Source organism: Leptinotarsa decemlineata, unplaced genomic scaffold (genome assembly GCF_025532065.1).
Source record: "Leptinotarsa decemlineata unplaced genomic scaffold, Ldec_3_MD MMD2_tig00001719_RagTag_RagTag, whole genome shotgun sequence".
Taxonomy (NCBI): domain Eukaryota; kingdom Metazoa; phylum Arthropoda; class Insecta; order Coleoptera; family Chrysomelidae; genus Leptinotarsa; species Leptinotarsa decemlineata.
Genome location: NW_027412569.1, coordinates 665,645 through 721,193, shown reverse-complemented (window position 1 = coordinate 721,193; position 55,549 = coordinate 665,645). Strand labels below are relative to the sequence as shown.

At 34.0% G+C, this 55,549-nt stretch overlaps 2 protein-coding genes and 2 long non-coding RNA genes across 4 annotated transcripts; all 4 read right to left on the bottom strand.

Moving 5' to 3' along the window:
* Positions 1-9,360: 9,360 nt before the first annotated feature.
* LOC141482651 (uncharacterized) lies at positions 9,361-16,962 on the bottom strand. The gene is made up of 3 exons (XM_074176227.1): positions 16,651-16,962; positions 16,499-16,593; positions 9,361-14,089 (listed from the first exon to the last, which is right to left on the bottom strand). Exons 1-3 carry the CDS (start codon positions 16,960-16,962, stop codon positions 14,023-14,025), a joined length of 474 nt encoding a protein of 157 aa, XP_074032328.1. The 3' UTR covers positions 9,361-14,022.
* An 826-nt stretch (positions 16,963-17,788) lies between these two features.
* On the bottom strand, positions 17,789-24,850 carry LOC141482650 (nuclear pore complex protein Nup153-like). Its single transcript, XM_074176226.1, has 3 exons — positions 24,462-24,850; positions 23,671-24,199; positions 17,789-19,572 (listed from the first exon to the last, which is right to left on the bottom strand). Exons 1-3 carry the CDS (start codon positions 24,528-24,530, stop codon positions 17,795-17,797), a joined length of 2,376 nt encoding a protein of 791 aa, XP_074032327.1. The 5' UTR covers positions 24,531-24,850; the 3' UTR covers positions 17,789-17,794.
* Positions 24,851-27,250: 2,400 nt separating this feature from the next.
* LOC141482649 (uncharacterized) lies at positions 27,251-30,094 on the bottom strand. Its single transcript, XR_012465638.1, has 2 exons — positions 28,496-30,094; positions 27,251-27,420 (listed from the first exon to the last, which is right to left on the bottom strand). It is a non-coding gene; the product is annotated as an uncharacterized lncRNA (long non-coding RNA).
* A 16,657-nt stretch (positions 30,095-46,751) lies between these two features.
* On the bottom strand, positions 46,752-48,414 carry LOC141482632 (uncharacterized). The gene is made up of 3 exons (XR_012465625.1): positions 48,212-48,414; positions 47,342-48,081; positions 46,752-47,270 (listed from the first exon to the last, which is right to left on the bottom strand). It is a non-coding gene; the product is annotated as an uncharacterized lncRNA (long non-coding RNA).
* Positions 48,415-55,549: the final 7,135 nt, after the last annotated feature.

The following is a 55,549-nucleotide window of genomic DNA, read 5'->3' as shown; positions in this document are numbered from 1 at the left end:
CTCTATTCTACGGCAGCAATGAAACAGTTAATACAAAAGATTCCTCCAAAGTAAATAAACCAAACTGTATATTTTGTAATAATAGTACCCAGGCAAGTCAAAATTGTTTTGCTGCACAAAAAACTTTCTTTGGAAGAGAGAAAAGCAAAAGTTTGGAAAAGAAAGTTGCTTTTCTTGTTTAGAACCAATCATAACAGCAAAAATATGCAAAGCGTTGTAAAATGTTTAATGTGCGCGCGGAAACATTTTCCAATAATGTGCTGTTATTTAAATTCGAAAAGATTCAACCAGATGAAAATTCCAAACAAAAATTGGAAAATTTTTGACAAGTAATTTTTCAACTGACACACTCTTACAAACTGTCATTGTCAAAGTGACAAATAATTATAAACATAAACTTGTCAGGGCTTTTGCTGGATTCCGGTTCCCAAAGATCATATATTTCATCGAAATGTGCAAAAGATTTAAATTTTAAGCCATCAGGAAAGGGAAATATTATACAAGGTGTTTTTGGTGGGTTTGAATCATCTCCTTATCTCCATAATATATACGATATCGCAATAAGTGACGTTAAAAATGACTTTTCTTGCAAATTATCAGTATCGGAACAGAAAAAGATATGAATTGAAGAGGTTATATTTTTGGAGTGATTAATTTTTGGGAAAGAAAGTTTTTGGCATTCTACTACTCCATTTTTTGATACAAAAAAACATCTTGTTTTTTTTGTATCAAGATGGAGTAGTAGAAAGCCAAAAACTTTCTTTCCCAAGAAAAAGATATGTAATTACATACCTAGATTGCGAAATTTAGCTGTTATAGACTATCTGAAGAATAACAACATTATTTTAAGTGATATCAGTATAAATAAGCCTCCACAAGAAATTGAATTATTGCTAGGGGCAAAAATATCTGCCCTTAGCAGATATTTTTGGAAATTTAATTACAGGGCATATTGAAACTTTGAATAATGGACTTGTTGCCATAGAAACACATCTTGGATGGACTATAATGGGACAAAAGTCCATAATACAAGTAACAATCTTATTTTTCCGGTTTTAACTGATTTTTCTATTGCTGATTTGTGGAAATTTGATGTTTTGGGTATAAAAGACCCCGCAAATACCACACCAAAAGAAATAATTGATTTTGAAACGAAAAAGTATTTTAAAGAAACGGTTTTGCAGACAGAACTTAGATATCAAGTAAATCTTCCTTGGAAAGAAGGTCATCCGAAACTTTCTAACAACAAAGAAATAGCTGAAGCAAGATTATTGTCTTCAAAAAAAGTTAAGTAGTTTAGGATAATTTGTAGATTATAGAAAGGTTTTTGCAAGAATGGAAATCATTAGGTATTATATAAGAAGTTAGGAAGATTCAATTGATAGTAGGCCAAGTCACTATTTACCTCATCGTGCCGTTATTAAAGAAAATAGTATAACCACTAAATTTAGGCTGGTATTCGACGCATCAACGGAAATTCACTAAATAAATACATGTTTGGAAAAATATATCATAACTGAGGCGATTTATAGCGAGAAGAGAAAGAGTTTCATTTATATATTCTGACAACGGGACAAATTTTATTGGAGCAAAAACACTATTTGAAAAAGATAGATTGGAATGAAGTTATGGACTACTCTATACAGTTAAAAAAATCAAATGGCATCAGAATCCTCCAACAGCCGCTTGGTGGGGCGGTTGGTAGGAACGCATGGTCAGAGTAATTAAGGAATTACTTCGTAGAAACTTAATGAAAGCAACTTTAACTTATGAAGAATTGATGACGACTTTATGCGATTGTGAAGCCATAATTAATGCAAAGCCTTTAACTTATATTTCGGAAGAAGATAATTTAAAACCTCTCAGCCCTTCTATGTTTATTTCGGATATATCTACCAGTGAAACTCCAGATTTCGATATCATAGACAGACATCATTTAGTGAAACGACATAGATACCTGCAAAAGATAAGAGATGGACTCAGCCGATTCAGAAAGGAGTATCAGTTTTAGTCCGTCCCTGGAAATAAGAGACAAACTCATTCAATCTTATTAATACAATAGAATTGAAAGTCCCCTCTTTTAACTTATTGACGGAATAAGGAATCAAATTTGTATGAAAAGGAATCATTTCAAGTACCTACTGTTTGATAAAAAAGGCAATGTGTGCGTCACTCGCCGCAGAGAGGGCACTATATACTTTTTTAAGAAAGGGAGCTTGTGACCGATCTTCGCTCGAAATATATTTCAATTCTCTACACAACGACTTTTTCTGTTTCGAATTTGGGTGACCAATTGCGAAGTTATTATGTATGAATTAGAGATATATAATATATAAAATATTATAATATATATATATATATAAAATATATATATTATAAATATTATATTCTGTATATATATATATATAAATATATAATATATATATATATATATTCTGTATATATAATATATAATATATATAAATATATATATATATATATATATAAATAATAAATATATACAGAAGCGATCCTCATTCACGCTGAGGCTGGCCGTAATTTCATGAAGCAAAAGGCATTCAATTAAAATTTCCTAATAATTCGATCTGCCGAACATAACACACAGAAAATTGGTAAAATATTTTCAACGAACTGAAAGTTCAGCTAGAGCTATAGGAGTTTCAAAAGAAACCAATGATATTACATTATCGAAATGAAGGTGAACCTGCCAGAAGAATGCATTTTTTGTGTGTTAATATGTAAAATAATTTGTTATGTTAAAATAATGTTTTTCGAAACCCTCAGTACCTAGTCGAAAACTTGTGCGAGCTAAGGTCTAACGAGGTCTTACCTTTTAACGTGTGATTCCTAACACGGTTGGACGACAGCAAGTAAAAATCGATCATTCAGTTTGCGGCTTGAACCACCGACTCACATATCAGTCGATTGAGAGAGTGAACAAAGCAACCACGTCACCACCCGGCTATGTCCGAACGATTTTTTTGAAAAACAAAATTGCATAAAAAGTATTTGTTATAGTAATGAATACACTTTCTTCATAAACTGAAATTTCAAATGTCAAAATGTGCGATATTAATACATAAACCCACATATTTTTCGAAGGTTCATCAAACTAATGAGAAAATAAATATCTGGGTCGGAATTGGGATATATATAATTATTATTCCATATATCTAGAGAAAATCTGACTGGTGATTCAATTTGGAAATTCTTCAAAACGTCTTTCACTCACGGATTCAAAAGTTTTGGTCATGAATTCAAAATCCGTGTTTTCCATAAGATAGTGCGCTCCCACACTGTATTGTACAGTTCATCTCCTGATTTATAAAACTTGATTTATAAAACACGGTTTACAGTTTTGCAGTTCTGTGGTTCACACAACGTTCGAAAGAAATTTCTTATAATCGATGGGGCCAAAACCAACGTTAACGGCTGTGTACAAACCATTTCTTCTTCTTAATAACGCCAAACCTAAGATTAGCGTTATAAATTCGAATTTATTGAGTCGTATCAACATCTGCTTCCAAAAATGAGATAATTCAATGACATGAAAATGAACTAATGATTAGAAAGTGAATTGAAAGTGAATTAAGGGGTTAAGGCCTTGTAACTGATTTACTTGATGCAAGTGGTGGATGAATGAAATAAGACCGTAAAAGATTTGATTCAATAACATATTTTTCCAGAAGGTGCTATATTTCAATAACACTTTATTGTAATATTTCCACTGTACAGTTACAAAACCGCAACACGTTTTCACTAGATAATACCTCCTCAGGTTATCAATTCTGGCTGAATTCAACCTAATTAGTTCTACAATATAATATATTGAATTATACGACCTTCTACTTACCAAATGACTAATGGATTTTAGCTGAATTTAGAAAAGTAATAAAAAATTCAAACATAAAGGAAATTTCGCAGACTCATTGAACGGACACAATGAATTAAGTTTCAATTTTATCATCTAGAAACAGATTTAATAAAGGAGAATTTATCATTCAATGAATTTTCAGAACTCTCAAATCTATTAATTTTCAAGGATACCAAAAGACTGAGTTTCAAACTTTCTCTTCCAAAGGTAACACTCATAGTCATGGTTGAACTCCTGCCTATCTGACAAAAGTTGGTTTGCAAATGTGCAATTGTTCGAACTCAGAAACTATAATTGTGTTCTTCTACTCTTAGGGAAAAGGTATCTGTCAGTTCAACCAATGTGAAATTTTTTATGTATTTATCATATATATATATATATAAATATATATTATATATATATATATATATATATAATATTATATATATAGATACAGAAGCGATCCTCATTCACGCTGAGGCTGGCCGTAATTTTCATGAAGCAGAAAGGCATTCAATATAAGATTTCCTAATAATTCGATCTGCCGAACATAACACAGAAAATTGGTAAAATATTTTCAACGAACTGAAAGTTCAGCTAGAGCTATAGGAGTTCAAAGAAACCAATGATATTACATTATCGAAATGAAGGTGAACCTGCCAGAAGAATGCATTTTTGTGTGTTAATATGTTAAATAATTTGTTATGTTAAAATATGTTTTTTCGACAACCCTCAGTACCTAGTCGAAACTTGTGCGAGCTAAGGTCTAACGAGGTCTTACCTTTTAACGTGTGATTCCTAACACGGGTTGGACGACAGCAAGTGAAAATCGATCATTCAGTTTGCGGCTTGAACCACCGACTCACAAATCAGTCGATTGAGAGAGTGAACAAAGCAACCACGTCACCACCCGGCTATGTCCGAACGATTTTTTGAAAATCAAAATTGCATAAAAAGTATTTGTTATAGTAATGAATACACTTTCTTCATAAACTGAAATTTCAAATGTCAAAATGTGCGATATTAATACATAAACCCACATATTTTTCGAAGGTTCAGTCAAACTAATGAGAAAATAAATATCTGGGTCGGAATATTGGGATATCATATTATTATTCCCATATATCTAGAGGAAAATCTGACTGGTGATTCATATTTGGAAATTCTTCAAAACGTCTTTCACTCACGGATTCAAGAAGTTTTGGTCAGATGAATTCAGAAATCCAGTTGTTTTCCAATAAGATAGTGCGCTCCCACACTGTATTGTACAGTTCATCTCCTGATTTATAAAACTTGATTTATAAAACACGCGTTTACAGTTTTGCAGTTCTGGTGGTTCACACAACGTTCGAAAGGAGAATTTCTTATAATCGATGGGGCCAAAACCAACGTTAACGGCTGTGTACAAACCATTTTCTTCTTCTTAATAACGCCAAACCTAAGATTAGCGTTATAAATTCGAATTTATTGAGTCGTATCAACATCTGCTTCCAAAAATGAGATAATTCAATGACATGAAAATGAACTAATGAGTTAGAAAGTGAATTGAGGAAGTGAATTAAGGGGTTAAGGCCTTGTAGACTGATTTACTTGATGCAAGTGGTGGATGAATGAAATAAGACCGTAAAAGATTTGATTCAATAACATATTTTTCCAGAAGGTGCTATATTCAAGTAACACTTTATTGTAATATTTCCACTGTACAGTTTACAAAACCGCAACACGTGTTTCACTAGATAATACCTTCCTCAGGTGTATCAATTCTGGCTGAATTCAACCTAATTAGTTCTACAATATAATATATTGAATTATACGACCTTCTACTTACCAAATGACTAATTGATTTTAGCTGAATTTAGGTGAAAAGTAATAAAAAATTCAAACATAAAGGAAATTTCGCAGACTCATTGAACGGACAGGCAATGAATTAGTTATCAATTTTCATCTTAGAAAACAGATTTAATAAAGGAGAATTTGATCATTCAATGAATTTTCAGAACTCTCAAATCTATTAATTTTCAAGGATACCAAAAGACTGAGTTTCAAACCTTTCTCTTCCAAAGGTAACACGTCATAGTCATGGTTGAACTCCTGCCTATCTGACAAAAGTTGTTTGCAAATGTGCAATTGGTCTTCGAACTCAGAAACTATAATTGTGTTCTTCTACTCTTAGGGAAAAGGTTCTGTCAGTTCAACCAATGTGAATTTTTGTTTTTATCATTATTGATAACTTAGCCTGAATTACTATTTGTTATGCGAGCCAAATTCAAATGCTTCTTATTTTAAAAAAACGCACGATGTTAATTGTGGGTTCGTCAAAGTATGTCCTTATACGCTTACCATAGTATCATTGAAGTGAAAGAAACCTGGTAATGGCTTGTTCTCGTAATTTTTCGGAAAGAATGGAGTCGATAATGTCTATTTTGTTACCATTGTTGATAGCAAATTGTTCGATAAAACTCAGTTCGCAGATAGTCAAATGAGTTATGTTGGCAATGATGGCAGATAGAAAACGGTTTTACGAAGATAGAGTAACACTTGAACACTTCATGATTCAGACTTTCAAATGTGAATTCAGCATATCAGCCATTTCAGGATATAGGCCTTTCAGCAATAGAAAGCTTTGGAATTGTACTTTCCTTTATGACCACCTCCACTCCCCGAAAATCAGTAAACAGTAGTAGTTCGAGCTGCAACTAGGATATTGTTCCTGATCATTTGAAAATAGTGGGGATTCTCCGAAAGGAACATTGAGTGACGGGAGTAAAGACTTCACTCGGTTCACAGAAGCCCCCAATTACTGAATGATATAAACTTCAATTCATCGTCGTTACGGCTTGTATAACTAACGTGCCTCTGAAACATATCATTTTATCTACAGTTAAAGTTCAATCCATCCTTTATGGAGTTATGAAACCCCATTAAGAACTTATATACTAACAATAATATGTCTTTTCTGAACTGGAGGACTATTTTGAGAAATATTTTGACATCTAATTACAACTAACGAAAGTTTTTATTTTACATGCTGAGATTACGATATATCCCTGAAAAATTCACATGAGTGTAGAATTTGATAGTTGTTAATCATCTTGTTAATAGTTCTGCTCAATCGAGTAGGCTGCTGTTTCTAATCTCTAGTGGAAATTAAGAGACTGGCAACTGCTAGTGGGCAATGGCAACACTGAAATAACCCGTATTTGAGTTTTTCACATATTCACAAATCTAGTAATCTAGCTTACTTTTAATAATTAATATTGATTTCCTCAACGTAACGGATTTGTAACCAATTTATTTCGCCAGCTTCCATTTGTTAGGTACCTATTAAAGGAAACAAATTACTAGACAATGGAAGATACTACAACCGACATAGTTATTAAATATCTTACAAGTGCACTTTTTGCGGTAGTTGGTTGTCAATTCCACCGGTAATGACGGTTTTTGATGATGGTGGTATAGGCCACCAGTGTGGAAGATGCAAACACATCAAATGCAGTATTTCTATAAGAAACACAATTTTTGAGAATGTAGCCAAGCATTTGAAATTTCCTTGTATTTATGAAAATTGCAAAAAAATATTCCATGGAAAGAAGTGGATACACATGAAAAAAGGTGCCCTTACAAAAAAATCAAATGCCCTCTTTACTATGAAGATTGTGAAGAACATATTGAAATTAGTCAATTCAAAAGTCACATGCAGATGATCCATAAGAAAAATGTCTACTTTAAGGAAATAGTTGTGGAGATGATCAATGCAGTATCAACACAAGTGTGTTTACTAATTGTTGATAGTCTACAGTTTCCTATTTTATTATCTGAAGACCAAATATGTGCTACCTCATTACAATCCATGGATGAGAATTTTTGTTATTATTTGAGGTTCAGCAGTTTTGTTAATCCATCTATTTCTGTCGCATATGAGAATATAGCCATCAATGACTATTATGAACAAGAAAGCTGTTTTAAATGTTTGAAGAAAACGTGTACTATGAGGATTCATCCAAATGCCAAAAAAATACACATGGCACAAACAGAAATGAATCAGAGAATACACCATATACACCGTTTGGTATCCCTAAAAATGCACTGCGCAGTATCCCTACTGATAGATGGAATCAATTTGAGGATCCTACATGTATCGTCAATAATATTGTAACTGCACCGGATTATTGCAGCGATAGAAAAGAAAATAGTTCTAGTGATATTACATTTCCGTCTGCTACAATTAACCAAAATTTATTCATATCAATTGGAAAAATGTTAGTTCCATAGTTGGAAATCACATATTAGTTACTTTGAAAGTAACCCATACAACTAACCAGGAGTTATTTCTGGAAGAACTGGAAGCTGTCAATAATAATCAACACATCAAAAAAAACCTTGAATGCCCAATATGCACAAAATATATGACAAAAGCAATTTATTCATGTGAAATTGGACATCTTCTTCGTAAAGAATGCAAATCCAAAGTGACCCTTTGCACATCATGCCAAGCACCCATTGGTTGTACCAGAAATTATGCCCTTGAATCTATGGCAGAGAATGTAAATGTTTCATGCATAAACAAAGATAAAGGATGTGTCTTTGAGGAAAGTTACACATGCTTTCCAGACATGAAGACAATTGTTCTCACAATGCTCAGTAATATTGTTAACGTTAGGATCTACAGGTATGATCGAATAGAACTGGCCCATACTTGATGAAAATCCATATTTAAAAAACTAATCAATAGAGTTTATTCTATGATTGCTATTGATAGCTATTGTATAGCGAAACACGTGTTGCGGTTTTTGTAAAACCCTTATAGTGTAGAACATATTTGAGGGAACTTATATCCAAATTCACTTTTCCATTTAATTTTTTTTCCCAGATGGCGCCTAGTCTCCATCTTGGAAGTTTCATCTGTCAATTTGACTTCAAAATAAAGTATTCATGCATTAATTTCTTTTTCCCAAATTTCAATTTTTTGAGTTGACCCATTCAAAAAATAAAAGGGGACATTAAAGAAATGCACTGTATATGTAACTAATTACTGAAGAAAAAAAATCATTACTTAAAATATAAACTTATATGGTTTCCCTCAAGTTTTCAAAATTAAAAATATAAAGACATTTTTTCTCAATTTGCTGAAGCATAAATCCCGGTTTTTTCTAAGACGATATGTAGGAAAGGGAAGGCTCCGTACCAAATTTCAACCCGTAATATTGTCAAGGCACGTTAAAACTTAAAAAAAGCCGAAATTTTGAAAGTTCATATCTCTTTTTCATATATTTTTCAATATTTATCGACGTGCAACCGCTCATTTTTTTTGTCGTCATAGGGTCAAATTTGAAAGTATTTTATAGTTACCCCGTGTTCTACATCATTTCTGCTAGACCGAGATCGATTTTTTTTTTGGATCGAGATATTCCTTTTCGAATTTCTATTATTTCAATTTCCTTTAGTGCGCCCCTATAGATCCTCCTTTGGTAAACACCCTTGTACTCATACAAAAAAAAAGTAAAATATTCACTATCTTAATTAATTTTATTAACCAAAACAAAATTTCAACAAAACTTGGCTCCAACTAAAAAACTGTTCTTGTAAATTACCAAATACAAAGGAATACCTGCTTAAAACACATTTATCCTTAACTGAGAATTAATTTTTGAGGTATCAATATAATAGTCAATATTCAAACAGACACTAGGCCAAGTTTCAAATACTTTTGTTTGATAAAACAATATAAATAAAAAAATAAAGGCACAAATATGCTGAAAATTTCATTCAATTCAAGGATTAATAAAATCATTATTCAAGAAAAAAAAAACACTAAAATATATTAAAAACCGAAATGAAATTTTCAGCAAACAAATCCATCGACACATTATGTACAGCAAGCAGCCTAACTCCTTTTCGTAAAAAAGGCTGGTTAGTAATGAACAGCACAATAGTTCAAGAAAAAATACATGAACAAAAATATACTTTTATTTGAATCACACTATATGTACAGATTTTATTTAACCTCTTGTTTTTGATAGTCTGAAAAAAAATATAATCACAAGAACAGATTCGTCAAAAACTTGGTACAAAGCTATCGTCTACACAGCGGAAATGAGCATACTTTTGCTCATTGTCAAAAATTTAGGTACACAACTCGAAACTGGGATTGTTTTGTATAAAAACATTCATTCATTTCAATTTCAAGCGAGGTCCTTGATCAACGGACATAATATAATTTATAAGGAGTGAGTCTACTTTTTTCACTAGCACAGACAAAACAGATTTTTTCAGCCTATAGTCAGCTTTAGGGCAACACAGCTATGATTCAGTTCAATATTTTCACTGTTGAATAATTTTTATAAAGTAAAACCAGTTGGGTTCAGCTTATGTTGGTCTCTTTGGTGTCAATAACAATCAAGTCTTTCTGAAAATGTAAACAGGTTTTCAACAATTAAATATAAATTTAACAGAAAAATACAAAAATAACGGCATAGTTTGAAAAATCTACGGCCTGTCCCAGAAATGGTTCGAGTTTTTTTTTTTTTGTATAGTACCAACTGGCTTATCAACTTTTAGGTGAATAGCTCTGATAGTACGTTTGGCCTAGTCATAAAGACACCTCATTTGCCTTCTGATTAAAGAAGGAATTCAATAAATATTGAAATACTCTCCTTCATCATGTTCAACAGTCAAAAGAATTTTTGAATTTTAAAAAATATTGCACAAGTACAAATTACGACCACACTTGGGATGTCCCACATACTGGAATGTCAATAAACATTTTTGTGTAGAGAAGCTCTTTGCTAAAGGATGAAACATTTGTGAAACAAATTAGTTTCAAATGAAAATTTGATACTGTAGAAGTAAAGTCCTAGCTGATTTTTATATCAATTTAAAACTGTTGATTAATCTTACGTTCACCGTTACACTCCTGAAAATTAATAATAGTGAAAATAAAATAGTAGATCAAGAGAATCAACTTTTAAGGGCCAAAAATAGGTTAATCCATGGATATGGTAAAGGCGATTTTTTTTTTGTTTATAAAGGAAATATCGAATAGAACTATGAGAAATGAATACTGTAGAGTTTTTACATTCGAGAGGTGAAGTGAAGAAGAACAAACCTCATTAGACAAATGGAACAATTGTTTTCCAATAACAATGCACCTGTTCATTCCCCCATCCACTGTATTCACCACATTTAGCACCGATTTCCTGATCTCAAAAATGGTTTGAAGGTGACAGATTTGTGATAACAAGCGAGTCATAAATGCTTAAATACGAGTGTTTCAAGGAATTTGACAGTCCGCACAGTGAAATTTATACCCCTGCATTTGAAAACCGTTATGGAAAATGTAAATTTTGATGGAGATTAAACTAAAAGAAAGCTATGCCAACGCTTTTGTTTTTTCAACAAGATGAAAACGTTTCAAACCACCACTCAAATGTTATAAACAAAATTGAAATGATGGTAATAATGAGATTCATTGAACTCAGATTCAATTCTAATCCAGACCAGAGCCTCTCATGTTTTCTTTATATTAACCAGCCACAAAGATGATTCTATTTTTATGAAACTGTCGACATTATTGGTTTCATAAAATATATTTAAGAATGTAAATTTTCCTTCTAAATGATACCTTTTTGGACATGACATAATCTTACGACTTACAATGGAAGTGAAAAGGCATAGGGCAAAATGCTGAATTTGACTATGACTTGGGTGAGGAAAGGAAAGTTGTAGGTTATGGCTAACCGAAAAAGTATATTTGAATAGGGTATATTCAGTTGAAAAATAACGAAAGCCTAAATAATACTCGTTTTTACAGTACACTGATTCATGAGCCAAATTAGGTTTTCCCAACTAATGTAACAAATCAACTTACAGCTAGCTATAGGTACAGTAAAACACAGGAAAAATATAATTTTGAAATATTTAGAGACAGCTGAGTATATGTGAATTTTGCGACGTACTCAGTTCCAAATTCCAGAGTTGCCACATCTACCTCATTTTAGCAAAGTTGATATTTTGACAAAAATAAACATGCAGGTAAGAATTCATGCATACTACCTACTTCCAACATCCTTATGTCTAATCACTGCTATTAATAAAAGACATTGTCTTTAAGAAGTAATAAAAACACATTTTTTTGATGATTCCCCTGGATACAATTTATTATGAACTTTCCCATCAAAAACAAATGATATTGTCACATTCAGGAACAATAATCTTTATCAATAGTAAAGATCCGACTTCAGAACCTTGTTCCAGGGTATTTTTTCAGTGTAAGGAGTCAAAAAGAGATTCCCTGATATCTGCAAAATGTGTCTTGATTTTAAGTTAGCCAGTATGGATATATTTTCAACTACATATCACTCTAGTTATTGTCAAAATATTAATTTCGCTCGAATGACGAGGGTCTGGCAGCTTAGACTAAAAGATCCTTTTCTACTTCAATATCAAATTTCAATCACACCAAATAATATCATGAAGCCAAAAGCATATTTTCAAAATCTGAGAGAGCTTCATAGCTGTAGGAAAATCTCATTAAAATCATACCTTAAAAGGGCATTCATATGTGGTGCACTAAAACAACATCATAACGTTTTGTCTGTGATATATAAATAACCATTTACTAAACTTATAATATACAGCTGACCCAAATTGACTGTTCATCTCTGGTAACTCTTATTTGGGAAAATAAATCATTGAAATCAGTACACTAGTTAATATTTTCTACGTCGTTAATACACAAAAAAAAAAACTACGAGTAACATCTCTTTCAGAGATATTCTAAAAGGAAGTTCAATATAAGGTCTTTTTTTGGTAGAATATGATACAGCAATTATAAACATTCACGACATTTTAATTTAAGTGAAATCGGAGTTCGTTATAAAAGACTAAATTAAATATGGATATATATGCACAGTATTATTCAAGTCGACATTCAACACACTACATCACTAGATTTTGGACCTGTTTTTAAACTACTAAGATACTTTTCAGTATGGTTCTGCCATTGACAGTTTGGAATTTTTCTGTTACTCTCTGTTTTTCACATCGTCACAGTATAGCTTCTTATTGCATTGTTCAAGTATAAATTAATAGGAACACATGGTCATATTCCATGGCATTCTTGATCTCCTAATCTCAAGCATCTAGACTTTTTTTTGCAAATTTATTATGAGCACCATAAAAAAGAGAATAACAGAACAGTGGCAAACTTTCAATAGCAGAATCATGCTGAAAAATATTCCAGTAGAATAATATGGCGTCTTTGAACACCTACTACGAAGACATCAAAAATTATGTTTGTCACTGATTCAAATAATACATTCATCCTACACTAAAACCTTAATGACTCATTTTTGAATTACAAAAAACGTAATTTACTCTTATAATTGGAATATCACATTCTACAAAAAAAAAATTAAAGACAGGGTTTTTTTATTCACAAGAGATAATTTACTCAGAATGTCGTTACTCAGTTGTTTGTGTTATCACACATTGTTGAGTGTTGCGATACTATTCTGTCAAATGAAACGATTTCCTATCTTCCATAATAATAGTAACAAGTGTAGAACACAAAATTTAGGTCAGCCTGTATACGTAGGTAGGGGGCCTGACCCATAAGAATATCACAGAAAAGTGCCAGTAACGGCGGGCATATCAATATTATATGCTAGTATTCATTACATTCATCAAAAAGTTTCCATCACACATAATCATATAAGGAATATCCATCAAACACCATTGTTCAATTCTACATTCTATGGATCAGACCATTCAAATGCTTACACTAAGGTTTACACTGTAGATATTATGTGGAGCACGTCATTAGAGCCAGTCCACGTAGACGCATCTGTGAATATTATTACTTTGTCTGAGGCTGTTCAGAAGTCATATAAATTTCTATAATTCAACAACGTTATATTACAATATTCAAAAGGTTGACAGCTCGACTCGCAAAATCTTCACAGATGGCCTATGATACTAAAATACCTAGCTAACATTTATAGGTCTGAAAACGAATCCTGCCCTGTTGTCTTTTAAATAGGTTTCGCGTTAAAATAAATTTACCATATTTCATGATAGTTGAATGGATTAGGCAAACACTCACTTCCCACACACATTACGCCAATCAATACTATGAGTTCCTTTGTATATTTACATCTTCATCATTCGAACTATCGTTGCGTTCTGCGAATGGCTCTCTTTATCTTCCGAGGCGCCCCATCGGTTGTAGGTGCAGCTCTGTATAAAATACAAACACATTTCAATTCACTGAAGAGTTACGAAATAAGATGATTCTGAGTAAATATTTGTGAAATAGGCTTTTACTAGCATACAAGGGTTGCCTTTTATGTATCGGGATTTGGCAACCCTAGTGTTGCAATCTGGCAACTGACAGCTCTATCGTAAAATTAAGCACGTTTGAGCTTATACGTACTCAGAACGTTTTGACATGCGCGCTATTTGTGTTGTTTACAGTAACTTAATAGATTCATCTCGGCCCAAAAATGGAATTAAATCGTGAAAATTTCGTGCGATTATTTTTTACAACTTTCGACGTGAATTAACTCAGCAACAGTGCATCAATGAACTTAATTCAGTTTTTGGCGATGAAGCTCTATCAAGGACCAGTGTTTATCGATGGTATGGTTAATTTATTCGTGGTCGTAGTTCACTCCAAGACGAATTTCGTGAAGGTCGTCCAAAATCATTTGTTGTTACGAAATCCATTGATGCTGTGCGCAAACTGATATTGCAAGATTGTCATGTGACCTATCGTGACATTGAGACAACCTTAGGCATTAGTGGGACCAGCATGCATTCGATATTGCATAAATATTTGACTGTCAAAAAAATTTGTTCGCGTTGGATCCCACACAATTTGTCAATCGCTCAAAAAAAGGCCCGAATCGATGGAAATGCTCAAAAAATACGATCGCGATGCTTCGAAACACGTCTATGACATCGTGATAGGTGATGAATCGTGGATGAGTGTTTCAAGCTGAGCCAAATCCAACAAAGGTTGTTCGTGCACAAAGCACTTCCAAGCAAATGGTCGCCTATTTTTTCCAAAAAAACTAGACATGTCGCAACCGTGCCACTAGAACAACGCTGAACAGTCAATTCTGAGTGGTACACAACCATTTGTTTGCCAGTTGTCTTCCAAGAAAACAGGAAAACCAACCGCCAACGGATCACTCTTTACCACGACAATGCGACCTCTCACACATCGGCTCAAACTTCATTTTTGAGCACCCAAAACATCGACTTGATGAGTCATCCGCCGTATAGTCCTGACTTGGCACCGAGTGACGTCTTTTTTTTTCCGCACGTAAAAAACAAACTGAGAGGACAACGTTTTTCGACACCTGAAGAAGCGGTTGCTGCATTCAGAATGCATGTTTTGGAGATACCTCAATCAGAGTGGCAAAAGTGCTTCGACAATTGGTTCAAACGCATGCAAAAGTATGTAGATCTTCATGGGGAATATTTTGAAAAACAATAAAGTGATTTTCGATGATTAATATTTGTTTTTGTTCTCTAATCCCGAAATATAAAAGGCAACCCTCGTAGACGGAAGGCTATACTACTGTATTTTTGTAGTTGATAGTATTCATCAGTAATTCTAGATTTTCATTTAGAAGGGAGTTTCTCCTACAAGAAGCGTTGGAAATGGTTCAAGCTGATGAAAACATTGAGATTAAAAATATTTATGTGGACACTCCTGAGATCAGCGTCCAAACTGGATACTTTTATTCTCTACAGGTGTACACCGAATAACAGAAAGAAATGAAGGATGATAAAAAAAATTTGGAAATAAAATCTGGAAAAATTCATCTCTCCCAAGGTCCTGGTAAATGCCTGCCGAGAACAACTACTTTCCCGGCTAATACCACGCCGGATATTGAATTATATCCGAGACATTTATGCCAGATACCTTACAGAGGTTAATCTCACAGATGTTTCTTGTTTTAGCGAAAAGAGTAAACAGTATATAAGACCATTAATATTTTGAAATCAAATCTCAAAATATTCATCTCTCTTAACTTCCTACACCGTAGATTCTTGCCCTGGGGTCAATTTGTCAAATAGGAAGCAATTATATCATTGCATACTCCTTTGATACCATAGTTTTTGTATGGTATCAGGACCTTTGAAAGGTCAAAATATAAGCCCACCGTAGTAAACTTCTTATCGATATTTTCAGTGGCATTATAGATTTCTAGTTCTGTTGAAAATCCTTTCCTGTAGCCATACTGATTCGGATCTGGAAAGACGGTTCTACAAAGCATTTTATCAATCACATATGACAACAGGCTTACATATGAACCAACAGACTAAGGTATAATCGGTAGTATGCAATCAATTCCACACGCTGTTGGTTGTAAATCTTGAAATATTAAAAACTTTTATTTTCACTTACTGGTTGTAGAAAGATAGTTGCGTACACATCAGCCACTCTTTCATGAATGGATGAATTTTGGAAGCAAGCTATTTTAAAATGTTTGCTAAATAGATTTGCAATAGTATTCGGATGGCAAATGTCTATACCATCAGTTTCCAATGTTATGGGTCCGAGTTTTTTATATTTTTATTTGTTGGTTCACATTTTTAACTTAATTATTTGAAAAAATTTTTGTCAATACTTACGTAAAAGCAGTCACCGAGCCGTCAGAGAAATTGAAGGATGGTTTAGTGGAACCAAAACCCGCTGCTGCCTCCGAGAAATTGAAACCACCTGTTGGCTGAAAAATTACAAAAAAAAAATGATGTGATATTTCAAGAACCAATTATAAACATACCGCTGGAGCAGCTGCAGCAAAATTGAAACTGGATGAGGCCGCAGGTGGCAAGGTGGTACTGTTCATTGTAGATCCAAAACTGAAACCCGCCTTTTGACTACCGTTAGCCTGAGAAGTCGAACCGAAACTGAAACTAACACTGTTTGTGGTGGCAGGCTCACTGAAGATGTTTCCAGATGGAGCATTGAAGGTAGAAGTTTCTGTAGTTCCAACAGTGAAATTAAACCCAGTTGGCTTTGCAGCTCCAAAAGCAAACCCTGAAGATTGTTCAGGCTGGGTAGACTTTTGTGGACCGAAACTGAACATCGGCATCTTGTTGGCAGGTTCACCAGTAGCAGATGTACTTCCAAAAGAAAACGGTTTGGTTTCCGCAGTGTTTTTTGGAGGAGCATCAACACTAGCCTTGTTTCCATTTCCAAACGAAGAATTCAAGAATCCGAACCCATTATTCACTGCTGGTGTTTTTGTTGATCCAAATAACGACGAAGCAGCATCGGTGGTTTTGTTAGCGGTAAAAGTGAAAGCAGGCACGGTGGTCGATGGTTTGCTGGTTTCCGTTGACACGACAGTAGTGTTATTAGTGCTTTGTGCCGCTTGTGTGATTGCAGGTTTGGCACCGAAGCTGAACAGCTTTGGAGGGGGGCATTTTTAGTCACCTCTTTAGCTGTAGCGTCCACTTTATCTAGAGAATTAGTTGGTGCCACACCAAAACTAAATATTGGTTTAGCCGGAATACTACTATTCAGATCTGCAGTAGTGGTTGGTTTAACTGTGCTATCTTCTTCCTTTTTAGTAATAGTTTTTTGAGAAATTGGGGAAGGTATATTTTCACTCAATTTCACATCAACCGAAGTAACTGTCTCTTTACTAGGTTTATTCTCAGATGCAACTTTTGGATCGACTGCTGGTACAATTGCTTGTACTACCTCAGTTGCTGGTTTGACAGCTTCGCTGGTGCCCATTTCTTTTTTAGACTCAGCTGGAATACCGAAAGAAAACTTAGCTGCAGGCGCAGTTGGTTTAGCATTTTCTCCGAAGACTGTTGATGGATCCACTGCAGGTTTGGGCAGAGTTACAGCAGGATCAGCCGGAATCCCGAAAGTGAAAGTATTTGCTTGAACTTTATCAAAGCCAAAGTTAAATTTCAGCACAGGCTTACTGGAAGGTCCTTCTCAGTTGAATTTTCAGAAGAGCTTCCTGGCTTGGTTGCCTCGCAGCACTGACACTTGATATCTGAAGATTTGTTCCTCACCATGCAAACTTTGCATTCCCATTCGTTCTCTTTGACTTTAAACAACGAGCTCAAGTTATCAGAAGTTTTATTTTCTTTTTTTGCTGTTTCGCACGCGGCACATTTCAGCAAATCATCGTTGTTCTTCACCAGGCAAGTGGGGCAGTTCCAAGTACCCGGGGGAGCTTCGAATTGTTTTCCAAAGGAGAATTTTGGAATAGCAGGTGTAACTTTTGTATTTGGTTCTTTGCAAGCGACACAATTTGTTCTATCTTTTTCGTTTCGGACCATGCAAACTGTACATTCCCACATCGAGCTTGGCACGCTGAATTTGTTGCCAAATGATGAAGGCAGAGTCTTCACATTTTCTATAACTGGTTTGGGGGATGGTTTGGGTGCAGTACAAGCGACACATTGCGCATCAAGCTCTTTATTACGTATCATGCATATGCTACACTCCCATTCCTTGGCAGACATTTTGAACTGCTTATCAAAACTGTTCGGACCGTTATTCTTTTCTGGTGCCTTTGACAAAGGTACGTCTATGGTTTTGTTCGGAGACTCAGAGGATTGATTACCATTCGAGACAGACGTGTTTTCAACTACTTTTTCTTCAGTTTTATCTTTATTCAGTGATTTAGGCAACTCTATTTTTGCAATTTTGCACAGAGGTTCACTGAATTTGAAATTATTTATGGCGACAATAGACTTGTAGTTTTCTGATATTACCAAAGGGTCAGAAAATTTGAAGCTTCTTTTATTTGTAATGTTTGTAGTGGATTCGTCAGATTTCTTAGTAGTCACGTCAGTCTTTACTGTTTCGACCACTGGTTGAGAATTAAAAGGCATAGAAATTGAAGGGGTGGGGATAAAAGAGAACCCGTTCGTAGTTTTTGTTGCAGATTTCTTTTTGCTTGATTCTGGCGCCACAGCAACGTTAAATTTAGGTAACGACGTAACTGGAAGACTCGGAGTGATGGTTTTCACTTGACTTTCACTGGTGGCCTTATTAGTTTCTAGGTTTTGATCTTTAGATGAATCTTTACTGAGTGTTTCAGACGTATCCTTTTCAGTAGTGCTTGTACTTTGACCACTTGTATTATTCAGATTGGACTTTGAAGAAATAGCAATCTGTCTTACAACCTCTGTACTTTGCTGTAGTTTCATTTTTTGTTTCATTTTCAAGAGATCAGAAACTGTCGGCACTTGCAGTTCCTTGTTCGAAGGAACATCCTTTCCTCGAACCATGTAAGGTCTGGCACCCACGTGCTGGCTGAGGTAACCATCTGGACGAAACCTTTTCGATGTGGTAGGAATTTTTTTGGCATCATTCACAGGAGAACTATACTGCTCCAAAGTATCTAGTATCTTTCTTGCTGTTTTCCCGAGAACTAAGTTACCGTTCTCATTAGTTTTGTTGACGGGTTTGATCTGTACAGACTTTTTCAGAGACGTTCTAAGATCCCTTGCACTTCTACCTAATCTACGGCCATAAGCGGACGCTCCACCATATATCGTTCGTCCGTTATAAAAGGGAGAGTTGATGATTTTTTCGGTTGTAATAGTGTTGTCGATGAAATTAGGCGACCCGAAAGTTGATGCATTGAAAGATGGTCTCCTCGAAGTCATTGATGTATTAATGTTAGGACTCAAAGTTCTGTCAGTGAACAATGACCGATTCATAGAGGTATCTGAAAAGAATTAATAAACTCATTAAATTACAATTTTTTCGAGTCTTAGGTGAATACAATATGCCAGATATAAATTTCAAATAGATATTTTTTTCTCTGAAAAAAATTAAATTCATTCATTTTATAAATATGTTGAAGAAACTGAAACTTCACAATATTCTTTGTCCGCATTGACTACATTCATGTAGTTACTTGAAAAACAAATGTATTGTTTATAAACATAAAAATTAAACCATGGATAGCCGTGGGGTTAACTACAGGCATCAAAAATTCTTCATGAAATCTTGGTTCTTTGTCCACGATTAGAAAGTACACCAATGAATGTTTTTCCCCAACTATTTCAAGTGATACAATTTATATCAACAAATTACTGAACCAACTAGCTCAATACATTGACAAGAATTCATTACTTATATGTCGCAAGAACCAGTATCATTACAATTAATTCACTATGCTTTAAAAGTTTGCGTAAATACCACAAATTACTTAAGAGCACTTCACTTTTAACAATGTTATATCCAAACTTTTAAATTTCAAGTCACAATAATGAGTGATGTGATGTTTTTCTGAATTTAAGTTCATTTTGAAATTGTTATCAAATGGCAATGGTAAAATTAATTTCAAAATTGTTACTGAATAAAAGCAATTGTACAATTTTCATCAGTGTTCTATTTTAGTTCATTGCTGTAAATTATAACAGAGGTATATTATGGTAGTTTGGTACTTATATGAATAATGATTTATCTAAATATCACTTAAGAAAAACTATCAGAACATCTGGAGAGATTTTTCACAAGAACCGTAGTGAACAATAAAATCAGTCAAAGGAAAGTTGGTGTGTTAATAGTGACCTTTGTTCATTAGTCATCATTGTTCTAATACAGGGGTCTCCAAACTACGGCCCGCGGGCCAAATCCGGCCCGCGACAGCCAATGTTTTACTGTCATCAATCTGGCCCGTGACAGCCAATGATTAACTAATTGTTGTTACTATTGCTGTGATAAGTTGAAGAAGAAAACACAGAATGATAATTACTCGGTTTTATTTACTTGCAAGGTAAAACTTAAAGACAGAAATGATGACAAAGAAAACTTAACTTAAGTATCTAAGTTTAAGCATATTATTAACTAACAAATAATTGAAATGAATCACAGTAAAACAAAACAACTAATGAGATTTATGTAATTGTGATTTTCCACCGACAATACTTTGTAGTTGTGGATCAATTTTACTTGTACCAATTATCAAAAGAGATTTAAGATGCTCATCGGTTAATTGACATCTGTAAACATTCTTTGTGTACTTCATCTTGGAAAACGTTTTCTCACACAAGTAAGTAGTACCAAAAACAGAAAACAACCCACAAGCAAATTTATGTGAATTATCAAATCGTTCCAGTGGAAGACTCTTATAAAATTCCAACAAAGATGAATTTTGATATTTGTTCTTAACGACTGCACCGTAAATCAATAATTTCCATTTGGACTTCCGGAGCCAGGGTTTCAATGTCAGAATCAAAAGGATTTTGAAAAAGCTTAATTTCATTCGCAATGACATCAAAATCTGAAAAACGAGTATCAAAATTTATCTTCAAAGCACTCAAGGTTTTGATTGCAAAATTGACGGGAAATTCAGTCTCTGTAGTGTGGCTGAATATTTCACATGTTTCAAAATGTGTGAAACATTTTTTACGTATTTGCGATTGAAATAGTATTATTTTCTGCCTGAAGGATTTGATATTGGTGTATAAATCAGGGAGAAGATGATTTTCTCCTTGCAATCTCAAATTCAGTTCGTTCATATGATTTGTCAAATCGACATAGAAGGCGAACTTCCACATCCATTCAATTTTTTCTAAATCGGCAAAAGGGCGCTGCTTCTCATTTAAAAAAAAATCGATCTCTGCTCGAAGTTCAAAAAAGCGCCTAAGGACTTTTCCGCAACTAAGCCAGAGTAAGGCAGTATGGTATGGTAAATCATTTTCTCCAATCTGTTGAATGAACTCGCGGAATTGTCGGTGATTCAGGCCAGTGGATCTGATGAAGTTAACAACTGATATGACTGGTTTTAGAACTTCAGACATATCCAAACATTTTCCACACAAGGACTGTTGATGAACGATACAATGTAAGACTAATGGTTTTGAACCACCATCATTTTCTACAGCCTTTGACACAAGTGCAACCACTCCTTTTATTTTTACCATACATATTTTTGCCTCCATCAGTTATTATAGATTTCAAATTTCTCCATCGAAGGTTCTTTTTATTAATGACATATTCAACTCCCTTAAAAATATCTGCCCAAGTTGTCGTTCCGTGAATACTATCAATATCAAGAAGTTCTTCATACACTTCATAGCTTTCATCTACTCCGCGAATAAAAATCAACACCTGAGCAGTATCTGACACATCCGTTGACTCATCCAATGCTGAGGAAAACCACTCATGATGTCCATTTTTGTCAGCCAGTTGAGATGATATATTTTCTGCGATGTCTTGCACCCTCCGAGCAACGGTGTTTGCTGACAAACTGACACTTTTAAATAAATTTACCTTTTTGGGGCATATTTCTTTGACTACTGCAATCAAGCATTCTTTTATCATTTCTCCATCGGTGAATGGTTTGCCACGTTTTCCGATTTCAAGAGCCACACGAAAGCTGGCGCAAGTTGCAGACTCTTGTTCAGTATTCGCTTTGGTAAACAAAGATTGCTGCGATTTGAGTCCGCGTTTCAAAGCTTCAAATTTTTCCTTCCGCAAACTTCCTGTATACTTGGAGTAACTTTGACGATGTTTCGATTCATAGTGTCGTTTAATGTTATAGTCTTTGAGAACAGCTATGGTTTCATTACAAATTAAACATAGCGCCTTATTACTGGACTCAATCACAAAATAATGAAAGTTCCATTTTTCTTAGAACGTTCTGCATTCACTGCCGATTTTTCGCTCCTTTTCCATACTAACAAATCACACATAAAAACAATAAGTCAAATCAAAATACTTTTATTGACGCGTGTCACTTTATTTCACAATAGACAGTTTCGCTTCCTTTGCCTTTCTTACGTAGACTAACTCGTAGTTGCGCCGCTAGCCTTTTTATATGCAATTATTACTGCCATCTCGAGGTGATCGGAATACACTAGCTAATTCCAAATATTTAATTACGCCTAATGCCACCTAGCGGGTAGCTGAAAAAGATAGTACATAGTACCACTACTCGCCACTAGATGTCGTTAAGTGTCACAATACACAATAATAATTGAAATGCAAAAAAAGCGTAAGTTTGCTTAGGTCACGCACTTTGCGACTATCGTAGTCTAGAAACATAGTTAAGGGCAGAAATTGGCCCTTGGAACAAACTGAAAAAATCATTATGGCCCGAAGGCTTCAAAGTTTGGAGACCCTTGTTCTAATACAACGAAATTGATGAAGAACATTATAAAGTACCGAAGAACTATTTCATGATACAGACATCAATGAGCTCATTTAGATCAGTTATATAAACAATAAAAAACCTCCACCTGGAGCACAGACTCATTTATTGAATTAATTTTTCCAAAAAGGTATATTTCAGTAGTATTTAAAACAGTTGATAGTGATTCTTGTGCAACTATCTTATTTTTGTCCATAATCTTACTGATACTTAAAATATTCAGTTTAATTCAATTTAATGAAAAAAATTAAAAAGAAGAAGGTACTATACTCTTACATTAAATTTGAATTTTCAACTTTCGTACACTCTGTACACAATTTTTGCATGGATAATGGTGTTTTTAGCAAGAAAAACGTTAATAATGACTTTTCTAATAAAAGTGAAACTGGAACTTCTGGCATAGAATAAATCCAAAAACAGGCATTTTCTCTGATTACCAGAAATACAATATGCGTTTTGCTGGGTGTTTCACCAACCAACTTGGCGTATTCAAGAGATTGGGAAAAGAGCTTGTTTTTGGAATGACTTATCTATGAAAAAAAAAATGGCCAGCTTCTCCTCCCATCTTAGGGTTGTAATGTATTTTTGTTTGTTTTAAAACTGCATTAGTACTCATTGTAATCAGTTGAGTAGGATGCTAACTTAAAGTGAATTTAGACTCACTTGGGCTTTGGAATAGAGACCTGGTATTGTTAGGTTTGTTCTGCAATGGTGAAGTTTGTTTGGAACTGTCTTGACTTTGGCAGACCTGTTCTTTGCTACCGATTCTAACTACTGAGGAATATCCACTAGTAGATTCTTCACTGTCCGAATTATGTCCGTTCAAAAACTCGCGATTACTAAAAGTATTTTTCACACTATTTGTAGAAACTGAGGTTGCACTACTGAGTAATTTTTGAAACTTTACACCAGATGGGCCGGCCACTGGCTCTGGAAAATGATTAATCGTTTTATTTGATGCACTGACATCAATTGATGTGCTTGTGTCTAAGGTATTGAATATCACACTGTTTGTTTGCTCTGCATCAACAGGTAGTTTGACCCTCTTGGAGGGTGGTTGCATTTGACGAATTTCCTCATCTTCATCTTCATCACGTCTCCTGATTGTGGATTGATTATTATCTTCTCGTTTACGAAACCATTTGGACAAAGGTGTACTGCTGATAATCGATTTAAATTTACCAACAATTGACTGAAACAAAATAATAAATCAACAAGAGATTCAAGGACTGCTGGGTATTTATAACCAACATAAGTATTTTGTGGTTCAGAATTTAGGTTACAATTACTAGCTATACCTTTTTTGAGGAAAATACTTGCAAAACATTCTTAAATATCTGGAGAAAAAGGTTGATTTAAATATCAAAACTTAGAATTGGAAAAATTGTCCCAAACAATCTATTAATAGTAATGAGAAGGCGCGAACTTGTACTAAAGAACGCATTTTGTCATACCTTTTCTTCATCTTCATCGTTAGTAGGTGACGAATTATAACTAACACTGTTGTTTCGGTCCTTCTCCATAATTGCACTAAGGATTGAAAAATTATAGGAAAATACAAATATAATATTGTAAAATACACATTTTCTGACAACTTTCACCACACGAGGATCAAATATGGCGTACAATTCTTGTACTGTTCTGTGTTCATAGCCAAGAGCACAAAATCCAAATTTAACCTTTGAGGGTGGTTTCGTGGTATGTGTTGTGGTTAGCGGAAAACATCAACGCTCAACATATGTTCCCCATTTTAACATAAATTTGCTTGAAAAATGTATGCCAGGTTTCAAATATTACAAGAGATTTTTTAAAACACTTTCAGTATGAAAAGAAGGAAGAACTGTCAAAACAAAAATGTAAAGAACTTTCTTTCATATAGCAACATAACTCTAAGCGAGTTCTAATATTCAATAGCAATCTATCGTCTAGATATCATTTGATAGATTTCTGCTGAATGGGAATGCTGATGGGGATGCTGAATGGGACACAGAATAATATATTCTGTGAATGGAATTTTAGCAATAATAAAAGTACGCTTGGCCTTGCGCTGAACAAAATTTTATTTTTCAAATAATGGACTATGTTTCACTTGAAAAAGGCATTTTATATTATAATGTTATAATATAATATGCACTTGATACCAAATTTATTATGAACTCTCAAACATACATGTACCGGAGTTTCGTGGTGGCCGTATAGTAGTGCCACTACTACGGCACGTCCTTCCACTACCGTATTGGACGGAACGTGCCTATAACGTCCACCCGCAAAGGAGGCACCTGTATGCCATGTGAAATGACAGGATTTCTTTTTGTGTTGTGATCGTCCATCGAGTGAAAGTAATCTCTACGTGGAAATTTCAACAAATGTGAAGTGAGGGCCTTCTCTATTCACGCCGGTATCCAGGCCGGACTGGTTTGGATAACCACGTAAAGGTAAAGGGTATTAAAAAAACCAAAAGATCTCCCGAACGAGAGACATAGTTCAAAATAAAACAGTTTTTCAAGTAGAAAAATGTGAGGAAAAACTAGGGTATGACAGCAATTCATTGGCTTCAAGAATTCAATGGTATAATGAAATATACAAATAATAACAATAATGATTGGTACTCGCGAATGTTGAGATTATAAATGGGAAGCCCACAAATAGATATGAATACTCTTCGAAATTCAAACCTATGAAAAGATTTTAAACATTATCAACATTGAATAAGTCATATGTAAATAGGGAAAATTGTCATAAAATGTCCAAAAACGATTCGTTAACAGAGACGTTATAATATGAAATGACTATTGAAGAGAGAAAATTAACTCTAACAACTAAAAAAAGATGAAGAGATTGACGGCTTGGCATTTACGTCACACATACACTTCACGTCAGGTACAACGTCACGATGTTTTACATGTTGCATATTTCCATTGTGAAAATTGTAAGATTTGATTTGTCACATGGTGCTGAGAGGCAAAGGCCAAGACGTTGTGTTCCGCAGGTGTAATATATGTGAAAGTGACGTCACGACCAATCCGTATTATCATGTGTAATGTTTGTTAACTGCCCTGGAGTACAGTTTTGTCATGTTGAACATGTAAAATTTAAGGCGTTTTCTGGCATTCATGTATTCAATACGTATTCGTCTGTGATTCAAATACATTCATTCTAGCGTTGAAACGATAACGTCACACAGGTATGATTTGAAATAAATTCATGACGAAATTTGACGTTACGTTACGTCAGTTGTCAGTTTCTGTTTCATTTTGATCGTTATAGCTTATATAAAGTGCTGAACACTTTTCATGAAATACATTGTGAGGATGTACAAAATAAAGCTGGGAATTTGTTGTATGCACATATCCGATTCTAATTGCAGTTAGAGAAAACTGAATAGTTTGTTTTTATTTTCGAATTTAACATCTGACACGAATTGAATCATTCCATTCAGACATCACTACGAATCGTTTTTGAATACATATTTGAATACGATTAAACGTCAGAAAACACCTGTGATGAATTGTTCACGGAACATACAAATCTGTATTCCTCCAATGACGTCATGTATTTGTTGAAGGGAGTTATTAAGTTCGACGGAATATTTCTGATGTATTGCTTCAACCAATAAAAACGCGCTAACGTTTCAAAAGAACCAATAGGTGAATCCGTCGAAGTCATCGGTAGACTTATTGATGAATTTAGGAACTAGCCTTTTATTCCACTAATGTTTGCATTGTTAATTGTTTTATTTACTTTTTTCTTTTGTTTCTGGGGTGTTGGTAAAATAATTCCGTTAAATAATAGTTGTTTATTATACAAGGGAAAAAAGTATTAGATTTTAGCTCGAGGTTGTGTTGTCTCCCTACGCGAAGCGGAGAGAGATAAAAATCCAAGAGCTAAAATCTAATATTTTTCCCGTGTATAATTCACAATTTTTTTCTGTGACGGGAAAAACGACGATTTCCCGGGTAAAAAAGTAATTTCATGAAAAGTGACATTTTGCTACATGTCATCAGAGATAAAATGTCAAACTTTTTCCCGTCACATAAAAAAACAATAACTACCTGAAAAATCTGATTCACGATTTGAGAAGTGGCATTTTCATTCGATATTGAAAACAGAAATTGATTTCTTTGAATATTTTATTTTTTCTATTTCATTTGATATTCTGTACTGTTATAGTTTCGTTTAAATATTTCTAGATTCAAGAAATATTTTTTTTATTCAGTCTCATGATACAAATAATACCTGGTGATATATTACAAATATATATTTTTATAAAATATTTATTTTGACTTTCCAATAAAATGTTTTTAATAAACAATATTATTTCAATTGTTGCTTAATTTGTTCCAACCAATGTTTTTCTTTTCCATCAGCTCTCTCTTTGACAATGGGTAAAGATGTGCTGCTGCTACAATGTTCCTGTATAAATCACGTAGAGTGTTAATTTGTTTAGTTTTTACAAACATGTATTCGTCCTAGACTAACTTTAGAACCTAGTTGAATACTATTGTATTTTTTTAGTTCAATGAAGAATGTTCTCACTAATGACGATGAGTAACGATGACATTGGAACCTTTGGTGTGAAAGTTGAATAACTTTTTTCGAGATCAATTGCCCTAACACCAAACTGATATTTTTGCACTCGATGCGCGTTTCGCCAACAAAGTTAGCATCCTCAGGAGAAGAAAATTGATACCTAGTCTAGTCTGGTTGGTAATCCAAAAGATAGACTAGAAAACACAGAAAGGTCGGGGATTTACGAAATCAGTTGTCAAGATTGCAACAGCAAATACATCGGCCAGAGCCGACGAGCAATTAAAACCCGCTTCAAGGAACATTGGGCACACATGAAATACGAAAGGATAGAAAAATCCAGTGTCGCTCAACATGCTCTAGACAAGGACCACAGAATTGGTGAAAACAATCTGAAACTGATTAAGCATGTGCATGACACCAGGCTACTCGATGCATGTGAGAGTCTAGAAATAGCAAAATGTAAGATCAGCATGAATGGCGATAAGGGACCCATCCCGTTTAGCCCGCTTTTTAATATTCTGTTAGGAAGAGAATAATTACTAAGAACTTGCAGGTAGTTAATTACCGAGAAATTCCATATTTGACTTCAGGTATACAATCTCAGGTAACAAATTTTAGTATATAAGGATTAACCAGACTAGACTAGGTATCAATTTTCTTCTCCTGAGGATGCTAACTTTGTTGGCGAAACGCGCGTCGAGTGCAAAAATATCAGTTTGGTGTTAGGGCAATTGATCTCGAAAAAAGTTATTCAATGTTCTCACTGTTTAGATAAAGTTCATATAAATAAAATAAAGTGTGTAAATAAGCAATGGCTACATTTATCTCAACAGCTCTGACTGCTCGGTAACAATCCATTTTTCAAATTAGATTGAAGCTGTAGATGGAAACAGAGTTGATTCCTGTTCAGTGAAGTATTGTTTCTTTAGAATTATCGACTACTTTAATAGATACTAACCTGAATTCGTCATAACTTTTAGATGTTACTACCGCCCTCAACTTTGCATCATTTCGTATCCAGTACATTTTATCATTATCTATAGAATTATGTAGTTCTTTATATAAATTCAAGTTATTACTTGACATCTTTGTACATAAACCCAAGAGATTGGAATAACACGACAGACTTGAGTTTCTAACAAACTTTGTTTAATCAATACCTGTCGGTATGGTAACCATTTCATAGATGAATTGAGGGTGTTTTTAAATGAATAATGGATACTGAAAATTAACTTCGAATACTAGATCGCAGAATCTTTAGACCAACGTCATTTCAGCGAACCTAGAACAAACCTTAGGTTTGTTCTGGATCTACGAAATTCAGGTTCTCGGACGTCAGGATCTTGCGCAATTGATATAGAGCATTCTGGTTTATTGAGGATGAGTTCGGATTGATGAATCCTCTGTTCTGGTTTCGACTGCGAAATGATCCTAAACTGAATGGAAGGGGTTATATTTTTAGGAGTGATTAATTTTTGGGAAAGAGAGTTTTTGGCTTTCTACTACTCCATCTTGATACAAAAAAAAGGATGAGGGAATCTTCCAAAGAAAGGAAGGAAGTAATCAATTTGAAAATAAGTAACTCTATACATGGATGTGTAGATCATGCAAAGAAGTAACTTTCAGACACAAACTGAAAGAAAGTCCTCCTGAAACAGCTACTTTCATATGAACATTGAATTACACGAAAGAAAAAAATTCTTTCGAAACAAATACTTCTATATGAATACTGAATTATACAGAAGATACTTTTCTCTACTCAGTTTGTATTTCAAACATTCGTTGTGGAATAAAAATCAGATATCATTCACATGAGTTCTACTTTAAATGAATGGTAACAAATTGCACTTACATGGAACACTGCCATCCTCACTGGCATACATCGATGTTTCGCCTTAAGACACTTGCCCTAAGGCTCTTCAGTACCAAATTGGATAACATTATAGAAAATACACACAATTCAATCATGAATTACGATTTTGAATGTCACGGAATCTGCTTATCTGCTTATGTCATCGATGACATCGTAATGACATCCATTCACCTATTTAATTTAATCCCAGCCAAGAGGAATCTTATTTGAATTGAAGGGGTTATATATTTAAGAGTGATTAATTTTTGGGAAAGAAAGTTTTTGGCATTCTACTACTCCATTTCGATAAAAAAAAAGGATGCACCATGTAAGTGCAATTTGTTACCATTCATTCAAAGTAGAACTCATGTGAATGATATCTGATTTTTATTCCACAACGAATGTTTGAAATACAAACTGAGTAGAGAGAAGTATCTTCTGTATAATTCAGTGTTCATATAGAAGTATTTGTTTCGAAAGAATTTTTTTCTTTCGTGTAATTCAATATTTATATGAAAGTAGCTGTTTCTGGAGGACTTTCTTTCAGTTTGTGTCTGAAAGTTACTTCTTTGCATGATCTACACATCCATGTATAGAGTTACTTATTTTCAAATTGATTACTTCCTTCCTTTCTTTGGAAGATTCCCTCATCCTTTTTTTTTTGTATCAAGATGGAGTAGTAGAAAGCCAAAAACTTTCTTTCCCAAAAAAGATCCTAACAATCTTGAACCGTCCAGAATCGTTCTTGCTCTCGAGGCTGAACTGTTGGAGAACTGTTCCCGTTGCTCATGCGCATTCATACGGAAATTTGGGCAATTTTCTAGAATGTTTATTTTAATTTATTTGATTCGAATAATTGATGATTGAGGTTAGATAACATTTGAACTGACTACAAGGATACGCTACATAACAAAATAGTCATGATCAATAGTATTTTCTCGTCATAAGAATCGACTTCTGACGCTTGTCGTTCGTAGGGGTGCGACAGCTGGTTAACGGAAAAACAGATTTTAAACAGAACCAGAACAAACCTCTTATGAAGAATTAAGAACAGTTCCGTTTCTGATATGGTGGTGGATGGACGTGTCGATAGCGACCGTCCACAAAGAAGGTATGCGGACGCTATTGTTGGAGCTGGAACTCATTTCTTGTTGTGAATGTCCACCGTTATATAACGTGCCAGCATCAATATTAAATCGAAAATAGTGTTAAGTTTGAGTGTTTTTAAACAAATAGTACCGATTGTCACAAGAAATTGCTAAAGTGAAATAAATAAATAATACCGACTCCCATTCACGCCGGTTGGAGGCCGTGGTGGATCGGATGTCCATGTGGGAGTAGGATCGAACCAATTGATCTTTTATGAAGAAGACGATAGATGGAAAAATACGGAATAAAAATAAATTAAGAAGAGAAAAAAAAATGAGTAAAATATTATGTAAAACAAGACTCCTGTAATCCCCAGGACAAAGTTTTTATTGTAGTTATCTCTAGAATAAAAAGAGTACTGGTCATAATAGCGTCAAATCTTCAAGCTGGGACCAAAATTAGGAAGAAGAAGAAGAAGAAGAAGGAAGAGGAAGAAGAAGAATCAGGAATACCGTAGTTCCTCAGAGTAATAATAAGACATAGAGTTGCAATGCCTGTACGGGAGTTTTTAGGTGAGATGGAAGGACAGGTAGTTGAACGAACCAGAGTGCCAACATTAAAATTCAACACTGAAGATTATAAGGGTTGTTAAACTTATAAATTCAAGAGTGGAGACTTACATACATCGTGTTGCTCGTTTAGGAATATATATTTCTGGTTTATAATTGATTTATTAATTTCCATGACTCCCAACAAATTCATTTTTTCCTTTTATTACATATGTGCGTGATTTTGACTTATCTTGTGTTTTGATTCTTGAAGATGTTCATACATTGTAGATTTTTTAACCAAATAGACGTGTTCACGGAGCCTCGTTTGAGTTTTGCATCTATCAGTTTACTTTTCATTCAGTTCTACTATTTTGGAAGACAATTATAGCAGACATTTCATACAACAAAACAATCTGCATATCTTTGCAAAGAGTTTATTTTGAACTCAGTTGTTTTTTTACATTTCTTCTAAAGTTTCCCATATTTTTCACTATAAAGTTGAGGAAGTGAAGAGCCAAAAAAATGTTTTCACACAAAACAGTACTTCAGCAAAGCCGCCAATTTTCGTGGCGTATTCGCCAAAATCTCAACTACATAGGCATTCGCCAGTTTATTAAAAGCCTGTCGAAGTGAAAACTGAACAGCATAGCATTGTCTAAAGATTTATAGTCAGTCGACCTCATGGAGTTATCATTGGAGGACGATGGAAATGAAAAGTAGATAGCGCGAATACCGTGGTCTCCATAAAAGAGATAAAAGATTGGGATGGAAAGTGTCGTAGTAAAAAGTTGTAAATGATTATTTTTATGTTTCTCACAGGCTTTGTCTTCGTTTCGTGCTCAGCCATCCATTTATAGGCATATAAGAAGTTATTAGTAGTGAATTTTTGTGATTCTGATCTGGTTTTATTGTTTTCTTCGTAATCAGTTTGAGTTATTAGTGCTTTTAGTAGTTATTAGTTTGTGTTATTTGTACTTTTATAAGATAATAATTGTGAGTGAATTGTGGCGGAACATCAAAAAAACGTAAAAATATATTCAATAATTATATTTAAAATTTCATGTTATTAGATCCCTTCAAATGTATTTCCAAAATGAATTATTCATCAAATGAAATTGGGTGCATTAGGTTATGTCGCAGCAACTTTGGAGAATAGGTATTTGACCTTTGGCTAGTACCCTTGTAAACTAAGTGACCTAATTTTCAAGTTGGTGTTGTTCATTTTGCGAAAAATACTTTTATATTCCAAAATATGTCATGAATGTGTGCTAACTGCGGAAGATTGTATGATTAATGAGATTATTTTTACCAGCAAATTTACCTAATTGAGTTGTTAGCCTTTTGTTTCTTTTACAATTTTATCTTCATATCCAGATATCTGGCAATAAATGTGCCTACAACAAATGTGGACTTTCAACTAGAAATGACCATAGTTTGAGTTTTTTTCCGTTTTCCAGTCAAAGATCCCACAAGATGTAAACAATGAATAATCCATTCAGGTAAGAAACCTCAACAGTTCCCAAATTATATCAATTTCAAAATATGTTGATGTAAAGTAACTTCCAATGGATCTATTATTTTGCAAGAGTCCTACTCTTATATTGATATTACAAAAAAAATCAACAACTATCTTCATGTAAAAGTTTTGCAAACGAATAATGATATAATAATATGGTTCTTCTTGTCACCCTTATCTAATTGGACCACCAAAACAGACCCTTTTGGAAAGCTGTTTTTGGCAGTTTGGGAGTTTGACAGAGTACCATGAACATTACCTACTAGTTGTTGGCAGTTTGTCAGATAAATTCTTATCTAATGAATTGAAATACCTGTGATCTCTAATTTTTTCAACAGTATTTCATGTAAGGCACAGTTATGGTTAGATCGCAAAGCTTTGGGGTAATTTGATTGCCTTGCTCAAGTTCTTTAACCACGCCTGTCACCACCACCACCACTTTGCTGAATATTGAAAAATAATAATTATCAGTTAATGATTATCAATGACTGTTGCATCAATTTTTTTATGAAGAGTCGCTGATATGTATGGAAACAGTCGATTATCTCTTAAAGTAAGATAGGTAGCCGAAAATATTAGAATACAGAAGTTTTAGGGTTTTTCCAAATCTACCACACTGAATAAAAATTAGGTTAACAGGATAAGTCAAAAAATATTGAAGAAATGAAGTTTCATTCTGATTAAAATTCTGAACAAAATTGATATAGCACATAATTTCCTAAATTCAACCGTTTTCGAAATATCGAATTTTGAAAATAACTTTTTACTACTCTAAAATGTATTAAAGAAAAAACACGAAATGACGGATATTTATAATAAAAGTCACACAAGGTGGAGTGTGTGGACTCAGTCAGACACCGAAACAAGTAAAACTAAACAAAACATCTCCGACCCTAAAAACCCCCCAGATACCAATTTTGAATAGAATTGGACTATATTCACAAAAGTTGTCCGCCATAATGGAGCCGCCATTTTTTTTGTTTTTTTCTAACAAAAATTGCATAATGCATTTTAATCGGAATCATCTACACTTACCAAATTTCAAATCAATCCGATGATTAAAAGTATGTCAAATTTAACTTGCAAGATTTGATTACAGACACACAGTCAGCTACCGATATAGGTGAAACTAAATAAAATTTTGTGAAAATGAAAACTTTGACAATTTGTTTTATCGAGTTACCAATTAGTATTTTTTCTTTTTCAGGCAACATCACATTGCCTGGTCTAAGCCCAACATCACTAAGTAACAAATTTTTTATGCAGCAGACATTTCGACCCACGATTTCTTCAACGCAAACGGTTGCCAGGATCATTGGATGAGGATGAAAACATTTTTAATACAGTAGAGGACATTGCTCTAGAGACCACCGAGGGGGAGGAGGAGTCTTCAAATTCAAGTAAAGCATCAGAAACATCAAATGCACCTGCAGATACAATAGATTATTTTTCTGCAACAGTGGAATCCTGCGCAGTAGTATACCTTGCTGGTTACTTAGTAAAAAAATGTTTAGACCGATTTAAATGTCGTGAATGAAGAGTTATTTTACAAAGCGAGGAAGATTTGCAGATGATGATGAGTTATTGACTTTTTACAGAAATTATAATATTCAAAACTCAAATGGTTTGAAAACGCCCTCAAATTTTATGAGGCAATTCACCTAAGACAATGCTATGTTATAACCAGTATATCAAAAAATACTGTGCCAAAAACATAATCAGCAATATTAGAGACAAAGCAAATAAACAACTTTTTAAGTATCTTCCTGATTGATTTGAGGCACAAGAAAAATATAAAGAACACTGAAAATATATTGTTGATCTGTTGTTACGTACACAAGTTTTCAAATACTGTAAAGATATTTCAAGTAGAATAAAAACAAGGGCAGGGACAAAAAATGAAAAACTTAGTATTTTAACATAAATTAGTTATAGTAATCAAATACCAACTAAAACAATCATTGCTACTGAATCCACTATATGATATAAATGAAATGTTTCTTCAATCATGGGTCTTAATACTTATTTTTTGCTTGTTAAGAGTGTGGACTACAGATCTTGTGATTAATGTTTCTGTGTTTTCCATCTGTGTGCCTCTAAAGTTGAAACTGTTTATATATGTATAAGTGTGACTAGTTTATATATGTAAATATCTAATTTTTGATACACTTACAATTTTTTTCTTTATTCTTATATATTTTCAGTTTTAGAATACTCTCTACGATATTGTGACGTACCTAAACAAAAAACTGTTGTGTGACTATTGTAACATATGTTTTCTATAAAAATTTTTTGAAGGTGAATAAAATATCTTATAAGAATTATATCATTATTATTTCGTTTTCATACAAACAAACAGAAAAATATTTTCATATGGTTTCATTGATTCTGTCATTTTTTTTGTTTTGACACAGACACACACACAGACCATATAATATTTTTTTTTAATTAGAAAAACTCTATGATGGAAAATTTCTAATTCCACAATAATCTTTTAATTTCAATTGGGAATATTTTTTTGGAGGGCATGCATATTGAATACCTATTGAAAATTCAGGAATAGAAATCATACAAAATTTGGAAAAGTCTGAAAGTAAAGATTTATTTTCATTGAGATGACTGATTGAATGGAGAAATATATTTTCATAAACAAAAATATAATGGAAGTCTGTGTATAGTGAAATGCCATTCTGCATCATAAATATGTTACGAATGCTGTCTGGTGAGTATATCTTTTGAACAGGCGCGGTCGCAGCCCGAGATTTTGGGGTTGGCAAAAACCAAAAATGTCATTGAATTCCTATTTAATTCTATTTTTACAAAAGATTCCTAATCTCCGACGTCTTTATTCCCCACATACCAATTTTGAATCGAATCTAACCATAATCACAAAACTCGTCCGCTATCTTGAACTTGAGAATTGTCTTTAAAAATTCACAATCCCGGATCCCTAAAACCCCCACATATCAGTTTTCAAACGAATCGGATCAAAATCACTAAACTGGTAGTCATCTTGGAGTCGCCATCTTGACTATTAATTCATAATATCTGGCTCCAAAAACCCCCACAAACCAATTTTCAATAGAATCAGAACATAATCATATTTCAGGTACATTTTGTTTTCTTTTTCTGTAACAAAAATTTCATAATGCATTGTCACGGAAATTATGAACATCTGCCAAATTGCAACAAGAAGTTGAACAAATTTCACTTCACAAGATTTGTCCAAAACAAACAGACAAGAAAGCGAGTCAATAAAAAGGTAATGGAAAATCATGGCCCAAAAAGCACCTGCATACCAATTTCAAATGGAATCAGATCATGAATCATCTAGCTTATCCGCCATCTTGAATCTAATCTTCGACTTCAAAATACCAATTTTAATAGAATTGAAATTAAATTACAAAACTCTTCATCTATCATGAATATTGATAAAAATCTTTCAATTCACCAAAGTCAACCTCTATGTTTCTTCTATTGTAAATGTCGTTAATGCATTGTCAATCGAGTGATATGAATCCCTGCCAAATTTCAAGATAATTGGATAAGTGGAATTGCCTTGAAACGATATACCTCAATATCTATACTTGGTTATTATTTTTCAGTAAATCTGATATTTCAAACATCTGAATGCAAACTATAGGTATCTCGACTTTAATTCAGGTCAACATTATTTCATTCATAATTTTTTTTTGCACTTTCTTCAATGAAAGTTTTGCTTTTCTTCCGATGAAGGCACCACATTACAGGATACAATTTCAGAATTTCTAGTAAAAAAAGTATAGATGGCTCTGGCAACCTCCATCCAATGCTTTTTACATTGTGGTTAACCGATTTTAAATCCTTAGACAAAGATAAGTGTTCCATCTCTATATAGTCTTTGTCAACTATATTACTTTTTCAACCCTTATCTGCCAGTCTTCTTCGGTAATATAAGATACTTCTTCTTTAATTAACTATTACCTTCTTCAAATCTTGGAGAATTATTTTTACGCCTGATGCTTTGTTTCAATTTTTCCCAAATCAACTCGATGGAATTGAAAACACAAAAATAGGAAGGAAGTTTCAGTATGGTGTGTCCATACTTTTCAGACATACTCTCAAGGGCATACACTTTTTCAAATGTTTTTGTCTGTAAAACTCCAAGTAGTTGGTTTTTGATGTAGTAATATCCAAAATACAAATTGTTATCCATTAAACAATTTTGTATTCCATCTTTCGTCGAATTTTTATTCGGTACTTTGATGAGCTGTCGCGAATGATAGGAAGTGTTGTCAAGAAACATCATACTATTCGCATCCAAATTTGGGATCGATGTGTTTTCAAACCATTCATCAAAAATATTAGCTGCCATGTTCTTATGATAGTCAAAATTGAGATCTTCCAGTTTTTTCCACATAATTTCAAAGAATTCGGAACCCATCCTTTACTTCCTCCGCAATGCACAATGATTAGTCGCGATCCTTTGTTTGCAGGCATATTAGGCGGACACATTCTCGAACCATCAGTCCACCCTTTCGTAACTGTGTCGTGAATGTCATACCAAGTTTCGTCCAAATAGAAAAATTTGCCGTGGTTCTTGTCTATATTTAGTTATTTGTTCTAAGCAATTCCACTATTTTTCTGCTTTTCATAACTGCTTGAAGTTTGTTCATTATTCTAAATGTAAATCCTAGATTCTTTATCCAATTCTGAAGAGTTTTGTCACAGCAGCTCACGTTATGGCCTGTACTATTCAATTTCTTCCTTATGATTTCAGTTGTAGAAATCTCATTGCTTTCGTAACAATCGTATATTATGAAACAGTAGTAACGTTAGTTACAAATAAAAGTGGTGAAAAACATAGAAAGTTTTAATTCTCTTTTCTTCATTATGACTTAGTTTCAGTTGGAGTAATATTACAAGATTTGATGGACGTAGCCTTTAGTATGTAGTAGGAAATCATAGTGAAGATAATTTGAGGCTGCTGAGGAAAATAATAGATGGAAAAATGGGAGAAAGTAGCAGCTCTCATACTGGCAGTACGAGGAATGTCCTTCAAAATTCTGCAAAATATTCCGGTCAATAGGCAGAAGGATTATGAAGCAGTTGTATCAGCTTTGGAAGGCAGGTATGGTAGTGATCACCTTCAACAAGTATACCGAGCTCAACTGAAGATTAGAACTCAAGGTCCATCCATGCAGGAGTTTGGGGCTTAAGTCGAAAGATCGGTAAGACTCCTACCTAGAAGCACCAGATAACTTTACCCACTGGATTAGCGTCCATACTTTTATCGACGGGGTTCGTGACACGGAGCTGCATTTATAATTGTGAGTTGATTATTGAATATGATGATATCAACGTCGTTTGTATCAATCTTTCTTTGATTCGAATTTGTTGTAACAATCATTGCCTTAGATTTATTGATATTTAATTTGAGTTTATTCACTTGTAGATATAATTCAATGTTCTTTAAAGATATATTGATATTTTGTACACCTTCTTTCAAATCACAGTTTTCCGTATATACAAGTATATCAGCAAATAAATTAATGTGGTGTGAACCAGGTACATAGTTGATATCATTTATATAAAGAATGAATAGCAGTGCTCCGAAAACACTGCCTTGTGGTACATCTTTGTCATTTATAATTTGATCTGACATTACATCACAAATTTTAGTCATTTGACTTCTTTGCTCAACACAGTAAAAAGTATTTCTTTAAAAGAAGATAATAGGTTGCTTTGAAATTTTTATCTCTATTGGAAAAACTATTACTTTATGCCAACGTCGCCATGTTCCACCAGAAAATCATACTTTTTTCAACAAAGAAATCAAATTTCTTGGCCTTTCAACGACATCATTCGTTTGATTATATCATTGAGAAGATGAACTATTTTGAATCAAGAAAATATAATATCATCTCAAAATCCACCACCTATTTGAAGGGAAAAATAAACTGTTTCAAATGGAGAGCAATATCAACTTGATCTGAACACATAGAGTTTGTTTGAATTTAATACTGTATCCCTTCAAATAACTCAATTCGTGTATAACAAGACTTTTGTGAATCTACATACAAAACTATATTATGATCGACTGAAAATAACAGGAATCTTGTATAGAATGAACAGGGTTTCTTTTAAAGAAGTATTTCATTCATTTTAGTTTGAAAAAACCTGTGGTGTTCTGGTCTTTCTATGACCCTCTTAAGTGAGAGGGGAGCGGGGAATTCCGTTGAAAGCATCGCGTACGCGCCAGTATGTGTTGGAAAGTGATGTTGGTGTGTTGCGAATTTGAGGAGGAAGTGTTTTATGTGTCTGTAGGCAGTGCAATTTCTTTCCGATTATGTTGTATCTACCATAATGGAACAGATTTTACAAGACTGGGGTCTTCCACAGTTGAAAGATATTTTCATGGGTAAGTATTATAATTGGATAAAACTCCGCTATAACAGTAAGTACCGCGTTGTATACGTAGTAGCGAAGAGAAAGTGGTAAACTTTGACGGCAACTTTTAATTTTGCGAAAATTTAACCAATGCTCCATAATTTTTCATACATGCATTATTACATTTGCCAAGCTCTGCAAGCGTATATTAATTTGAACTGAAAAATCCTCCACGTTGATTCAAATTTGCCAATCTCTTGTTTTGAATATATATTTCATCTTGTTTCAAATAAGAGCATTTTCTCTAAATGAAATTTTATTTTCTCTTAGACCGAATTCAGTTTTCATTGAAACATAGCGGTACTTATAGTTTCGACAATAAATTGTGATACAAAAAATACCAAAATAGGCACCAGTAGGTATAAAAAGCTTCTATATGTGACAGCCACTTTTTGATTTCAACATGTAAATATTTGTTGAAATCCGAAACGTCTTTGCTTTCTGTAATCACTTCAGAAATGTTTTTATGTTATTAATCGGGAACAAATTGAATATATCCTACTCAGCTTAAAATCATTTGATAGATTTCCTTTAGGAATGTAAGAAATAGGTAGAAATATTACCAAACTCACTAGAGATGAAATATGAATTTCCAAAAACATGAAAACAGTGAATGCTGTTATTCAAATAGCGAATCATATTCCTTCAAGTGAGTTTGTATGATCATAAGTCACATTTTTTTAGTGAAACATTTTATATTTTTCATTGATCCTCTGATAATACTCACCTATAACGATTCCAAAATTATTATTTTTAAAGGCAATTTTTCTGTATAGACTTCTGTCCACTTCAAAGGGATTTGAGGTACTTCTTGTTGTATTTTACCTGGAATATCTAAGTTAAATCCGGTCTCGAAGAACGAAATATTGAAATTCAATGTCAGTCAAAAAAGTTTTTTTTATTCTCTTTGTTTTAGTTACAACAACTGAACATCAAACTAAATATAATTATATACAGGGTAAATGAGAGAGTAAACAAATAAAAATGAATATAAATACTGAACATTCTCTCCCGCAGTAATTGATTCGAATGAAAGAAATTACTTCAAATCTGATTATTCTCGGGAGACTTCTCTTTGAATACATCAAGTATGCGAAGTGTAGATACAGCTCGTTTGAATGTTGTTCCAGAAGCTGTAACAACATCAACCACTCTGATTTTGCCATCCTTCCCAGGTGAACATTTGTAATTCTTCCTTTCAGCCAAATGTTCCGTGGACTATTGGAGTCATAAAATAGAACAATATCCCCTATTTTGACATTTCTTCTCTGCTGGTGCCATTTATCTCGTTTTGCTAGAGATGGTAGATATTCTTTAGCCCACCTTTGCCAAAATAAATCTGTGAGCTTTTGTGCTGCCTTCCATTTGTTCAATAAACACAAATCCCTTTCATCAGTTTCAGCACAAGGTAACGCTGAATAACAAGTTCCAATCAAAAAATGATTTGGAGTTAGAGCCTCCATATCATCTGGATCATTGGGTACATGGGTAAGTGGTCTCGAGTTCAAAATATTCTCAACTTCTGCAAATACTGTCCTTAAAACATATTCCTGGGGGTATCTTGTTGTAAGAACTTCCGACACATTTTTCTTGATAGATTTTATCAAACTCTCCCATGATCCACCCATGAAAGGAGCTAATGGCGGGTTGAAAAACCATTTCACATTTTTCAGCGTACAAAATTCCTTTATTTTATTTTGGTCAAACGATTCCAAACTTTTTTGAAGTTCTCTGTCACTTCCTTTAAAATTCCCTCCATTGTCACTATACATCTCTTGCGGAAAACCTCGTCTACTACCAAATTGTCGAAAAACATGAATGAAACCATCCGTGCTCAGGTCGTGTGCAATCTCTAAGTGAATTGCTCGTGTAACCATACAAATGAATATCACCCCATATCGCTTCTCCCGACTTCTCTTGACTGAAACTAAAAGAGGTCCAAAATAATCAACTCCAGTTTTTATAAAAGGTCTCACTGTCCGTTCTATTCTACATGTTGGAAGCTGTCCCATAATCGGAGGTTTCGGCAAGGATTTCCTGTTCTTACACTTTTGGCAGTTTGTCCAGCAACTGCGGATAGCTTTTCGCATACGTAGTATCCAAACTTTTGTCTCATGCTATTGAATACAGTGTCTTGTCCTAAATCTAAAAGTTTGGAGTTATCTAATCTTCCACCCAATCTGATCAAGCCTTCTTCATCAAGGAAACAATCCAATGTATACAGGCGACTCGTATTTTTCACAATGCCATGAATTCTCAAAGATTTCATTTCTTCACTAAATGTTTCCTCTTGACATCTGCTAAGTAGATTTTTTTTCAGCTTGATTTAATTCTGATACTTCTAATTCACCTGAAGTTTTTGCTCTTGTTTTACAATTTTGTATGAATCTTTATATCCAAGCGGTTGATCTCAATAATTTTTGCCACTTAGAGAATTTATTTGGATCAGTCGTAACTACATTTCCTTTATCGTTCATATTTACATGAACCAGTACATTATTTTCTTCTAAGTCTACTTTTTGTCCATTATTATTTGTTCTGAATTTTTCTTCAACAGGCCAAAATTCTGCGGTCATGTACAAAAATTCTGGTCCCTTTAACCACCTACAGTCAGGAGAAAAATCCATCTTCGAGTACTGCTTTGTTGCTTCATCTGCCACGTTTTCTTTTGTTCCAACATATCTCCAATCACAAGTATTCGTGAGCTCTTGAATTTCTCCCAAACGTTGCGCTACGAACATTTTGAAGCGTCGAGCTTCCGATCGAATCCAATATAATACTGTTTTCGAGTCAGTCCAATATATTGTATCATCAATTTTTAAGTTCAAAACGCTTTTTAAGCTTGAACCCAGCCGTGATGCAATTAATGCTGCCTGTAGTTCAAGTCTTGGTATAGATAGTGGTTTTATTGGTGATACTCTGGTTCGTGCGTTCAAAAAACAAACTTTAATGCCATCTTTTCCAGACCATCTCAAATATGCGACACTTGCATACGCATTCTCAGAGGGATCACAGAAGATATGAAGCTGAATTTCAGAATCGGACCTATTCATTTCACAATATTGTCTTGGCAATTTAAAATCATCAACTTTCCTCAAATCTTGTATGAATTTCTCCCATTTGATAATCAAACTGTCTGGTATTTCGTCGTCCCATCCTATCTGACTTCTCCATGTTTTCTGTAATATGATTTTACCTTGTATCAAAAAGTTTGCGAGAAATCCGAGGGGATCGAAGACTGACATGACGATCTTGAGTACTTCTCGTTTTGTCGGTCTTCTGTTACCTTCCAATAAATTTTTTGTCAATTTTATGGAATTTTGTTTTGAATTGAAAGATATCTTTTTTGGGGTTCCACCATATACCCAAAATTCTTTCCTCTGAAGAATTCAAATTTTCGTCAAATTTGGCCAATAGTGAGTCATCTATGTCTTGAAATAAAATCGGGTTATTGGAAATCCAATTACATATAATGAATCCACCTTTACTATGTACATATATTACGTCCCTTATCAATTGTTTTGCCTCCTGGACATTATCTGCTCCCCCAAGATAATCATCCATATAATGATCATTGATGATGGCTTTGACCGCTTCAGGATATTCTTCTTGGAATTCTTTGGCATTTCTGTTCTTGGCTTCCTGGGCTAAACACGGGCCACACGATGAACCAAAAAATACCACATTTATTTCATATATACCTGGATCATCATCTCTTCGCATTCCTCTGTATAAAATTCTCTGTGCTGATCTGTCTTCTTTCCGGACATTCACTCTCAAAAACATTTCTTTGATGTCTACTGAAAACGCATATCTTTTTATTCTAAAATTCAGAAGAATTGTTTGAAGTAAATTGTACAAATCCGGTCCTGTCAGCAGAAAGTCGTTTAAGGAATTACCATTACTTATCGAAGAGGCATCAAATACGATTTGTAATTTATTGGGTTTGTTTGGATTCATGACACCGAAGTGTGGCAAATACCAGATTTTTCCGTCGTTGAGATTATCTTCTGCATTAGAAATTTTCGATATATAATTTTTCTTAATCATATCTTCAAACTTTTCGCAATACATTCGACCAAATTCTTCATCTTTGTGCATTCTCCTTTCCGTACAAACGAGTCTTCTCATGGCATTTTTTTTACTTTCCGGTAAATGATGATTACTCTTTTTCCAAAGCAGTCCTGTTTCAAACGTGTCACCTATTCTCCGCATTGTAGAATCCATGATCTCTTGAGCTCTAATGTCTTCTCTGGATAAAGATTGTCTTGAAGTAGGAAATGATTCTTTAATCAGGTCATGGAAAATGTCTAATTCATCTTTTTCTTTCAAATCCACAAAACAAACAAATGTATTCATATTATCATTACTATGATGTAAATTTCCGTGGACTACCCAACCTAACAATGTTTTCGTGAGTGCGGGTCCATGCCAAGGCCCCGAAATTATTTTCTTGCTTACCAACAATGGCTAATTGTCTTGACCAATCAAAATTTTAGGACGTACATCGATCATAGATTGTATTTTGTTGTCAATATAAGGATATTTCAAAGAAATGTGATCAATATCGACAGTTCGTTTTGGCAATGAAAGATTTTTGATCGTTCGAACATGCCTCAAATAAAAATTCGAATTAGAATTACACGTTTTTGACGATATTTTGAAAGTAACAATTCTTGAGTCATCCTGCTCTTCTGTCTGATTATTTGTCCATTGGATACATAAAGACTTTTGAGGACCATCAAGATCCAAATCATCAGCGAGATCTTTATCAATTAAAGTTATGGTACTAGCATCGTCCAAAAGAGCATATGTATCAATTTCTTTTTTGCCATTCGAAATAGAGACTGGTAAAATTTTCAGTAACACTCGTCTATTTGATGAAATATGACAATTGGTTTCAATATCAGTGACTTGCGAAGTAGAATTTGTTTCTCTATTCTCTTCATTTTTATGTAAAAGCTCATGATGTACTCTCTTGCATCCATCTACTGTACATATCTTTTTTTCTTCTACAATTTTTCAAACCATGAAAAGGTGTCAGGCAAGAAAAACAAATTCTATTCTTTGTCGCAAAGGACCATCTTTCATCAACGGAAAACGACTTGAAAACATGACATGAAAATAAACCATGAAATTGATCTTTACAGCAAATGCATTTTTTGCTAACAAATTTTGTGGCTAAAGTGATATCTTCATTTCTGTAATTTTCTTTATTAGCCTTGAATTCTGAAATTTGTGGAATTTGAAGTTGACGAGCTGCATTAGCTTTAGATCCTAACCATGAACAAAATTTAATGAGTTTATTTTTTACTGTCTTCTCAGTAATATATTCTACCCAATTCAATTTGTAAGAAGTCGGTAATTTATTCAGAAGTTCTTGTAATAGCAAAGGATTACATAAGTGTTCATTCTCCTCCAATGACTGGACAGTATATACAAAATTTTTAACTTCGTCTGAAAATGCTATCAAAATATCTAATTTGTCTTCCTCAATTATTGGAAATTTTCTCAAACGATCGAGTAATAAAGTAATAATATGTTCAGATCGACCAAATCTATTTTTTAATAATTCTATTACTTTATCAACATTTTGCGGAAGTATTAATAATGCTTGTGTTATTTTTTTGGCAGGACCTTTAAGACATTTCTGTAACCTGCTTTGATTCTCCTCTTTTGAATAACCACACAAAGCAGTAGAATTTTCAAACTGGTGAATGAAATTGGGCCACTCTGTAGGATCCCCATTAAAATTCGGCAAGTCTTTCGGAACACTCTGTCAAGTCAAAATTTTCTTTATGTCATTATTGTCAATTGATTGACTAGTTTCTCGTGAATTGAAATTTTTCCTAACGTCATTTTGACAGTTGTTTGCATTTTTAGGAGTAGGATATATTTCTGCGTTTGACAATGTAGAAAATGGTTCACATACCTGAGAACAGCAAGGCGTGCAATTTTTTGTGTCATTATTACCATTCCAAGTGAACTCGTTTACCCATTTTTGAACATTCGAACCATTGTTAATCACTGACCCTGATCCACATGATGGAGACTCATCTTCCACTGATACATCCGAAGATTCATATTCTATTTGTGACAACTTGAAGGCTAATTGTAAGTCGAGAATCTCTTGTTCTTTCTTCAATAATTTCTGCTCCAATTCTTTCTTCTTGATTTCTGTCTGAATCATCAATTCTTTTTTGACTTTTTCTGAACGGGCGCTACTAGTTTTGGACTTAATCGATTTCTTTTCTTGAATGGAACCCTGCCGTGACATTTTCTTCTTGCTGTCTGCATGTGAGTACTTACAAGTGGAGTTTTTGTCATCAATGTCATTACCTTGCTCCAACTGTAAGCCACGGGAAGAAATGTTGTCTTGTTCCCTTTCACTACTGATAGAAATCGGTTCCTTTTCCCGTTTTTCCGCTAATCTCTCGCTTCTTCGATTTTTTGACATGTCTCAATAGGTTGATTCGGTAAAGGCGTAGAAGGACCAATTAATGTTGTATTTTACCTGGAATATCTAAGTTAAATCCGGCTCGAAGGACCAATTAATGTTGTATTTTACCTGGAATATCTAAGTTAAATCCGGTCTCGAAGAACGAAATATTGAAATTCAATGTCAGTCAAAAAAGTTTTTTTTATTCTCTTTGTTTTAGTTACAACAACTGAACATCAAACTAAATATAATTATATACAGGGTAAATGAGAGAGTAAACAAATAATAATGAATATAAATACTGAACACGTCTTTTGAATTGATTATTTATTTCTGATCAAATAATGTTTAAGCACCTTTTAACTTGCTAGGAACCGTATAATAAATAATAAGACCTCAGACTAGTTTAAAATTTTGAGGATTATCATTCGCATGCGAACAACAATTGGGTTGGTTAACGGAATAGACCCACTTAAACAGTGTTTTATTGAAAAACATTTTTTTTTTGGTTAAGTGGCTGCTGTTTTCATATTCTTACCTTTCTGTATATTTGAAATGGTGGCTAAGGATGATGTGCTGATTTTTTTTTTCGTTTCAGAATCCAAGTGATGTTCCGGAAATTATGGATAAACAAAAGCAGACTGCAGAACTTGATGGACGATAGTGATTTTTTTAATGTTATTTACCAGAATGGCATCTAGTTTTGAAAACTTCATTTGTGTAAAATGACTAATAAATTAATTCATTTTCTTGTGTGAGTTGTAATGTTGTTTATAGGCTTCGATTTCATTTTATTTGTTAATTTGCAATTTGTCAAGAATATGTCCCTTTTTTATATATGTTTTCTTATTGAATATTTATTTATGTTATTAGTATAACTGTATAATCTCTCAAAAGTGTGCATTTGATATTCAAGCAGAGATTAGCAGAGAAAATTTAGTTCTCTATTACGTTTTGTTTTTTATCACATGCTTTTTCAGGATAATATTTATGATTTGCAATTGCTTCAAATAAACCAATCATAATATGCAATGTATTATTTAGTTTCTTCCCTTATCACTTATAGCTGTTCATATTATAGATGAGATACTTTGGATTCAAGTAACTAAATACATCCAAACGAGAGGGACAGTTTATAAACAGAAACATAAGTTCATCTCTGATGAAGTAAATGAATTTATTTGATTTATATAAATAGAAGCGTTCCAATGAAAAATGCTTTTCTTCAAAGGAAAACAATTAATATCTCATACGGAGACATTTAAATAATGTTCCAAGTAAAAACATCAATCTTTAAAAACCCAAAACAGTTTTGCTTCGAGATAAATTTTGCTCAGACTAAAGAATGCATATTTACTTCTCTTGATCTAATGTGATGATTTCTATTGAAATGTATGCACAATCTTGGTGGAATATTTTTTTTTACTTAAAAGAACCATTTATTCAGTCCATTTGAAATAATGATTCAAATTTAACTTGAGAGAATATGTTTCTCACTTAAAAAAAATATTTCTTCGTGAATATAGGAGAGCAAGATTTCTTTAAATCGAGATAATTTTCTTCACTTTGAGAATTTTATTTTTACTGTGTATCTAACCAGTTTAAAGGTTTTCAATTCACACCATAATACTTCAGTTTATTGATTGAAGTTTTCCTATTGATTGTTTCAAAGGCACGCTTGAAATCTAGAAATATAGCAACAATATATTCTTTCCTATCAATACTTTTTTTTTCACTCTGTAACTGTTAGTTGTAACGCTGATTCGCATGAGTGACCTGTAATATTCTGATGTCAAATTAGAAATCCTCTTCCTCCTAGTGAAGAAATTCAGTAAACTGATGTGCTACTTCCATATTCTGCAAACCAAATAATTTCAAAGTCCAGCAGAGCTTCCATAAAACTTCCAAATTTTTGATTTTGCACCTACCTTGGTTCTGGAACAGCATTAAACCCAGCCCTGCTAATCCATGTCAAACTCATGAACTTGTCTGCTCTTCTGTTAGTCAGTACATGAGTATAATTTTGCGAAATGATCATTTCAATTGAGCAATCCTTCCATGTATGATCTGAAAAATGTTTCCTGTGACAGAAGGCTATAAGACTTCCTTTTTTTATGTACACGTTTTTTTGGTCCATGAATTTCTTTTTGTATTTTTCTTTTCCTGGATTTAACGCGATCTGCGATATTTGGAATGAACACCCTCTCCATCTCTTCGACCTCTGATGGTTCCGAAGTTGATATTCCATCGGTCGAATTCATTAGGGCAATCTTCTTCAATATGGAGGCCCTATTTCGTTCATATTGCTCCCTTTTCAACATTTTCTCATCCAGAACTGGATCGGGACTACTATAATTTTCGTCACACTCTATTATATCATAGTAACTCTTATTTCGATGTTGTTCAATTTGTTGAGAACAAGTGACATCAGTTGGTGTGCACTTCACTATTTCTGAGAGTCCAGAGTCATTCAAACTCTTATCAGATAGTAAAGGTTGAAAAAATTCATTCAGCAGGGACCAAAGAGAAACACTGGTTGAATCGTCTTCAATGGGTTGATCTTTGTCTAGCAGTTCCTGCCATTCATGTTGTTGTTTCGAATTCCTGTTATCCATATCTGTGGAATTCATGAATTGAAGAAAGTCATCAAACATCGTCACGGATTCCTCTGAAAATCAATGATAATAACATGAGAAACCACGAGTTGGCTGAGAGATAAATCAATAACAATAACATACAAAATCTACTCAAAAATATTTTGAGTCATCTGTATATTTGTACCAAATAAAATAACTCACCTTTCATTTTTGGAAGTTTCAATGAATTTACTTTGACTTTCATTTTTGTTCTTCTACCACTTTGTATCAGCTCGACTTTGAAATGAATGACTGCCACATATGAGACTGTTTATATATTACTTTGGAGATTCCTTCAGGTATCTAAAATTTGATAAAATTATTAGGTATATTATAGGTATACATATATACAATTAGTTTCAGGAACTTACTGTATCGATATGGTGATAATAATATTTATTCATCCATGTTACATACAAAATAGAATTAACATCTTGAAGGTAATGATGAATAAATTGCAAATCCATTGAGGGTTTAACCTTGTGTGTGGTTAAATTAAAAAATACAAATAATTAAATAATGTAACATATAACACAATCACAATTACTTAGGTGAAACAATTTCTTGTAATAGCTAAAAAATAAAATATAATAAAATATCAATGTCATACATTCCCGCATTGATAGTCAAAATCAAAGGTTACAAAAAAGATAAGAATCAAACAACCATATACAGACAGATCACGGAAGTTCTGTAACAAATTACAGAATTAACTGTCTTAAACAAATTTATTTCTAACAATATTTCACTATCACAACTTAATTTATTTACAACTCTTAGCAACTAACGCTTAATTTATTTCCACTATTTGAATTCCTTGTTTAACCGCTCGATTCACTTTCTGAACTCAACTGCCCTCTCTGGACGAGAAGCCGGCCTTATATATCGGTAACGATCGTTCTAGAATTCTATAGTCGTTTCGTTACTCAACTAGAGTTCAATCGGCAGTTGCCAACTTCATTCCTTTTGCGGTGATGTCATGTGTTTGTTCGCTGACCGACATATCGGTCAGGGGTGGCTTCAGGATTTGTTCTTGTTTCGTCAATTCGTGATTCGTCAGCTGCCCCAAAATTTCTTGTTTCGTCACCTGTACCTTTTGACCTTTTCGTAGGTAATAATTTATTCCGCATTCGTCGACTGGGACTATTAGGGCTATAAAAGTCCCTAAACCTAAATTCTTTTTAATGCTTGTTTACAATAATATTATATTAATCAATAATCTACACTAATATTATAAAGAGGAAAGATTTGATTTTTTGTTTGAATTGAATAGGCTCCGAAACTACTGGAACTAGAACTACCTAGCCTAGCGCAGGTGCAAAGATGAGGTGACGAAACAAGAACACCTTAAGCAGGTGTATTTTGCAGTTGACGAAACAAGAATAAAATGGGTCATAACAGGTAAAATTTCTCTAGGTGACGAAACACGAATTGACGAAACAAGAAACTACCTCAACTGGGACTACTAGGGCCATAAAAGTCCGTAAACCTAAATTCTTTTTAATGCTCATTTATAATAATATTATATTAATCAATAATCTACACTAATATTATAAAGAGGAAATATTTGATTTTTTGTTTGAAGAAGGTGAATGAGGTGACGAAACAAGAACACCTTAAGCAGGTATATTTTGCAGTTGACGAAACAAAAATAAAATGGGTCATAACTGGTAAAATATCCCTAGGTGACGAAATACGAATTGACGAAACAAGAAACTACCAGCTTCAGATTCGTTACAATACCATCTCATCCCACCGGTTCGGATCGCACTTGAGTGAGAACTGTAGAGGGGCAGGAACCATAGAAACAAACCTTGGAAGTATAGGCGCTGGCAGAATTACCAGGTTTTTGATCACTGGCAATATTCAACCACTTGACAAATTTGTTCTCAGAAGGGTGCAAGGGTATGAACTCCTATTTAGTCAGAAACCAAAACAAACAATTTTTTTCTTATCGTTTCCCAGAACTCTCTGAGACCATTAGCGAACTGCTAGAAATTGAGGTTATCGTTGAATCAAAAAACTGATTGTTTACGGAGAAAACCAAACAGAAACAACAGATTGGTTTTAAATTTGGAAGATCTATCAATCTATTTTCGACAGTTTCCTATTACAAAATGAGAGACTAGAACTAACTGTATGTAAACAGTTTTTTCCTTTAGTTTTTTGCAAAATTGATTGGTACTGTTATTTCAATCTGCCAAGCAATAAAACGTAACTGGTGACATATCATAATATTAGCAAGAAAGAAATTTCAAAAATTAAAAATAACATTGTCCTATTTGCCTCTCACATGAATGAAAAATGATACAAATTTGTTTCATAGCACAAATATCCCGAATCGGAGTATATGGATGCCACCACTTTGAACTGGAAGAATAACTAGACCACTCAACAGGACTATTTTCGATGAAACTAAGGCCTTTTTGGTCTTTTCTTTTCTAACCTAACTCAACCCCACAAATGTGCCATTGCTCCAATATGTTGGTGCATATATTGAATTGCATCCAGAAATTAAACGTGTGAGCGAATCGCAGAATATTCATTTAAGGGTTTATAAAACTTGAGCTTGGTATATAAATATTGAACATCAAAACTCTATGCACTCGAATGTCATCTTTTTTATTGTTTCCGTGATTTGTTTCACTAATCTGAACAAGAAACGGGAAAAATGTAAAAATGAATAAGCACATTTATGTCTTATCAAAATCAAATCATCATCATCACCATGGTTGCCGTTCTACTTCGAATATCGACACAAACGAGTATTTTCTACTACCACCGGAATCAAGCAATTCTGAAAATTCGATTGATCTCAGAAGCAAAGCACCATTATCGCACCATTAAGCACCATTATCGTTGCATAATATAGACTAGGTACTTCTCTCATTTTAATATACTTTAGTCGTTTTCCATCCTAATTATCTCCTAAAGCCTATATACTAAGTGATTTCTCTCTTAATCAGTAATATTGTTCAATAAATTGAGAAATCTGTAGAGAATGAAATGCTTTTTTTTAACTTGCAATACCTACTCGTTGAATGAAAATTGATTGAAGTCAAAAATTACTCACACCCCAATTTTTGAATATGGGGCTTTACTAAGAGAACTGTAAAGTGGCAAATTTGAATTTTGCAGTTCGGGGGAAATCATAATTATTTCCCGAAATTTCTCACTGTTCCAAAATATCAGAAAATTTGCGAAAAATGTTTCGAGAACTTTAATGTTATCGATTAATGAAAAAATATTAGTATTTTGCAGAATACGACGGATACTTTTGAATATATCGAAATAATGTAGTTATTCTTCATTTCCAGAGCAAATACACTGCAAATTTTCAATTCTGTAGGTATAAAAATATGAGTACATATCTGTACAAGGAGTACCTGAAACTAATTATCTATGTACGGCTCACTTTATACCTAAAGTGGGCCGCAGAGACCCACACCCCAAATCGGTACGACCAATCAGCCTTACATTCTTCCTGCTGAAAGGACTTGAGAGGATACTGGACGGACATACCACCAGTATGCTCATCAAACCGGCAAATCGACAGATTCAGCATTAAACAACCTCGTTGAGAAAATATCCCAATCCTTTGACAACAAGGAGATTGCGGTTGCTGTATTTCTTGATATTGGATTGTCTTTGGCTAGGAAGGGTATAGAATCGACCATAACTGGCTAGATCTATGCCATGCTAGTAAACAGAACTGCAACTACGACTCTCCAAGGCGAGGCTATCATATTCAGGGTCACCAGGGGCTGCTCTTAAGGTGGGGTACTATATCCTCTTCTGTGGTCGCTTCTGGTGGATAGTCTGCTTGATGCCCTCGACAGAAGAAAAGTTTATCTGCAAGCTTATGCAGATGACCTTATCATCCTGGCAAGGTCCACATCGGGAGGGGTTGCTTGTAATATACTCCAAAGCCGTTGGACGTTGTTCACAGTTGGTGCCCGAGGGAGCAGATGTTTGTCAACCCCAGCAAAACTGTGTTAATCCCTTCACCAAAAGAAGAAAATTGGACGATCTAACGTCACTTTCCCTCAATGGGTGTGGTCATTCCATTTGGAACGGAGGTGAAATATCTTGGCATTGTCCTTGATAAAAGACTCACCTGGAACGCTCACTTGGAAAAAGTTTCACACAAAGCCAGACTGTCTCTATGGACATGTCGAAGGATTTGTGATAAAACTTCGGGTTCAGGTCCCATACAAATCCATTGGATTTATGTGATCATTGTTAGACCAATGATTACTTATGGTGTAATTGCTTGGTGGCCGAAGGCTTTACAGAACACGGCCCAAGCGAAGCTCTCTGGCTTACAGAGACATGCTTGTCTGGCCTGTGTGGTGCCATCAGTACCACACCGTCAGCGGCCATGGAGATCCTTCTAGATCTACCTCTTTCCATATTTTTCTGGTAAGAGAGGCTAGATGGACTGCATACAGACTTGTGCACATTGTCAATTGCACAAATCAATTCAATGCAGAGTGCTACAAATTGTTGGTTGACATTGGAAGTCACAGCATTCTGGGAATGACCTTCGACTTTATGCCTCCAACTGTCAACTATGAACTGCCTTATAAAGTACTATCCCTAAGTAGAAAGGACCGGATTCTCCGGGACAAGGAAATATTAAGAGCAGATAGTTGTTGGTTCACAGATGGATCAAAAACATCTTTCGGTTCTGGTGCAGACCTAGGGCAGAGTTATCTACCTGCCTAGGAACATATGCGACTGTATTTCAAGCGGAAATGTACGCAATTGAACTGTGTGCGGAGAGATTGGATAAATCCAACCTCACTCACAAGTCAATAAAAATATTCTCGGACAGATTTAACTTCTGAGCCAGCAAAGGTCGAAGAAGTTGGAAGTGTGTTCGTTCTAAATATCGCAGAGCGCATTGAATTTAGGAAAAGAAAACTCTCCATTCATGATGAATCGCCACCAATTAAAATTGGTACCTCCGCTAAACATTTTTGGAAAATTTCCCTATATTTAACACGCTACTGGGATCCATGTTGTTTTCAACCCTCTTCTCATTGTATATCAACGACTTATTTGAAAAACCAAGAGTCCAATATATTACACTGCAAATTTTCAATTATATAGGTATAAAAATATGAGTTCACAACAGTACATTAAGTACCTGAAATCTATGAACGAGTACCTATCAATTAAATTATTTGGTACCTGTATGAATCTTCAAAGTAATATAAACAGTCTCATAGTTAAAAGCCATTACTTCCAAAATATGGCTTTCATACCATATTTACTCTGGCAATAAAAACAGTTCATTGACACACTACCCAATATTGAAACATGCGGACTTCCACAAACCCCGCCCTTATTAGATGCAATTACCTTATAATTAACGATGACAACCCACCCTCCCGATGAATTGGTACCTCTGCTAAACATTACAACTGACAAAAATACTGTCTCGTTTTCCCCGTGTGTTTACCAATAATTAACTATACCAAAAAATAATCAAACTTGACTTCATTTGACTTCAAATACAACACACATTTTAACTATTATTCAAATGTCTATCGCCTTACTAGATCGCTTCGCGTACCGCACTGTAACTTCCACTTGACTGTCTCGATGGGCAAGTGGATGGCACATTTCTCGGGATTCCATCGAAGTCGGTGGAATACTCGTCAGGAATTCCGTCGATACTGCTACAATTAGAAACACAATTTTATTGTTATGCATAATTATTTAATTGAAATATGAAAACGTTTACGTGAACAGGAAAAGAAAATGAAAATCATAAAAATAAAAGAACACAAGAAATATTCAAGAATATTTCATATATTTGTGATGTGATGGATGAGATAGGTTAAAATAAAAACATGAGTAGGGTAGGTATCAAAATTGAAACTTAATAAAAACACCGAAATGAATGTTATTTGAGAATAAATACAAATAGAAGATTAAATGTTGGACAGGATATAGAAAATTAAGTGAATGACAGGTAATGCGACTCAAATACGCATAAGAACCTTAACGATAAAAATTTTTCTGTGGACGATTTTATTCAATCTTATGTACAGTAAAGAACAAAAAAATGAATCATAAAATCAATATTTTGATGCATGTATTGAAATTGCAACCAGAAGTTGAAATTTTAGGGAAATTATCATCTGAATATTTGTATACTGTGATCACGTCTACCTGAATTGAAATTTAGGGTTGCACCGAATATACAAACCAATAAATCAGGAAAAATATCTTTTTCTCAAGATTCACGATCTAAATGACATTGTATTATTATAGTACTGCTAGTTTCATTTCACAATTGGTGATCTGCATTCATTCGCTTTCCACTGCAGTTATTAGTTTGACATACGCTTTCACGCAATGCTATGAATAATGTTACGTTTTTCCCCGTGGGTTGACCAATAATTGACTATACTGACTAATCAAACTTATCTTTATTTCACTTTAAATACAACAAACACTTCAACTAAACCTGCAACTATTATTTGAATGTCTATCGCCTTACTAAATCACTTCGCGTACCGCACTGTAATGTCCACTTGACTGTGTCGTGGACAGCCTTTAAATATCGTAATCGCATGCTGTAGAAATTTTGCTAAAGTTCCGTCGAAATCGGTAGCATTACTCTTGCTGCTTTTATTCTGGGGCCACACTAACGGCTAACGTCAATGCTCATTATCGCGATTATTATCGCGATAATTTTTAACGCGCGCTAACGCAAATTATCGCGTTAAGTTGTGGCTACACCTACGGTTAATGTCCATTATCGCGATAATTAATGGCATTTCTCGTTAGTGTGGTCCCAATATTAGAGTGGCGAGGAATCATCGTACATTCGCGCGCTCTTAGCTACGTCACGTGTTTATGGTTAGCAGTGGCGGCCGGCGTTATTTTCTTTCGGGCATGATTTACAACAATACTTTGATGAAATGTAATGCTCCTTAGAACAAAATACCATTCAATAATATATAAATCAGCTCTGAGAACAAACCTTGGAAGAAAGACAAAAAAAAATTGTTTTCTGAAGCATAGATCACCAAGTATCTACTGGGAATATACATATTGGGCGATTTGATTTATTTTAATTCAGTTTACAAATTTCTTCCACCCTCTTCCTTTTCTCTAGACAATACTGATAATAGAGGAGAGAGGATATGAATTGATTAACCATTATTATATGAATTATAACAACTTTCTCATTGCCAATTTGTATGAAGTATAGTCGATTAGCTACAGCATATTGACATACATATATGACACAGCAAGTTTTCATGCTATATGAAGCGCAGATCAGACCTTATCTGGAGAATATTAATTCATGTATGGAGCTCCGCCCTAAGCATACCCGAAAGTTGCTGGATTCCATCCATAAAAGGGCCATCCGCCTGATTGGAGAGACGAACATCAATTGCAACCTTGATAGTCTGAAACATTGAAGAAAGGTTGGAGATTTGTCTCTTTGTACAGATACTTTCATGAAAGGTGTTTAAG

Excerpts from the sequence above, each read along its gene's own strand:
- LOC141482650 (XM_074176226.1), bottom strand. The coding sequence starts at position 24,530 with ATGGAGAAGGACCGAAACAACAGTGTTAGTTATAATTCGTCACCTACT. Across the intron at positions 24,200-24,461 it reads ACGATGAAGATGAAGAAAAG|TCAATTGTTGGTAAATTTAA; the intron begins GTATGACAAAAT and ends ATTTTGTTTCAG. Across the intron at positions 19,573-23,670 it reads GTCTCTATTCCAAAGCCCAA|ATACCTCTATGAATCGGTCA; the intron begins GTGAGTCTAAAT and ends AATTCTTTTCAG.
- LOC141482651 (XM_074176227.1), bottom strand. The coding sequence starts at position 16,962 with ATGCCGATGTTCAGTTTCGGTCCACAAAAGTCTACCCAGCCTGAACAA. Across the intron at positions 16,594-16,650 it reads TTGCTGCAGCTGCTCCAGCG|CCAACAGGTGGTTTCAATTT; the intron begins GTATGTTTATAA and ends GTAATTTTTCAG. Across the intron at positions 14,090-16,498 it reads GGCTCGGTGACTGCTTTTAC|AGCTGCACCTACAACCGATG; the intron begins GTAAGTATTGAC and ends TATTTTATACAG.